The sequence below is a fragment of the Nyctereutes procyonoides genome, unplaced genomic scaffold (assembly GCF_905146905.1).
Source record: "Nyctereutes procyonoides isolate TBG_1078 unplaced genomic scaffold, NYPRO_anot_genome, whole genome shotgun sequence".
NCBI lineage: Eukaryota > Metazoa > Chordata > Mammalia > Carnivora > Canidae > Nyctereutes > Nyctereutes procyonoides.
In genome coordinates this window covers 28157105-28216328 of record NW_026575120.1, presented here as the reverse complement: position 1 = coordinate 28216328, position 59224 = coordinate 28157105, and the positions used below count along the sequence as shown (strand labels likewise).

Sequence of the window (59224 nt, the reverse complement as noted above, 5' to 3'; positions counted from 1 at the left end):
GATGAGGCTCCTAGTCATGGCCTGGTCTTTCTGGTGTCCATCCCCATCCTGGAGCCGTCCCAGAGCCCACAGGCCCTCCCTGGGAAAAAAACAAAACAAAAAACTCCTTTCATCCAAGACACTTCATGGGATTTAGGAGCTCTGGTCAGGAGGTGGACAGAAAGACCAAAATATGTTTTTTGTCTTGTGTTTTTAGAGAAAGCAAGTTAGGGGGCTCCACACCCAGCACAGAGCCTGAGGCGGGGCTCGATCGCGGGGCTCGATATCATGATCCTGAGATCACGATCCGAGTCGAAATCAAGAGTCAGATGTGCTTTTTTTGGTATATTTTTTATTGGAGTTCGATTTGCCAACACATAGTCTAACCCCCAGTGCTCATCCCGTCAGGTTAGTGCCCATCACCCAGTCACCCCAACACCCCCCCCTGCCCACCTCCCTTCAACTGCCCCTTGTTTGTGTCCCAGAGTTAGGGGTCGCTCATGTCCTGTCTCCCTCTGTGATTTTTACCACTCATTTTAAGAGATGCTTAACCGACTGAGCCATCTGGGTGCTCTACTGTATTTCTCACCACATCACAATATCACAGGCAAACACACTGAATTAAAGACAGGGTATAGTTTGGACGTGTTTTTTTTTGTTTTGTTTTGTTTTTGTTTGTTTGTTTTTAGTTTGGACTTTTAAAAATCACCAAATTCTATGCTGGCTTCGAGGCACTTGCTCTAAATATAATAACGCACGCTGGTTAAAGTGAGAGGTAAGCGCCCGTTCCATGCCATCATCACCCAGATCCCATCACCCCTCAGACATCGGAGATGCCACCTGCTGTGAATGCACAAACACAAAGCTTCAGCACAGAACCTAGCAACAAATAAAATGGACTATACACCACATAATTTACGGTGAGGGGTCTGCATCTGAAAGCCAATTAATATATCATATCATAGAATTTTTTTTGACAGAAACAACACATGATCACTTCAAAAGATGAAAAAAAAAAACATTTGACAAAATCCAATCCGCCTTCCTGATGCCTGGGTTCTGGGATCGAGTCCCGCATCGGGCTCCCTGCATGGAGCCTGCGTCTCCCTCTACCTATGTCTCTGCCTCTCTCTGTGTGTCTCTCATGAAAAATAAAATCTTTTTAAAAAAACATAAGTTGTACACTACACAAGAAAACAAAGAATACGTTTGTGACTTGAGGGTCAGAGACATAACCAAAAGCACGAGAAACGGCCCACTGATAACTGGTAAACCAGACCGGCTGCTCTGAGAAATCCCCAGTAAGAAAGGAAAGCACAAGCTGCACATGCAGGAACAGCCACACGTCGCAGCAGCAAGCGTCCTGTGTACAAAGACCACAAAGAGCCTTCAAATTCACAGTAAGAAAACAATTCAGTGTTTTTAAGAAATGGACAGGGGCAGCCCCAGTGGCACAGCGGTTTAGCGCCGCCTGCAGCCCAGGGCGTGATCCTGGAGACCCGGGATCAAGTCCCACGTCGGGCTCCCTGCATGGAGCCTGCTTCTCCCTCTGCCTGTGTCTCTGCCTCTCTCTCTCTCTCTCTGCCTCTATGAATAAATAAAATAAAATCTTAAAAAAAAAAAGAAATGGACAAAAAACTCGGACATGTCGCCAGAGTGGGGATGCCGATGGTACAGCAGTGAAACAGCCCAACGCTGCTGACACTGGGGACACGACAGGTGTGGACCAGCGTGAGCTGGCACACGGGGCTGGCGTGGCCGCTGAGGGCCACCTGGCCAGTCTTAGACCCTGGCACACGCACTAACCCCTGCGTCTCACCCTTTACCCTAGAGAAAGGAAAACCTACGTTCCCATGAAAACCTGTACATCCGAGTTCACAGCGGTTCCCTCCACGGTCTGGAGGGACAAGCCCACTGTTCTCAATAGGTGCTCCGTGTGGCGTGGAACACGGCGCGGGGCGGATGAGGCCTGGCAGCCCCCCGGGGGCCCACACAGGCCACTGCTCCTACACCACACCCTGGCGGCGAAATCACAGCGACCGCCGGCCCGCGAGCACGAGGCCACGATGGGACGGGTCGGCCCGGGCCAGCCTGACTGCGACCAGGCACACTGAAGGAAGGAGACTCCCCCTAGAAGAGTCTGGAAGGTGGGAGGGGGCTCGGGGAGGACCCTGCCCTGCTGCCCACAAGAGGCGTCCGTGTCCCCCCTCCCCACACCAGCCGACGCCCAACTTCCTCCATGGGACTTGTACTTGCACTTGCACACAGAGCAGTCCCTCCTGCGTTTCCACCTGGCCCTACCATTCCCAAAGAAACCCAGTCTGCTGGCATAATGACCGGCTGTTTTGCTCTCAAGGCTGGCCTGGTGGCACTCGATAGGTCGACACAAACTGCATGCCCCAGGGTCAACCTCGCTGTGTTACTTTAATATATTTAAATGCAGTGAGTGGCCAGGGAAGGCCTCAGCTGGAGACCTGGGATGTCCAGCTGCAAAGCCTGGGCATGCCTGGGGGGTGAGCAGCAGAGGGCCCTCCCTGGGAGGCATCAGCTTGCTCAGAGCACTGGGAGTGCAGAGGAGCCCCGGGGTCGCAGAGGGGGGCAGGCAGGAGTGTCAGGCCCCTGGGGGCCCCGGAGGCAGGTAGGGAACTGCTGGAGTGCTGGGAGCTGGGAGGGACGCCAGTGACCCGCCATTCCCAGAATGGGGACCTGCCTTCTGGGAAGGGGACCTTGGACGAGCCAACGCAGAGACAGGAGGCCAGGCTGGGAGGTGGGGGCAGTGGGGCAAGTCCTCTCCCCACCCCTAGCTCCCTACCTCTGTGCCCATCCATCTGCAGATGCCAGCAGTGGCCCCAAGGACTCCTGGTGGGAAAGAGCTCCAGGTCCCAGCCCCTTTCTCGGGTCCGGGAGGCCACCATACGCCACCTCTGGCCCTGCAGCCCGCCCACCGCACACGTGGTGCTGTTCCTGTCCCCATGGGCCCAGGGTCACACAGCCATGATCCCCCTCTGTGCCCAGTGATACCCTGCGGCTTATGGGGGCCTGGGGCCCTGGTAGGTGGCCTCTGGCAGAAGCAGGCAGCGCTCTCCCAGGCACCAGTGGCACATTCAGAACACAGCTTGGTTGCTTCCACGTGCTCATTTCATTTCATCGGACTGGAAGTGGGAGGGGGGGGTGGTGGGGGGAGGAGGGTGGGCAGGACCTGGGGCCCACGGGGCCTGGGTCAGGGAGCAGGACCCCACATAGCTGGGGCTCCCAGTCAGGGGCCAGAGGGCATGGGGATGCCCAGGTCTCTTCTCCCTGGAGCCCACAGGGCCTGGCTTGCTGGAGCTGAGCGGAGCAGAGCGGCCAGTGGGTAGGTTCAGGCATTTCTCTGCTCCGGGGGAAGGTACTCAAGGCCCAGGTGCCTGAATATGTCTTCCTCCGAAGCTGCATGGAAAAGCATCTTCTGCAACAGGAGTGGGGGTGTTAATGCCTGGGAGCCCCCCACCCCACTGTGCTGGCTTCCTTGAGAAGGGTGGGGAGGTGGGGTAGGGTAGGGGAGGGGGCGGAGGGGAGGGGGAGGGGAAGGGCAGTGGAACCCAGCAGGCTCCTCTCCCAGGCATCCCTCCCCAGGCATCTCCCCCCCAGCTGGCTCCTCCCCCAGCAGGCTCCTACTCCAGGGCATCCCTCCCCAGGCATCCCCCCAGCAGGCTCCTCCTCCCACATCCTCCCCCAGTAGGCTACCCCCCAGCAGGGTCCTCCCCCAGGCATCCTCCCACCCCCAACACACCTGCTCTGGATCAAAAAGCCCGCAGCTGTTCAGCCACAGCCCCCTCTCCTTCCGGCAGAAGCGGCGCAGCTCCCTCTGGAAGTGCTGTGGGGAGAGCAGGAGTGGCAGCGCTGCTCACGCCCCCAGGCCCGCCCCGCAGCACGCACCCTACCTTGGAGCCTGTCCAGCCCAGCAGGGCGAAGGGGAGCCTGCTGATGGGGACGGCCACCAGGTCCACCCGCACAGCCTTCCGGGTGGGGCAGGGCCCCTGGGTGCTCCCCACAGGCACCCCTGAGGGCTGAGGCAGGCCAAGAATGCAGAAAGTCCTCTCAAAGGCATCCATGGGGTGGCTCTGGCGGGGCGGGGGCTCGGCGTGTCCACAGCCGCCTGGGTGGTGCTGCTGGTACAGGACGAGGCCCTGCGGGGACAGCAGGCACGGCGGCCACCGTGGCATGGGGCTGGGGGCCAGGAGCCAGGGCCAGGCCGCACACTCGGGACAGGCCCCGGGAGCCCCTCACCTGCTTCTCCAGGCACTGCATCACTCTGGGCAGCAGCCCCGCCTCCCGGCCCTCCTGGGGGTGGCTGAGGAGCAAGTCCACGTCGTGGCCCTGCAACTTCCCCCTGAGGGGGTCCGGTCTGAGCTGCGGGCCCCCCCAGGGCTGTAGCTTCGGTGTCCTCCCGAGTCCTGCTGGTGGGGAAGGCCCTCCCTCCGTGGCTGGCCTCTGGTGCCTTTGTGGGGGAGGACCAGGGCCATGGCTGGGGACGCCAGATCCCTCACCTCCGGAAGCCGCCAGCCAGTGTCACAGTGGCCCCAGGCAGGACGGGCGCCACAGCTGCCTTCACCAGCTGCAGCAGCGCCTCGGCGTCGGGCCGCTTGACCGGGGTGCTCAGGTCCCGGTAGTGCTGGAGCCCTGAGGACAGCACAGCTCTCCTGACCTTCCAGGCCCCACCGGCTCCCGCTCTCCACCGCCCCTCCTCCCTTTTCCGGAGCAAACTCTCCCTTGGAGGGGCCTGTAGATTCACGTGCAGCAGCTGAAGGGAAAGCCAGAGGCCCCCTGTGCCCCTGTCCGGTTCTCCCACCAGCAGCACCCGGCCCGGCAGGATGCTGAGAGGGATGCAGCCACAATGCACCCTTTGAATGCCTCGGTTTCCCATTCCTAAAAGGGACCAGAAGATGATAAAGTCGTGGAGGTGGCGGGCGGCTGTGCACTCAGGGAGCCCCTCACTGGGCCCTGGGCCCTCTCGGCACCTGCATGAGGGTTCGTGAGGACGGCTGCTTCCGCACTTAGGAGAGGCCCGACAGGGGGAGCCACAGCCCTTGGCAGCCCTTGGCAGTGTGGGCTCTCAGTAAGTGCTGCTGGCGGTTCCCCCTTCACCACGGCAGGGGAGAGGCGACTGAGCGGCACCAGTGATGACATTGCCCGATGTTCCATGAGTCACAGGATTCCATGAGTCTCAACCCCCTCCAGCCTGAGGGAAGATGCTCGACGAAGTGGTGGGTGCAGGGCTGTGGGACACCCTGGGCAGGCCCCCAACCCCGGCCACATGGAGAGAAGAGAATGCGATAACACCTGCTACCTGCTGGCTCGCACGGAGAAACACAGACCCCGTGCTTCACAGCGAACTGAGCCTCAGAGAAGTCGACCTGCCTAGTAAGTGGCTGAGACAGGCCTCAACCCAGAGCTGACAAGCTCTCAGGTGCCACCTGCTATGAGCAGGCCCCGTCCTGAACCTCTCCTGTCACACAGGTCCCTGTGCCATCAGTAGGTGTGCCAGGACACCAGCCCCACAGAGCATGGGCCGATCGGACACAGCCTTCCCTTCCTGGAATCAGGAGTAAAAGGCCCAGGCCTGGCCCTGGTCCAAGTCCAACCAGGAGGTGAGAAGGTCTCAGCAGCCACGGTGCTGTCCCTGTCCACTACGAAAGGGCTGCAATGGATCTTGACCCCATTAGGTGGGAACCAGGAAGCCCAGCTGAGGGGCCTGCGTGCCACCAGGGCCCCGGGGCCCCATCCTTTCTGAGGCTCACCTGCTTTCTGCTGCTGGGTCAGCCTCTGGGGCTGCTCCTGGAGGCTGTCCAGGGTCCGCAGCCCTTCCCGGTACCACCGGTCAGCAGTCTTTACCCCAACGCCGAAGATCCCCGTGAAAAGCTGTTTGGGGGATAAGCACAGCATGGTCAGGAGGAAGCACAGGTTGGAGCTGGAGTCACTGCCTGGCCACAGGGAACCACACCGCGGGAGCTACCTCTCATCGGGGCGGCTGGCCCCACAGGGCTCTCCCACAAAGGGTGGGCCCACAGCTCAGTGCCAGCAAGTCACCTCTTTCATCGCCAGCCACGGCTTATTGGTCAGAGGTAGGCACCTGCCCCAGCCAATCCCCTCCCTGGAAATTTTTGGAAGCAAAACAGAAGGTCAGGTCTGTGCAGTGGTGGAGGCCGTAACCCAGGGAAGGGGAGCCTCCTACGGCCAGGTCTCTGTGGGTGGAGGCAGCCAGCGTGCTGGTAGGAGGAGGAACCTGGTGGCATTGGGGGCCGCGAGCCCTGCCCATCTTGGGCTATGCTGGCCATCGCCGCCTCCCTCCTCTAGACCAGGAGCTCGGGTCCCGACAGAAACCATGCTCAGAACAACCTAACCATGCTGCTGACGGCAATAAACTCCTAACTCTCAATCTCCTCTCTATGGGTCTGGGCACCCGCTAGGCACCTACCTGGGACCCTCCGTCCTTCATATGTGGCTCCCTCTCTGAAGCCCCTGTTGGCCCTGACGACATTCTGGGCCACCTCCCAGAGCCTGCTGACCCTCCCTGCCAGGGAAGCCCCACACCCCCAACGTGGGCTGACCGGACAGATGTCAGAGCAGCGTGACTGAGGTGGCCAGAAACTCTGGCTCACCAGGTCAGCAGCGGCCAGAACAGTGGAAGGTGTGCTGTGACACAGGCAGGGCGACAAGCAGGGTGTGAGATCACAGGGAGGCAGGGCAAGGATGAGCACCCCATAGACTCAAGTGTTTCCATGACCCTCCAGAAGGTTAAGTTCCGTCCGGTAGGCTGTGTTTAAGGTGCCGGAGCATACGATACACTGGAGCATATTCCACTGATGGTCCAATGAGAACAGATGGTGCTGAGCGATCGACAAAATTCCCTGTACTAAACCCCAGCTTCTCCTTGCCCATCCCGGCTTGGCTGCCTCGCGCATATCGGGTGTCAGCCTAGCTGCCACTCCTTGGCGAGACCTCCTCTGACCCCTGGGCGCCCCTGCTCACCTCCTGGATGGGGTTGGAACCATGCTGTCATCTGGGGGAGGCTAGTGGGCTCCAGGTCCCTGCTGGGCTCCCCACTGCACATACCTTCATGGTTTGGTACCGCTCCGAGAGCCGGACTCTCTCTACTTCCTCACACACTCCCTGTTCCAGCAGCTCCTAGGGACAAGGCACAGGTCTCAGCCTGACTTCAGACCAGAGCTGGGCCCCTGGGACCAGGCGGCTGCATCCCCGCAGGGTCCCGGGAGGCAGCAGTGCTCCTGGCCTCACAGCCCCGGGGTCCCGGGAACACAAATGACCAGGCCTGGGATGTGTAAACTGTGGCTTTTCAAGACATAGCTGGTGTATTCAATGGGACTTCATTCAAAAGCTTAGCTGACTTCAAGAGTCTGTTTGGGGCCGCACGTACTCCCCCAGTGGTGAGTGTGCCATCAGCTGGTCTGGCTTCACAGGACACATCAAGGAGGTCATATCTTGGATCCTTAAATACTTTCTATTTTAAAAAGAAATGCTCCAAGGCAGGGGTTCCCTCCACCATCGCAGATGGCGGGGCCGATGCCCACACTGCCAGCGACCAGTCCTGTCGGTCCCTCCCAGCCACCGGATGTGGGCTGCACTTACAGAGGAGGACTCGAGGGTGGCTGGCCCCAGCTGGAAGCCAGCCTCCATAGGGCACTCAGCCTCTGACCACCTGTGTCATGACCCCCGGGCCACCTCTGGCCTGCATTCCTGATCCACCCCTTAACTGTACTGAGCACCTACCTGGACGACCCTGCGGGAGTGTTCCCCAAAGTGTGGCAGCCCCTGCAGCTGGCTCAGGGCCGTGACCGGGCTTGGAAGGGCCTTGAGCACTGCGGCTGCCCTATGGAAGGAGAGGAAGCGGCCCTCGCTGCCCTCAAAGCCTGCGGCCTCCGCCAGCATCTCCAGGGCCTCCTGCAGGGAGAGGCTGTTAGTGAAGGGCAAGGGTGCCTCACTCCCCACCCTCTAGCTCTCAGCCACCTGTCCCCAGGCTGGCACGGGCCTGCTCCCACCCCAGGATGCTGGGAACCCAAGGCTCACAGAGAGGCTGCTGTTGTGGTGTGTGAGGGGTGTGGGCCGCTGGCAGGCATAGGGCAGCATCCTCGCTGGGCAGGGCAGCCCTTTCCTGGGCGCAGCCACCTGTGGACAGGCCATACAGAGGCCACTCGGAGGCTGCCCCCAGACCCTGGCCTCTGACAGGGACAGGAAGCACAGAGGCAGCCCTGCCCTGCCAAGCTGGCTGAGGAGGGGCTCTTCCCCCAGAGCAGTACAGATGCCACCTGTTGACTCTCACAGAGGACTGTCCCTGTCGCTGCGCACAATGCAAGCGCTCCACCTCCCGAACCCTGCCAATCATGCACCAGCAGCGCACGTCATCCCCACCTCACAGACAGATATATGGGCTGGGGGCCCACAGGTGGAGCCAGGGCGGCACCGCGGGCAGCCCGACTCTGAGCCCACCCCTGCATCCCCTGGCTCTGCATGCCCAGGAAGCGCTGACGGGGCGGGGGGGGGGGCAGAGTCCACAGACCCACAGCACCCCGAGGACAGCCTCCTGCTGGTCCTGGCGCTCTCTCACCTGGGGTTACTGTCTCACTACTTGAGCAAGAAAGGCCTGAAAATGCTAAAAACAAGTGGACCCCAGGAGCTTACACCAATGACAGGAGCAGAAACCAGGAGGGCCTGGCCTTCCAGGGCCCCTGTGGTCTGCACTACCCCTACCCCTCGCCTTACCTGAAGCCAACACGTCGCCCGTCCCACCGAGCTACAGCCTGCACCCAGCCACCCAGCTTACCTCCAGGCGGTGCCGGCACTCCACGGGTACCGGCTGCCCGGCTGCCATGCTTTCTGTGAACCAGCTTATGTCCAGCAGTGCTGGGCGGGAGCATCGCTGGGGAGAGGCTGCGGCCGCCCTGTGCTCCTGCCAGTGGCTGGCCTCCTCTGCTGAGGTCTGTTCCATCACCACGTGTGTCACCTCAGAGCTGGGCAGGGAGAGAAGTGAAGGCCAGAGGTCCCTGTCCACCCTGCTCCGTGCCACCAGGCCTTCACTTACTGTCCCCTCTGCCTGGCGGGCACCCCTTCTCGCAGATGGACACCCCTGCAATCCCAGCCCCCACAGGCTGAGGTTCTCTGCTCTAGCTGTGATCACAGGCCCAACCCACGCTTCTGCTAACTTGTTTTCCTCTCCCCTGGCCCCCGAGAAAGGAGTTCCTTAGGGGGCAGGACCAAGGGGCCTTCATCTGAGTGCTGGACCCAGACTGCTTGGGTTTGAACCCCAGCTCTGCCACATACATGCGGTGAGCCCTTGGGCGGGTCACTTCTCTGTGCTCTGATTTCCTCCCTTTTAAAGCAGATTAACAGCACCTCTACTGTGTAGCATGGTTACAATGATTAAACAAGCTAATAAACAAAAGGGCTTAGACAGCACGCAGCACACTAAACTTCTCGAAGCGGGTCTAACCATGGGGAATGGTTGAATGAATGAGTGAGTGAGTGAAAGAACGAATGAGCGGCAGGGTGAGCAGCTGGGGCACTGGCCCCTGGTTTGTTTGCTCTTTCACCTTCAAACCTAAGGGAACCCATTTCCTTAACCTCAGCAGTGTCCCTGTGGCTGATTTTTGCCGATCTTGGAGCCTCACTCCCATCACTGTCTCAGCCAGGAGGAGAGAGGGCAGTTTGGCTAACAGGGCAGCAAGATGGGTTCACCCAGGGCAGAAGGCCGTGAGCCAGGGGGCCCTCAGCCACCGCACACACCCGTCTCGGTCTTCAGGAAGCCTCTGGTAGGTTCTCTCCGTGTCCTACAGAGCACTCCTGGCCGAGGCGCTAGCACACTTTTATGGAAGAGGGTATTGAGAGAAAAGCCACAGAAGCATGAAGTGCCAAGGTTAACTTGGACTCCAAAGTCTCAGGTGCCCCTCTGCCCCGGGGGTCAGCTGCCAGGTGAGTCATTTTGGATTTCAATGGTCTGAGCTGAAAAGAAACACCACTTGTGAAAGTGGCTGGGAACTTGCAAAGTTCTGAGCAGGGCACTTTGTACTGAGGCCCTCAAACCCACAGCCGGGGTGTGGGGCCTGCCGGCGAGGCCACACCCACAGAGTCCCCCGTGAGCACCGCCCCCAGGTGCCCCCCCCCGCGGAAGACGCTCCAGGCAGGTGCCCGCCTCCCGCCCCGTTCCCCCGCCCCGGGGCCGCAAGGTTCTCCTCCAGCGCGCACCTGTAGGCATCCAGGACCCGGAAGCCCTTGGAGAGCGCCAGGCGCGTGAGGAAGGCCCGGCGGCTGCGGCCCATGTGTGGCTCGGCCAGGTAGATGGCGACGCCGGGGAAGCGCGCCTCGGAGGAGGCAGGGCCGCCGGGGGCCCCGACCTGCGCTCGCCGCCGCTTCGGGAGCATCCTGTCTCGGCCGCGGGCAGGCGCCGGAAAAGGCACGCGGAAATCGGGAGAAAGGCGGCGAAGGCCGCTGGAAGGGGAAGCGGCACCTGGGGGTCCCGGCGAGAGGCCTCCCCCAGGCAAATCAGGCCGCTCCGGGCCCGCAGGCGCTCCCCGGGATCCAGTCGGCGCGGCGCCCGGGCTCCATGCAAATAGCGCCGGAGGACACGCCTTATATGCAAATGACTCGTGGAGGGGCTGGGAAGTGCGCCGGCGCGGGGCGAACCGGGCGAACCGGGCGGGGCCGGGGTGGAGCCAGTTAGCGCCGGGGCGGGGCCGGGGCGGGATGGAGCCAGTGAGTGCGGGGGCGGAGTCAAGGCGGAGCCAGTGAGCGCGGGGGCGGGGTCAGTGAGCGCGGGGGCGGAGTCAAGGCGGAGTCAAGGCGGAGCCAGTGAGCGCGGGGGCGGGGTGGAGCCAGTGAGCGCGGGGGCGGAGTCAGTGAGCGCGGGGGCGGAGTCAAGGCGGAGTCAAGGCGGAGCCAGTGAGCGCGGGGGCGGGGGCGGGGGCGGCGTGGGTCCCCGCAGGGGTGCTGTGCAGTGAGGGGAAAGACATGGGGACCCGCGGGGCGGGGGCGGGTGGGAGCAGGAGGTTGGAACGGGCTGGGCTGGTCTTCCTGTGGGTGGTGTGGGTACCACTGGCTGGCCGTTTGGAAAAATAGAAGCTGGCTTCCTCTGTCAGTCCGCAAGAGCAGAATAAAATCCAGATGGATGAAACATCCACATCCAAGAGGAAGCAAACTCGTCCTGGAAAGTGGACGGATGTTTTATGGTCAGTCGCAGTAACCCTGGAGAAGTGGAAGAAGAGAATGGCAGACTTGACCGTATGCAAATTGAAAATGTGATAAAATTTAAAATTAAAAGGCAGGCAGGGGAGGAGGGGGGAGTGTGTGATATATTTTGAAATTGTCGAATTCCTGTCATTGTGAAACTGTCCACAGATGAATAAGAAAAAGACAATGAGGGCAGCCCGGGTGGCTCAGCGGTTTAGCTCCGCCTTCAGCCCAGGGCGTGATCCCGGAGTCCCGGGATCAAGTCCCACGTTGGGCTCCCTGCATGGAGCCTGCTTCTCCCTCTGCCTGTGTCTCTGCCTCTCTCTCTTTCTCTCTCTGTGACTATCATAAATAAATAAAAATTAAAATAAAATCAAATCAAATAAAAGCATTTCCTTCCCTCTGAATGTCCTCTGCCTCTGGCCAGGAGGTAGAGGCAACTTCTAATGACCCATCACATCCTAATGCTACAAATGCTGGGCAACTTGCAAAACTGAGGAACACAGGGCCTTCTACAGGCCCTGGGAGGCCTTGTGAGAGGAGGAGGACCCTCCATGCTGATTGAGTGGAGACCTAAGCCCTGTGAGCAAGGCTGCAGGACTGCGTGTGAGGTGCTATCTCTCCCTGGACCATTGGGTCACCACCGTCTGGCCCGCTGGGAAGTGGAAGCCTTAGCCCTCTCCTTCCACTAAAGCTGCCTGGGGGATTCCCAGACTCCTCAGTCCCCAGCCTCAGAGACTGTCCTCATGCTGAGACCACCTGTCAAAACGTCAGAGAGGCCCTTGCAGCCTCGCTGGGGGCTGCAGTCCCCCACTTGCTCTGGACTGTGGCTGTCTCACTCACTCTTGCCCGGATATATGAGTTTGCATTTTTCCAAGATCAATCCCATCTAGCCATTTCCTGTTTCCATTTCCAGCTCAGAGAGGTCCCTGGGGGTGATCTTTCCACCCACATGACCTTCACAAAACCTCCCCGTGGACCACCTTCTCAAAAACTCACTTTGGTGCTTTTTGCACCTGCCCCTGGCCTGTGGGGCTGGGGCCCTGCCCAGGCTCTGGGGCCCACCCCTCCTCTGGGTTCCTGGCTTTTGGAGCTGCTTGCCAGCAGCATTCCAGGAGCGCATGATCAGACTGCTGATGCTGCTGGCCGGGTGGCTCTGGCACTCGCCCTGGGCCTTCCTGAGCTTCCCTCTACACCATGGTGGCTGTGGGGTACCTGCTGTGTTAGCTCAGGTGGGTGTAACAAAATTCTACACCAGAAGCTTGAATGACAGACACTTCTCACAGTCTAGAGGCCGCAAGTCCAGCATCAAGTACAGGCAGGCCGACTTCATTCTGAGGCCTCCTGTCAGCACGCACGGCCTGTTCCTGAGCTGCAAGGAGACACAGCAAGAGAGAGATCTCCACCTCGCCATTCGCCGCTAATTCCATTCAATCAGGACCCTACACTTAGGACCGCATTTAACCTTATTGCTTCCTAAAAGCCCTATCTCTGAATATACTCACATTGGGGGTTAGGGCTGCAGCATGTGAATTTGAGGGGTGGAGGAGGAAGACACAATTCAGCCCACGGCACTTTGCGTTTTCACATCCCACGATAAACCAAGTGGCTTAAAACGAGAGAATTTTATTCTCTCCCAGCTCTGGAGGCCAGAGTTCCAAGATCAAAGTGTAAGCAGGGCCATGCTTCCTGTGGGGGCTCTAGGAGAGGACCCTTCCTGCCTCTTCTAGCTTCCAGTGGCTCCTGGGAGGGCTAGGCTGGTGACTGCCTCGCCCCATCCCACCGTTCCTCTATTCTTTTCTTTTTTAAGATTTTATTTAGTCATGAGAGACACAGAGAGAGAGGGAGACACAAGCAGAAGCAGAAGCAGGCTTCCTGCAGGGACCCCCATGCGGACTCCGGTGCGGCACTCGGTCCTGGAACTCCAGGCAGTAGCTCAACCGCTGAGCCACCCAGGTGGCCCCCTCCCTTCCTCTTTTCTGATGAAGGCCCCAGTCATTGAGGTTAAATAAAGCCTGCCCTTCCTAATTCAGGGTGACCTCATCTTGAAATTTCTTATCTTAATGACACCTGCAAAGACTTTTATTCCAAATAAGGTCCCATTCTGAGGTTCCAGGTGGACATGACTTGGGGGCACCACCGTTCGACCCACCACTCTGAGTCTACAGCTCTGACCTGGGCTCAGCTCTGGGCTCTGCTAATGGACTCTGTGGCCAACCTTCCCTGATCTGCAAAGATCTGTCAGAGCCACAGGATTTCATTTCTGATGGGAATAGATGTGCTAGTGCTAGGGGCTGTGGCTTACCAAGGGCCTGGAACATTGTATACCAAGAAGAGATGCTTTGCTTCTGAGAAACCATACTGCCTTTTTAGGGGGGGTGGTTGCTGACTGGATGGTGCCTTAGCCCATCTGGGCCGCTATACTAAATATGTAGCTGGTGGCTTATAAACAGTAGATGTTTACTTGTCAGGGTTCAAGAGTCTGGAACTGCAGATTCAGTGTTGGGGAAGGTTGCACCCTTCTCGCTGTGTCCCCACACGGTGGAAGGGGTGAAATAGGGCACCTCGTTCATGAGGGCCCTGATTCCATCCCGGAGGGCTCCACCCTCATGACCTCATTACATCTCAAGGCCCACTTTCTGAATCTAGCACCCTGGGTGTCAGGATTCCATCCCGTGAATCTGGGGGTGGGGGTCAGGGGGACACAAACAGAGTCTGTGTAAGAAGGAGGTAGGGGAGTGGGAGGCCTCAGGTCAGGATCTGGAGAGGCCAGAGGGTAGAGGACAGCCTCTGAACCCCTGGCCCTGCAACCACAGGAACTGGGCCTGAGGGTGATGGACTAGAGGCTCGTGGTTCAGTGCATTTCTCTGGGTTCATCTGGCCAACCAGCCCTGGCTCAGTGGGGCGCCACAGTGGGGACCTAAGGGGTTATGAGAAGAGGGACATTCACTGACCCAAATTCCATCACAAATGGACAAAATTGTCTACTCTTCCCACCACAGTTTATTTCATTTATGTAATGACAAGATAGAAGGTCACTCTTCTCTTGAAGGAGTGCGACAGCCATCAGTGAAGGGAGACCTCGCGGAGACGGAGCTGGACGCTCCAGCAGGGGACGCTCGCAGCCCTCCCAGCGAGGCCATCCGCGGACCCCACTGGAAGAGCCCAGCTTGGCCTCCCAGGCCGGACCTGGGAGGCGGGAGCCCTTCTGGACAGACGGACAGACAGACGCTTCCCTGCAGGCCCCCCGCACCCGCCCTGCCGCCTCAGGTTTTGCCAGCGTGTGGGTCTCAGATTGCAGTTCTTTTATTCCCGAATAAACCATCTGTTCCTGGTAAAACAACTGGCAGTTTTATTGTTAAGGTTAACAGAACCAATGCCCTTTATTTAGATATCGTCCCATTTACTACTGTTATCACTGAAATAAAACACAGAAAGCATGATTGGGTGTTCCAGTACTGGCTTCACGGAGAGCCCTGGGCTGGCAAGTTGAGCTGAATGGCCAAGGTTGCCTTGGAGAGCAGCCCGCAGGGTGCAGGGTCTTAAGAGGTCAGATAGGGAGGCAGCAGATGGCCCCATGTTGTGAGACAGGTCAAGGTCAGAATCTGCCCTCTGTCCTTCCCCAGAGGAAGACAGGTGGTGGGGCTGCAGCTCAGGGGGTGTCTAGGTCAGCGCCCTGTGCGGTTGGAAAGGGATGGGGTCTGGTGCCACAGTGGGGGGTCCTCACTGGTACACCGTGACATTCACGGTCAGTGTGGAAGAGGCCACATGCTGTGCCCCTTACTAGTTACGGTGTACACTGTTCTCTTCCCAGGCACAGAATCAGTCCTCCCGTCACGTTCCCACCTTACAGATGGAGAAACGGGTGTGGAGCTGAAGTGCTGTTTCCAAGGTCACAGAGACACAGCCATGACTGAGACAGTGGCTGCTTGACTGCTGAGGCATCCCCTCAGCAAATCATGCTGTGAGCACGCTCTGGCCTGAGTACCATGGGCACGGCATACTGGACACACAGCAGTCTCTGCCTTTGTTGCATTTTAGTGGAAGTAAGGTGGTATCAGTGCTGCTGTAAGCCACCCAGCTCTGGGGCCACTTGTTACGCAGCAACAGATAGCTGCTATGATGATGGGGAGCGCCGACAGGCAGAACCGGGCCACGGAGGCAGAGGGAGGCTGTGGCTGTGTGTGGCTGGGGTGGGAGCTGCACTGCGAGGCGAGGAGGCACCCTGTGGGGGGTCCGGGTGCCAGGAAGAGCAAGCACCTGTGTCACCCACACAGAGGATGCAGGGAGGGTCAGAAAGGGAGGCCCTTTGGCCACAGGAAGGTCTTTGACTTTTACCCAGAGGAGAGGCTTTGAGCAGGGGCAGGATGGGACCCCACTCAGGTTCCACAAGCCCGTGCTGCCATCCTGAGAGGATGGAAGAGAGCAGACCCCTCAGAGGCAGGCTGGAAGGCATGGGACCTGCGTGAGGTGTGTGAGTAGAGCGGACAGGACGATAGGCAGGTTGGATCTGGCTGTCAGAGAGGAAAAGGGCCACCTGCACTGGCTGCTGAAAGGCTGGCTTGCCCTGTCCAAAGCAGCTCAGGAGTGGGGCTTCAGACTGGCCCTTGGGATCCCACAGAATCCAAAGGAGGGGTGCAGGGTCCGGTGTGGAAGCCCAGTCCTCTGCAGGTGTGGTCTGCAGGTCAGGGAGCAGGAGGTCACCTGCAGTGGGGACAGATGCTGGCCGTGTGTGGACACTGAGCCAGGGGCCTCATCCACTGTGAAGAGCAAGACTGTTCCCAGGGCATCGGGAGAACTGGGCAAGCTGCTGTCCTAGAAACCAAGTGGACAGGCGTGAGTGGTTGTGTCAGGCTCCCAGTGGGTCACCTGAGGTGAGGATCGAGGGCGTGAGGGTGGGTGGGGGCCTGACCCCGTAGCCCCTCTGACAGGGAGTGTGGCTGGGCCTGGCCTGCCCTCCCCTCCCCCAATGCTCCGCATCCTCCGCCCTCTCCAGGTGTTGCTGGGCTTCATCACCAGTTACCTGGGCACCCTAATGGGCCTAGGTCCTCATTTAAAAAAAAAAAAAAGATTTTATTTACTCATGAGAGACACAGAGAGAGAGAGAGGCAGAGACCCAGGCAGAGGGAGAAACAGGCTCCATGCCTTGGAGCCCAAGGCCAGACTCAATCTCGGGTCTCCAGGGTCACACCTTGGGCTGAAGGTGGCGCTAAACCTCTGAGCCACCCGGACTGCTAGGGCGCCCTCCGGCATCAGGTGACATGTCATTGTCACAGAGGGATACAAGGGACTGGGCGATTGCTCTCTGCACAAGGGCCTTTTTTGGGTCCCGATTCAAACAAACAGGCTGGAGGAAGTAGAATGCGTGGAGCAACTGGGGAGGGCGCACAGGTTGTTAGTAGCTTTGAATGTGGGAGGAATTGTGGTCAAGAGTGATTGTAGGTTGTGTTAAGCAGAGGCAGAGGAGTCCTGTCTTTTAGAGGCGCGCACAGAATGTTTCCTGGTGAAGTCATAGGATGTCTGGGATTTGCTTCAAATGGTGCTGAGTAACGGGTGGACACAGGGGACGACACGGGCCAGGAGCTGATACCTTAGACGCTGGCGATGGGTGGAAATTCAGCGTGTGGTCTCTCCAGGGGCGGCATATGTCTGAGAGTTTAATGATGACATGTTTCCTATGCATGGGCACGCGCATGATGAGATTAGCACTCTCCTGAGCTCATCAATGCCTGGGACATTCCGACGTGGATGGACTCCGTGTTCCCGCGTTGCCGGGAGGAGATAGAGACGCACGGAGCCCTAGTAACGTGCCTGCTTTGCGCCACTGGTGAACCGCAGTGTCCGGGTGCTGTCCTGGAAGAGCACCTGGGCCTCCTTTCCTCTGCCACGACCTCTGCCACCCACCCTGAGCAATTCTCCAACGCCGGCTGGGTGCCCTGCAGTTCACCTCAGCCCCAACCCTACAGGCAGGCTGCAGCTGTTAGAGGAGACCCTACAGGTTCAGGGCTCAGCCTCGCCCTGAAGTCCAGGTACTTCTGTGCTTCTGACTGACTGGCTGTACATTGAGGTTCCCTGAACCCCTTCTTGATTTGACCATTTGTTAGCCTGACTCACAGGACTCAGGAAAAAGTTTCCCTGCGAGATTCCTTGACACAAAGGATAGTAAAGGATAGGGATGAAGGCCAGATGAAGGCCCAGGACAGTACTGCCAGCCGATTCTGGTGCCAAGGGGCTGGAGAGCACCACGGGAAGCTCCTCGAACCCTGAACCGTGGGGGTTTGATGGAGGCTTCCGCATGGAGGCAGGATCCTGAAACAAATCTGCACCTCGTCTCCCTTCCAGGGAAGAGGGGGTTGAGGCTGAGTACTCCAGGCTCCCAATCGTGCCTTGATCTTTCCGGCGATCCTGGTCCCTCCTGGGGCCATTCTGGAGCCCACCCAGAGTCACTCATTAGAACGGAAGACACACCCTTCACCCGGGAAATTCCAAGAGATTTAGGAACTCTGTGTCTGGGATGGGATCAAAGACTGGATGTTAGAACAAAACATGCTCCCAGGGCTCTTGTCGAGGGGGAAATTCCAAGGGTTCCAGGAGCTCCGTGTCGGGAATGAGGATGGAGGCTCATGTATGCACTTTCTGTTATTTCAGGGGTGGGACCCAGGGAGGCAGGCTCCAGCGCAGACCTCTCAGCTCTGGGCTTTCTAGAAGTGGGGAGGATTATGTAACCAACTGTTGGTTGTTCTCTCTGGGAGATTGGATATGTTCAATACAACTTAACCTCAATCGCTTTGTTATTTTGCCTCTTTTCTGATTTTTCGATGATGAGCACACACCACTGGCACAAGGAGTGGAGTGTTTAATAGGCCCACAGCCAGCAGCTCTGAGTCGTTCAGCAGGTGGGGTGCAGGGGTGGGGTGGCAGTGGGGCAGGCAGGGCACTGGCCACTCTGACTCCACAGTCCCCACCCCTGTTCCTGAGGACCCAGGCTGGCAGGACTGCACACCCAACAGCACAGGCCAGCCTGGCACAGGCAGTGGGCCACCCCCAGTCCCCCGAACACTCGTTTTGGGGAAGTGGCGTCTCAAGGAGGGGACGCAAAACATCTGAGCATTTCATCAAACCTGAGTGGGGTAGAGTCACTTTTCTGCATACTCTCCCTGGGTGCGTCTGACCTTCCCCTCACACATCAGTCACCCCCCAAATCCACACTGCCCGGTTCATGCCCCTGGGTTCAGAAACATATGACCAGCCGTCTGCAGGGCACGCCCTCACCCTGGCTTACCGGTGTACTCCCCTGTAGATACTCTTCTGCGGGCCCCTCTCAGGCCCCCTCCCACCTGTTACAGCCAGTGGCCTCACTGGCCCCTCCCTCCCCATCTGCGGAGCCCAGATTTTGCAGGCATCACCCTAGTATCATCCGCAGCCTGGGACCCCTGCACTGCACAGTCCATCTACTCCCCGTGACTCCACTCAGCTGCATGAAGCCCCTCTGCCCATGGGATGGGCCCTCAGGCCTCATGCTGCCCTTAAGCCCCGTCCACGCTGTACCCGTCCTCCTGGAATCCTCTGGGCTGCCTCTCACCAGCAGGGCCTTCTGGACCTTGGCAGGTGTGTGCCTCTGCCCGGACACCGTCCCTTTCCCGCAGTGACTTGTCTGGCGCGGCCCACTCGTTCCTTCCTCCGGAAGGCAACCAGGCTCTGGCTGCCCTCCCGCATGCCCTCGCTGTGCTGGGCTGGAGTGTCCCTCTCCTCTGCTGGGGAGCCTCCTCCTCCTGTGGGCTCGGGGTGCCAGTGCCCATCATGCAGCCTGTCTATGAGTGCTCTGGTGGCAAGAGCTGTGGAGCTGGAGTGCACGCCTGCTGGGCCCCACCCCCATTCTCCATTGGAGCTGATTGCTGGGTCTTGTCTCCACAGCCTGGGCCTCTGGCCCGGGTCTGCGATCAGACGTGTGGGGAGGTGAATACATTACCCCCGCACAGACTGTAACGTTGCTAATGCCACGGATGGTTTCTTGTTCTGACACTTTCCAAGGGTTTCAGCTTTGACACCCTCCTCCAACAGATGCTGCATCTCTTTTTTATACCTTCCTAAGACTTTATTTATTTATTTATTTTTAAGATTTTATTTATTTATTCATGAGAGACACACACAGAGAGAGAGAGAGAGAGAGAGAGAGAGAGAGAGGCAGAGACACAGGCAGAGGGAGAAGCAGGCTCCACGCAGAGAGCCCGACGTGGGACTCGATCCCGGGACTCCAGGATCACGCCCTGGGCCGAAGCCCTATACCTTCCTCAGAGTTTAGTAATCTCGCCAGACTCAGAAGAGAATATTGTCTGTCGCAGACTAATTATTCCTCAGCATCTATTATCTCCTCCTTGTTCAGTAACAGAACTCCTGAGATTTGGCTGGCACGAGGCCTTCAGAAAGAGGCTGCACTTCTCAGCTTCCCTTGTAGCTGTGGATGGCCCGGGACTGAGCTCTGGCCAAGGCCAATGGAATCAACTTGGAGCTTCGTGTGAGCTTCTAGAAAGTGTTCTTAAAGGAGGACATTATGCTCTGCTATTCCTTTCCTCTTTTCTGCTGGCTGGGATGATGGAATGATGGCTGGATCTTAAGCAGCTATTTCATACCAAGAGATGGAAGCTGAACGTTGAAAACAGGGGAGTAACAAGACGAAACGAGCCAGAATCTCTGGTGGTTGTGAGGCTGCTACACCAGCTGTGGACTGCCTGCTTCTGATTTTTGGTTACATGAGAGGAAAAATTTCTATCTTATGTTAACCGTTGTTACATTGGGTTTTTCCATCACTCACTGCTGACTCTATCTTAACTGAAAAGCCATTTCGGGTAAGAGGAAGTTGTAGGTCATGAGTCGTCGATTGTCAATCAACTGGGACACAGGACCCTTTGTGGTATCTGAAACTATTCAAACCTAAGTATTAGACTGAATTTTTTTTAATTTTTATTTATTTATGATAGTCACACAGAAAGAGAGAGAGAGAGGCAGAGACACAGGCAGAGGGAGAAGCAGGCTCCATGCACCGGGAGCCCGACGTGGGATTCGACCCCGGGTCTCTAGGATTGCGCCCTGGGCCAAAGGCAGGCGCCAAACCCCTCCGCCACGCAGGGATCCCTAGACTGAATTTTTAAAAAGGTTTTATTTATTTATTCATGAGACACACAGAGAAAGGCAGAGATACAGGCAGAGGGAGAAGCAGGTATCTTTTAGGTAGATTTTACATTTTGGACACTGTATCTTTTTCCAGAGATGATGTTGCTAAGTCTGGCAGGGACAGCGGTGCCAGACCCACTCAGAGGCCAAGCCTCTCAGTGACGTGGGTCTCAGTTGTCAGCACCTCCACGTGAGTGTTGCCCATCAGTGCTCTGTTATGCTTGGTTGGGGTTTGTCATAAGGCAAAGCTATTGCCTTCTGGGAGAGGAAGGGGCTCTTGCTAATCTTCTCACGGAGCCCACAGACGACCTAGGTCAGTTAGCTCGAGCCCAGCGCCAGCACCGACCACACTCCTGTCCTCACTCAGGCTCACAAGGCCCTAGGGAAGCTCAGACATTTAAGAGATGTTTCCTCGGGGCCCTCCACACAGGGAGAGTGCAGGAGTGAATGTGACCCAGTGGGAGGAACGTGACAGTCCTCGCTGAGTGACTGAGCACCTGGCTCAGCAGGTGGAAATGCTCACAGGCCGCCAGCTCTGTCCTCAGCCTGCCCCATGCTCTGTTCTCCAGCAAGCTGGCCCAGGTCTGCCATCAGGGTTCTGGAAGGTGGGGAGGGGGAGGGGCACTGCAAGCACTTCTTCAGGATGTCCTCGAACCAGATGTGTTTGAACCAGGTCTGTTCCTGTCCCACTGGCTGAGCAGCCAGGTGGCCAAGCCTGTGGTCAAAGGGGGAGGGCTCTATGATGACACAGCACGGAGCCACTCACTGGAGCCATCAACGGGGTCAGGGTAGCCCCGGGGGTCAAGGTGTCAGATGCAAAGCAGGGATGTGGGCAAGCTGAGTCCTATGCGGGGCAGTGGGGGAGCCTCAGAGGAAGGGCCATTGGGTAAAGGACCAAAAGTAGTGATGTCTAAAGAGGGAATGGCAAAGACGTTGCCAAGACAGGCCATGCCCACCATGCTGGTGGCAGTCTCTCCTGCTACAATTGGGAAGCTGTTGTATTTGCCTGGGTGGACCAGGGGAGGATTCCTCAGGGACTAATACCTTGCTCCCTGGGGATGGGCTGGGCAAGCCGGATTTGTCCCCCTCCCCAGGGCTACAGAGAGCCTCAGCGTGGCCACAGCCCACCACAGGGCGGGAATGTGCGCCGGGTGGGGGCGGGCACTGGGGCATGTGCTCTTTGTGCGGCTGGCCACCCATCACCGAGAAGACGATGCGGGGCCTGCTGCACCCTCGGGTCCTCTTGTGGTGCCTGGGGATGGGGCCCGGTGCAGCCCTGCGTGGTATGGCTGTGGCTGGCTGGAAGAAGGGGTAGGCCACAGTCCTGGGACCTGGTCCAAGCCTCCTCCGGGAAACAGGGTGAGCCAAAATTCCGGGCTGTGGGGCAGCCTGGGTGGACGGGGAAGGCTGGGCTGCACAGGGGAGCGGAGACCCTGTCCCACCAGGTGTCTGTGGGAGGGCCGGTCAAGACTGGCCGCTGCAGAGGGAGCACTGGGCAGGGTTCCCCAGAGGGTAGTGTATGTGTATAAATAGGTGTGTATAGAGAGAGTGTGCAGGAGGGAGACGGAGGTCGATGGATCGTGCAGGTTCAACTCATGCGGTTACGGAAGCCAAGGAGTCTCACCCTGTGTGCGCTCAGCTAGCTGAGGCCCAGGGCAGCAGGGACTGTGGTTCAGTCCAAGCCCAAAGGCCTGAGAACCTGGGCAGCTGACGTCAGGGGACAGAGGAACAGGGGACAACCATCTCAGTTCAGGCAGACTGGGGTCACCTGCATCGCAGGAACCGTCTGCTTTGCCCGTGCACTGATTTGGCTCAGGGGACGTCTGGTGGACACATGGCACAGACACACCCAGAAGCTTTACCAGCTCCGCTGGCATCCCCAGCCCAGTCGGGGACACGCAAGCTTAGCGAGCACAGCGGGCTTCTGTTCTTTGCAGCCAGATGGTTCCGAGTGACAGTGCTCAGTGGCTTCCCAGCACCGCCTGCAGCAGGAGGTGTCAAATCCTGGAGAATTTTATATAGGAAAAGTAGTACTTTGCATATTTCAATTTGCATTTTCCTGATTTTTAACGAGGTCAACGGTTTGTGTGTATTTACTGGCAACTTATGTTTCTACTTTTGTAAATTGCCGGTTATGTCTCATCACTCACGTTAAGAAATGGGAACAGGGCACCTGGGGGGCTCAGTGCAGGAAGCATCTGCTTAGGTTGTGATCCCCGGGGTCCTGGGATCGAGTTCCACATCAGGCTCCCCGCTCAGCGGGAAGGGAGCCTGCTTCTCCCTTTCCTTGTGCCCCTCCATCCTGCTCGTGTGCGTTCTCTCACTCAAATAAATAAATAAAACCTTTAAAAAAAATAATATAAATTGAAATTAAACATGGAAACAAAGTCAGATTGGTTTAAAAGTATCTTTTATCAGGGGATCCCTGGATGGTTGGCCCAGGGTGTGATCCCAGAGACCCCGGATTGAATCCCGCATCGGGCTTCCTGCGTAGAGCCTGCTTCTCCCTCTGCCTGTGTCTCTGCGGCTCCCTCTCTGTGTCTCTCGTGAATAAATAAATAAAATCTGCAAAAAAAAAAAAAAGCATCTTTTTTCAGACACTGTTTCTCAGGCACAGCTTTCTAGATCCATCTGAAGAAGTCCTTGTGCCCCTGTGACCCCATTGTTGGAGGGAGACACTGAGGCTCGGGGGGACAGTCCAGGGCCACTGTAGGTCTCCACATTGCTCCCTCTGTGTGGAGGGGTCTGGGTCCTTCCCCAGTGTTTCATTTGCCTTTTAATTTCACCTTCAGGGGCAGCCCTGGTGGCGCAGTGGTTTAGCGCCGCCTGCAGCCCAGGACGTGATCCTGGAGACCCGGAATCGAGTCCCATGTCAGGCGGGCTCCCTGCATGGAGCCTGCTTCTCCCTCTGCCTGTGTCTCTGCCTCTCTCTCTCTCTCTCTCTCTCTCTCTCTGCATTTCTATGAATAAATAAATAAAATCTTAAAAAAAAATTTCACCTTCAGGATGCTTGGAACAGAAAGCCAACTCTTTTACCCAGCCCAGGTTCTTGATGCTTCTGCAGCTTCTGCGGGGAGACTTCTCCTGGGGGACACGGGCTCAGGCTCCTGTTCTCCGGGAACACTGTGGTGGCTCCTCTTCCAGCATCCACTTCAATTCATGGGGAGTTAATGTGGGTGAAGACGAGCACCACCACCAACATTCTTTTCCCCCACCAGACACCATGTGGAAGCTTTCCCCTCGGACAGACGGATGTGACCCTGGCGGCTGTCACGCTGCGCTGCCACATGCGGCTGTCCCAGTCTGCGGGCCTGGTCCCCCCAGGGCTCTGGAAGCCTGCCTCCCCCCACCCCCGCCCGGCCAGCCAAAAGCACCCCCACAGCTGCGGTGACCCCCGCCTCCCCAGGGCCCAGGCCCTGCGGTGAGTGGAAGGAAGCTCAGTGAACTCTGCTCGCTCAGCAGTGTAGGCCTGGTGAGTTGGGCGGGGACCCGGGCTCTGGAAAATCACATGTGGTTTTCAAGTTGTCAGAAACCAAGGAAATTATTCCGCCAGTTGTGTGGACGACTAGACTCTGTCTGGGAGACCCCAGGTCCTGTGGTTCTGGGTAACCCCCTTCTTGTGGGCCCGAGCAGCTTGGCCCCCTGGGAAGGTCCAGCCTGCGGGCAAGGGGGCACATCTAGGGGCCTCTCCTGAGAGGGAGGTGCAGAGGATAGGATGGGTCCAGGGCTGGTGCCCTGCTGCCTGGACACAGGACCCAGAACTGCAGCAGAGAGGGGTGGGCACCTGACCCCAGGGCCTGCCGTCCATAGCCCGGACTCCCCGGGCTGTCCAGTGGGACTACCACACGCGTGCAGGCAGGCTGGGCAGTGGAGGAAGGGCCTCCAGAAGGCCCCGCTCGGCCATCGGCTTCCCCAGTGGCTCAGCTTTCGGACTGGAGCTGCTTCCTCTGGGCCTCCCAGCTTCTGCCACCCCCTCCTGCTCACCTGTGTCCTGTGGCTGCCTCAGCTAGACCTCGGGGACGCTGTGCTGGTGCCGGGTGAATGTCTCACCTGTGCCCAGGCTGAGGCCCCAGGGTGTCTCTTGGTGACACGTGGGCCCCAACAAGACAGGCGCCAGAGGCTGTCAGGCCCAGATGGAAAGAGCATTCAGCCTGGCCTGGACCGTCCCCATCAGTGACAGGCTGTGACCTGAACACATCACTTCTTCCGGAATGGCTGTTCTGTCACTTAGAAACGGGGAGAGATGGTGGGCCTGCTGGACCAGGACTCATCACTGCCCCACCTGCCCTCCACATGCCCGACCTGAGATGTGAGCACCGACAGGGCAGTCCCAGCCTGGAGGGCTTCAGTCTCCCGCATTGGGGCCCCCCTGCCTTTTCTCCCACGGGCGACTGCTCTACCTCCCAGCGATTCCTTGCCCTCTGTCCCCGGACCCTCCAGTCACTGACTTGTTGGTCCCTCCAGCCTGTCTTCAGAGGAAGGCCACCCCTGTGCCCGCTGGGTCTTTGGGCCACTCCCCCAGGAGCCAGTCCAGCACACACACTCCAGAAGCAGGCGCAGTTGTGTGGGGGCCCAAAGGTGAGGGGGCTGGCCCCAGGGGAGAGGACTGTGGGCTGCAGACCAGGAGGTGGAGTGCAATGGGACTGTGGGCTCCACAGCCACTGGGGCGAGGCAGTCTCCCGCTGGGCTGGCTGGCTGGCTGGCTGGCCTGGGGACATCTTTTGGCCCAGAGCTCAGCTATTCCCCAGAAGGACCAATGGGGGCCCCCTCTCTGCCCCCCAAACCTCCCAACCCCCACCTCAGGGCCCCACCAGCACTCTTGAGATGTGGGATCAATGCTTACGGGTGACCACATTTGGAAAGCAGGAACCCCGAGGTCTGGCAGATGAAGGAACAGGCCAAGGTCACCTGGGGTCCCCCAGAAGTGGGAGTGACCCTCACACTTCCCAAGGCCCCCGCCAGTGCTGCCTCCTAACTGTTTGAGCAGCAAAGACAGTTGTTGACCCTACTCCTCAGGCACACCCCAGCGGGAGCCCCTTCTCTCTCCTTCTCCATGGCCCTCAAACGTGTGCTCTGGCCTGCGAGCTACATAGGATGGGCTTCGTCCTGCCCGGGTGGGAGTGCTGACAGGCTCGCGTCCATGGGCTCCATTGGCCTAGCCCTCACGTGGCTGCTGGAGAGCTCCGGGGAGCCTCTTGGCCCATAGGGTCCTCCGAGAATGCTCCTCCCTCCCTCCAAAAGCAGCTAGAGTAGGCCTACCTGGCTGAGATGCCACTGTCCCTCCCTCCGGCAAGCCTTGTCCTGCTGCGGCCCCTTGAGCAGACCCTCCTTGGGAGTGAGGGGGAGGCCCAGGCTCCTCTCAGGAAGCTAGAGGTGGGAGTGCAGAGGCCAGAGTGTCCAGCAGACCCCCTCTGGCTCACAGGAGCCTGTGGACATGGGTACAGATGTCCCACCTGGTGCCAGGAGGCACTGAGCCTGGAAGGGTGAGCGGCAGCCACAGGAGGCCACGAGCCTGCCACTCCCCTGGACCTGCTCGCTGCTCTTGGGGACTTTGGATTAACGGTCATGCTCCTCAGCAGAAAGGGATGCCCTGACAGGCCCCGTAGCTGCCTCCGTGGGCCCAGCTCTAGGGACTTCCAGCATTTGAGTCTTAAAGTTAAGTGGAGTCCCAGCCCCACCCGGGCAGCGGGGGGGTACCGGCCCGCATGGATGGCAGTCACTCCTCCCCTGCACCTGCCCAGACCCTCGGGGGCAGAGGGCCCCCAACTCCCTGCCCCCATCCCCTGCCCAGCTCCCCACGAGGCTTTTGCTCATGTTCCTGGTGGTGACTCACTGTGGCTGAGGAAAAGCTTCTTTTTATTCCTTTCTAGTTTTTTTTTTTTATGGTTTCTATTTTCCCTGGCAGAGGATGGTGGGTGCAAATCTGATCCATGTGTGAGCCAGCTGAACTCAGGAGCGTTCCCAGGGAAGTGACGTTCCACAGCCGCCCCCGACCCTGGCCTTGAGAAGCCCTGCTTGACACACTCAACTGGGGGCAACAGAGCAAATTCCAAGACAAAGTTTCAAGCTTGATGACTCAGAGGCCTACAGAGGACATTTACGGGTAAGAGCTTGCTTCATCTCTGCTACCAGGACCAGCCTGGGGACACATGACATGGCAAGTGTACAGCTGGAGGCAGCCTGGCAGGGGGTAGGCAGGGGCCGCTGCTTGAGAGCTCAGGGGTGTGGCCTTGGTCTGGGGAGGAGGGTGGAGGTGACAGGAGCCTGGAGCATGTGCTGTCACATGTTCTGGCCTCCATCTTCACCCTGAGGCTGGGGAGCAGTGGGTCCCTTGCTCCCCTCAGGTGGCCAGCGGGGCAGAGCTGGGACTGCACCCCATGCACCCGCTCTTGACAGTCCCACGGCCATTTTAGGCACGAATAAGGCGAGCCAGTGAGAAGCGAAGGAAAAACCTTGCACAGAAGAGGTGCAGAGTCTCCTCAGGCTGGCTGTGGCTGCATGCAGGGGCCTAGGGGCTCCCTGACCTTTCCAAGGTCCAAACTCCGCCTGTCGATCATCCCAGGGGCTCCTGGGTTTTCCCAGCTACCTCCCAGGGTCAAACCCTCACGGCTGATCCTGGCTGGGGGCTGACCGTACGGGCTGGAGCCATGCGATCCACGTGCGCCTTTCCCTGCTTGCCTATTCCTTCTGCTCTGGGAGCTCTGGCCTCAGGTGTGAGACGCACTCGGGGCCAGCCAACATCTGTTGGCTCTTGTGGCAGATGACATCTGTGGACACACCAGGCTCTTGTGTCCCGAGGCAGACATCACCAATCTGGGGTTCTCTGATCCAGGCGGGCATCATACCATTTTACTGATTGATCCTGAGATCCTCCTACTACCTGATATATGTGCCCCCGGTCCACGCGGTGGCTGGAGCTACTGGAAACGGTCTCTCAAAATCTCTGGTAAGAGGAACGAGAGAAGTGGCAGTTTGTCCTTATTGGGATCTGAGCCGCTGGGGAAGCATTGTCTCCCGGGAGTGAGGCAATGTCCACAGCAGAAAACAGGAGAAGAAACTGTAGGGGAGGGACCTCGCCCCAGACACTAGTGCCTCTTGCCTCCGGTGGGCCACTGTTCCCCTGGCACATCCCCGCACACTGTGCTGCGGGGTGAAGGGACATGCCTCTCTCCCCAGGAGGCCAAGCATGTGCAGGGTGGGCAAGAACCCCAGAACTTGTATGGGAATCACTGTGTGAGTGCTGAGTCCCCCTCCTGTGAATCATACACACAATTAAATAAAATTCGAAAGGAATCTCATCCCTCCCTGCTCCCTCTCTGTGCCCTTCCAGACCTGCCCCTGTGTGTGGGGACCTGGGGGAGGGGGCCTTACAGGAGACTCCTGGCCCCTGCAGGGCAGCTGGCCTGCTGAGGAGTGGGGGACAGTTCTGCACCGGCCTGGCAGTGAAGAGAGCTCCCCAGGTGCTGTGCCTCCCCCCCCCCACACACACACACCGGAACCGGCACTGGGCCCATGGACCTGGGAAATTGGTTGGACGTCGGAAGGAAAGCTGGTGACAGTTGTCAGAGCAGGCCGGCCCAAGCCTCCAGAGTGAGCCCTCGCGGCGCCCCCGCCCCCCGCCAGCCAGACGGGGAGGGTCTCGAGGCTGGAGGCCACAGCTGGGCTCCCGTCCCTCCGACGGTCTCGCTCTCCTCCGTGGCATCTCCCCCAGGCGCCGCAGAACCGGCGGGGGCGGGGGGCGGCATGGAACCCCTGGGACCTGCCCCCGGGAGCCCCCAGCCCTTCCGACCCCCACCCCCACCCCCACCCCCAGGCCTGGGTCCTAGGCGCAGGCCTCAGGCGGGGGACACGGGCCCGTCGCCGCTGCGGAAAGTGCCAAGCGCGCGGCGCCCGGACCGCTCCCCCCGCCCCCGCAGCCCCTCGGTCCACGGCCCTGGCCCTCCTCAACCCCGCTCCTCCCCTCCTCCTCCTCCTCCCCCTTCCCTCGGGTGGGGGCAGCCCGCTCCGGAAGCCCCGGCGCCCCCGCCCCGGCCGCCACTGGAGCTTGGGGAGGCGGTCCGCGAGGGAGCGCGCCACGCGGGGCCGAGCGCCCGGCCGCCTGCAGCGCCTCGGAGGCCCCCGCGCCCCGCAGCCACTGCCCGGCCCGGATCGTCCCGCCGGCTTCACGCCGAGCCCTCCCGGACCCCGGACCCCGGACACCCCCCCCCCCCCCCCGCCCCGCCTCCCCGGGCCCCGGCCATGGCGGCGGCCCGCGGGGCGCCCCTGCTGGGCTGCCTCCTGGCGCTGCTGGCGCTGTGCCCCGGGGGGCGCCCGCAGACGGTGCTGACCGACGACGAGATCGAGGAGTTCCTCGAGGGCTTCCTGTCCGAGCTGGAGTCCGAGACCCGAGAGGACGACCTGGAGGCGCCGCCGCCACCCCCCGAGCCCACCCTGCGCGACCGCAAAGCCCAGACGGGGGGCAAGCCCGGGGCGCGCCCCGGGGGGGCCAGAGAGGGTAAGATCCCCAGGGGCGTGCCCGGGGGTGGCCCGCCACCCAGCGATGGGGGCCCTGGGGTGCTTCGCATCGCAGGTGACAGTGGCAGGCCCTGGCGGGGGCTTGGCTGCTGTCCAGTCTGCCCAGCGTGAGGAACGGCTCTGGAAGGCACCAGAGAGCCCCAATGTCTGGCGGGACCCTGTGCCAGCCCGAGGTCAGGTCTGGCTGGCCGCCCTCTGAGCACCGAGGCGCATCCAGCTGCCCAAGGCTTGGGTCCTCCAGGTCCCTCACCCCCAGCCCCCAGAACCACTAGCCCTGAGCCAAGCAGGGACTTGTTGCCCCCTCCCCAGGTCTGTACCGTGAACTGCCCTCACGTCCTCGGGGGTCTGTCTGTGGCACGCCCTGGCTGTGCCCGCGCCACCACCAGAGCCCCAGGCGCAGGCCTTCCTTGGGAGGGCTCCCCGGCACCCTCCTGCCTGGCCTCCAATTCCGAGAGTGTAGAGGCAGGTGAGGGGGCTGCGGGGCAGTGGGCAGACTGGTTCTGTGGCGATGTGGATCAAGTGTGGCCGTGCATCCCAGCGCCGCCCACCCAGGATCTCTTACATAATCAATAGTCAATAAATCTCAGTTGTTTATTGTGACTTTCTGGAGGGGCCAAGGGTACTGTTGGTCTCTCTCTCCTGAGACTCCAAAGCACCATCTATCATTCCTGAGGTCAGCAGCCCCTCCCCTGCATCCTCTTCTAGATCTTTCCTGGCTCCTTCTCCACCCCTTGGGGGGGCGGGTCCTAGGACCCAACATGGCCTCCCCCCCCCCCCCCGCCCCCACCTCTACTTCCTATTCCAGGGTTACGATCCTGGCCTCCTGGATGCTGCTGTGGCAGTCCTGTGTCTCCCAGCCAGGGCCAGCCAGCCACGCACATTCTGTAAATGTTTCTGTGCTCAGGCCTATGGCCACCACCACCCCCATCAGCTTCTCTGCGCACTTGCTCAGGGGCCTGGGGGCTCCCTGGCCTGCCCCATGCCCCAATCCTGCTTCCTCCCCCCAGACTCTGAGAGGTGAGCAGCTGCAGAGCCTGTCTTTTCCCCAGTCTTCCGTGTGCCCCCAGGACCCTGCATTCCTTATAGCTTCCAATCTACCCTGAGCCCTTTACTTTTTACTTCTCAAAACAGGCATGAGAGGCCTCAGACCCAGGCCCTTTACTTTGTGCTCTGGTTGGCAGGGAGGAGACCTCCTTCCCCTTTAGACTGCCCCCCCCCAGGCCTGGATGGCATCCTCGCCTCTGCCCCTTCTGAACTCAGTGCAGTGTCATGCTCCCTGATGAACTGAGCGGGCAGGTGGGGAAGAAGAGGGTGATGAGGGGCCTCTGTTGCATGTTGGCAAGTGGGAGGGTGAGGGCCTGCTCCCTGGGCCAAGATGGGTTGGCGGTAGAGACTTGCAGACAGAAAGCCTGGGTTCCAATCCCACTTGCCACGAGGGCAAGTGACTTAACCTTTCGGTTTCCCAATCCAAGACACACAGGACCACCAAGAGCCCCTGTGCCCACATCATGGATGCCTGGGGGCGGCTACGTGAGCCATAGCATGAGGACCTCGCTGGTTTGACCTAAATCTGCATTTTTGACAGCACCTCTGGAAAAGGTCAAAGACAAAGGGAAGAAAGGGAAGAAGGATAAAGCCCCCAAAGCGACCAAGAAGCCCCTGGAGGGGTCCCCCAAGCCACCCAAAAAGCCCAAGGAGAAGCCACCCAAGGCCACCAAAAAGCCCAAAGAGAAGCCACCCAAGGCCACCAAGAAGCCCAAAGAGAAGCCACCCAAGGCCACCAAGAAGCCCAAAGAGAAGCCACCCAAGGCCACCAAGAAGCCCAAGGAGAAGCCGCCCACGCTGACCCCCTCAGAAGCCCCGTGGTGGCCGCTGCCCCTGCCTCCCAGCCCTGGCCCCGAGGAGCTGCCCCAGGAGGGAGGTATGTGCAGGCTCTCCTGGGGTTATGGGCTCTGACCCACCAGGCTCCTAGGAGGGAGAGGAGGTCCCTGGGTCTCTGCTCCCTGCACAGATCTTGAAGGCCACTCAGACGGGGTGGGCTCTGGAGCCTCCTGGTTGCTGTCATGAATGTAGCAATCTGTTTGGAACTCCCTCAGCGCGGCCTGGGATGGGGGTGGGTGGGCCTGGCAGCCTTGTGGATGGGGTTTGTCCTCTTGTGTCTTGTGATCTGTCCCCTGGCCCCACCCAGAGCCATCCTCCTGTGTGTTGTTCGGCCCTGAGCCTTTAGGGTGCCCTCCTTCTGGGGCAGCTTGTTGCCCAGCCTCCCAAACAGCAGGGCCTGGGCTCCCCAGAATGCCCTCCGGCTCTCTGGCCCCAGGGGATGCCAATGGGGTGCTGAAGGCCAGAGGGGTCCAGGCCTCCTGGGAGTGAGCTCCGACTTCGGGAGCTGTCGGGAGGGCCTTGGTCTTGGTCTTGTGGGGGCTCCAGGTGCAACCAGTGGTCAGGGGGGTGGGGGGGGACGGGGGGCTTCCCATCCACCTGCTTGTGGGGTTTGCGTTGCAGGCAGGGCCCTCTCAAATCCTTGGCTGGGTCCAGGAGGAGAAACTGATGTGGAGCGCCAGGCTGGTGAGTGGGAGATCTCCCCTGGCTGTGGGGTACCAGCTGCCTGCGCGGGCTTGGCTTCCAGGGTGGGCCTGGGTAGGGCATCAGAGTCTTCAACAAGGCAGCCACGGCACTTCCCCCAGAGCCCGAGGAGGAGACCGAGCCCCCCACCCTGGACTACAATGACCAGATCGAGAGGGAGGACTACGAGGATTGTGAGTAGGCCCCCACTGGCCCGGCCCACCCGTGCACCTGGAGGCCCTGCCCACCTCCAGCCCCACCACCCTCTGGCGGGGGGCCTCAGACCGGCTTAGCGTTCCCCCTCCCCCTCAGTTGAGTACATCCGGCGCCAGAAGCAGCCCCGGCCGCCCCCCAGCAGGAGGAGGCCTGAGCGGCTCTGGCCAGAGCGCCCTGAGGAGAAGGCTGAGCTGCCTGGGCCTGGGCTGGAGGCCCCAGAAGAAAGGATTGGTAGGATGGGAACAGCAGGGGGGGGGGTGTGCCAGGCGCGGGGCTCTGCTCCACCCCTGCCTCTCCCCCCCCACAGAACCGCCTCTTAAGCCACTGCCGCCCCCCCCACCTCCTGACTACGGGGATGGCTACTTGATCCCCCACTACGATGACAGTGAGTGCCCAGGCCCCAGGCCACCCCCGCCATCCCCCGGGTCCGCAGGGCCCACAGCCCCGGTCTGCTTTCTGCCCTCAGCCGGTCCCTCCCAGCCCCCTCCCCAGCCCCGGTGCCGTGCTCCCCTTCTGCTGGGCCCTCAGCGCGCAGGACGCGGCTCCTCGGGCAGCCACCTCCCTCTTCCTCTGGGCCTTTCGGGCCCCCAGGTTCCAGTCAAGCCCTCCCACTGACCCTTGGGACCCGCCCAGCCCTCATTCCAGACCACCCCTCCTGGCCACAGGTGTCAGGTGTCACTCAAGATGTGTCCTCTGTGTGCCCCGCCTCCTGCCCACCTCAGCTTACCTTTCTCCAGGCCACGCCCTCCTGGGCCAGGCCGGTCATTTCCTGGGGTCCTGCTCATCCCATCTGCGCCTAGGTGGCCTCCCCTCCAGGAGACCCTTCCTCCTCATCCCTGCTTACCTGGATCCTTCACGGCCCACCCTGATGCCCTGAGCCCATCTTCTCATCTTGCTCTCCCTCCTGCCCAGTCTCTGGCTCACAGAGGGGGCCTGGAGGGCAGCATCTGGCCCACCTCAGCAGGGCTCTCCCCCCCCTACAGTGGACTATTATTTCGGGCCTCCCAGACCCAAGAAACCCCACACGGACCTGGAGACAGATGAAGAGAAGGAGGAGCTGAGTGAGTGGAATCCAAGCTATTCCCACCCCAGCCTGAGCCCCCTGGAAGCCCAACCCCAGACCTGCCGCCAACACCCTGCCCCCGCGGGCCCCTGTGCAGGCCTGACCCCGTCCCCTGCCCTCTGAGGCCTAGGACTAAGATGACAGGCCTCTGCTACCTTCCACTGTTCAGAGAAACCCAAAAAGGAGGGCCGCAAGGAGGAGGAGACAGATGACAAGTGGACGGTGGAGAAAGGCAAGGACCACAAAGGTGTGTTTTTTTTGGAGGGGGTGCTGGACCCACGCAGCCGGGGTTCCTGTGGGAGAGCAAGTGGATTTCTGAGGCTCCAGGACGCTCTGTGATACTTCCTTCCTTTGTCATCTCCAGGACCCCGGAAGGGTGAGGACCTGGAGGAGGAGTGGGCTCCCACTGAGAGAGTCAGTGAGTGAAGGGCTGGGGGGGCAGTGCTGGGGGCCTCGGGGGCTGGGGAGTGTGGGGGCCTGGGGTGTGGGGGTGGCTGAGGTCCATGCAGTGGCAGCAGGATAAGGGTGCTGGGCAAATGACCCAAAACTACATGTGGGTCCCAAACCCAGAATTCCTGAGGATTTTCCAGGCCTCCAGAACCCTTTTCTGCTCTTAAATTCTTGGGACCCAGAAGGGATGGTCCTGGGTCCTGGAGTCGCTCTGCCCTGGAGTTAACCCCTGGGCAGAAGTCACCGTACAAGGCAGGTGTGTAGAAGGCCCTGATGCGATGGTGCCTGCGAGCAGCATAGCTCTGGGGTGGCTGTGCCCTGTGGCTTCACGTGAGCCGTGTGGCCCTTTGAAGCTGGCCTTGTCCTCCCATTCTCCAGATGAGGGAGCGGATGCACCGGTTGGGGTGGAGCTGCCCTGACCGGCGCCCCCTGATGGAAGGGGAGTGGGCTATGGGTGCCTCATTCTGGCTTTCGTGGCGGGGAGGGACAGAGCCAGTGGGCCACCAGCCTTGGGTGCTGTGTCCCTAGAGTGTCCCCCCATCGGGATGGAGTCCCACCGTATCGAGGACAACCAGATCCGGGCCTCCTCCATGCTGCGCCACGGCCTGGGGGCACAGCGAGGCCGGCTCAACATGCAGGTGGGTGCTGGGACGGGCCCACCTTGCAGCCGGGCGGGGGTTCCTCCCCTGCTCATTTGCCCCGCTGCCCCCAACAGGCCGGCGCCACCGAGGACGACTATTATGATGGGGCGTGGTGTGCCGAGGATGACTCTCAGACCCAGTGGATCGAGGTCGACACCAGAAGGACCACCAAGTTCACAGGCGTCATCACCCAGGGCCGTGACTCCAGCATCCAGTACGTTAGCCGGGCACTTTGCAAGGGGTGGACGGCTCCAGGTGTAGCATTGCATCCCATTCAGGACACTCCACCCCCAGTCCTCGTGGATGAGCCAGTCACCCATCCGTGGCCCATAGTGGGTGTGGAGGCCCCTCCTGATGCCTGGGGCTAGCACCACACACCCCAGGCAGCTCTTGGGTGCTTGGGTGTGGGAGGGCCTGGGGTAGGGAGAGCAGCCTTGCCCTGACCACCATCTGCTCCCCAGCGACGACTTCGTGACCTCCTTCTTCGTGGGCTTCAGCAATGACAGCCAGACGTGGATGATGTACACCAACGGCTACGAGGAAATGGTGGGCCCCCGAGCGTTCAGCTCTGCCCCCAGCGTCTGGGCTGAGGGTGGGCTCCTGGCTGGGCCGGGGCACTGCTCTGAGGTGGGCCTCTCCCCAGACCTTCCATGGCAATGTGGACAAGGACACGCCCGTGCTGAGCGAGCTCCCAGAGCCGGTGGTGGCCCGCTTCATCCGTGTCTACCCACTCACCTGGAACGGCAGCCTATGCATGCGCCTGGAGGTGCTGGGGTGCCCCATGTCCCGTGAGTGCAGGGAGCTGGTGGGGGCTCAGAGGGATGGCTGGGGTGGCCTGGGGCGGCAGCAGGTGGCCAGCTCGGGACCCTGCCCACCCGCCTTCTGCAGCTGTCCACAGCTACTATGCACAGAATGAGGTGGTGACCACTGACAACCTAGACTTCCGGCACCACAGCTATAAGGACATGCGCCAGGTAGGGTGCTTGTCTCTGGGCTGTGGGGTGCCATCCAGCAGCGGGGCTCAGGGCTAACGGGGGAGCTCATGTTCAGCGCTCCTGAGCGCCATTGCCATTGCAGACATGGCTAGCGCTCACCTCTGGAAGGGGAAACCCTTAGGGCCTCTTCCTTGGTGGTAGGACCTGAGCGGGGCTGGGGTTGCCTGAAGGGGCCTCTCCTGCTGCTGAGGCCTCCCCCACAGAACAGACCAGGATGCTGGGACATGCCCGACTGCCTCTGTGGGCGACAGGCAGCAGGCTAACTCCGTGTCCTCTCCCGAGCCCAGCTGATGAAAGTGGTGAACGAGGAGTGCCCCACTATCACCCGTACGTACAGCTTAGGAAAGAGCTCGCGTGGACTCAAGATCTATGCCATGGAGATCTCGGACAACCCCGGGGATCATGAGCTGGGTGAGGGCCCCACAGCCCCCTGGAGGCCCTGGCACTGTGGTCTCTGGAGGTTCTCTGGTGGGGGGGCGGGGTTCCCAGTCTGCTTTATTGGGCCCAACAAGCCTCAGCTGCCCCCCATCCCCCTGGATGTGAGCCAGGACGGTCCTCCTGCAGATCCCCAGGGGATGCCTGGGGCTAGGTGGCTGCTGAGGCTCCTGCCCTTGCAGGGGAACCCGAATTCCGATACACTGCTGGGATCCACGGCAATGAGGTGCTGGGCAGAGAGCTGCTGCTGCTCCTCATGCAGTACCTGTGCCGCGAGTACCGGGATGGGAATCCCCGTGTGCGTAGCCTGGTGCAGGACACGCGCATCCACCTGGTGCCCTCACTGAACCCCGACGGCTACGAGGTGGCAGCACAGATGGTGGGTGGGGGAGTGGAGGGGTGGGAGGGTGGAAGCTGGGCTGGTGGGTAGGGGCGGCAGGGCAGGATGGGACAGGGGAGCGGGGCCGGACAGCCTGGGGTCAGGCTGACACCAACCCCACTGGTTCCTCCAGGGCTCCGAGTTTGGGAACTGGGCATTGGGGCTGTGGACCGAAGAGGGTTTTGACATCTATGAAGACTTCCCAGATCTCAACTCTGTGCTCTGGGGAGCAGAGGAGAGGAAATGGGTCCCCTACCGGGTCCCCAACAATAACCTGCCCATTCCTGAACGTTACCTCTCCCCAGACGCCACGGTGAGGCCTCAGCCCAGCTAGCAGGCCTGGGGGGCAGCCTGAGCTCTGGACCACCTGGGGTGGGCTGGAGGTTGACCGAGGCTAGGCGCTAAGCCTGCAGAGGCTTGGGGCATGAGTCGTGGGGTGGGGCTTCTGTAAGGGGGGTGATGGAGGCTGCAGCTCAGACCTCACCTAGTGGCCACCCCCAGGTATCCACGGAGGTCCGGGCCATCATTGCTTGGATGGAGAAGAACCCCTTCGTGCTGGGGGCAAACCTGAATGGTGGCGAACGGCTGGTGTCCTACCCCTACGACATGGCCCGAACGCCCACCCAGGAGCAGCTGCTGGCCGCGGCCATGGCAGCTGCCCGGGGAGAAGACGAGGACGAGGTGTCTGAGGCCCAGGAGACCCCAGACCACGCCATCTTCCGCTGGCTGGCCATCTCCTTCGCCTCTGCCCACCTAACCATGACAGAGCCCTACCGGGGAGGGTGCCAAGCGCAGGACTACACCAGTGGCATGGGGATTGTGAACGGGGCCAAGTGGAACCCCCGGTCTGGGAGTGAGTCTGCCGGGGAAGGGCGGTCAGGGCATGCAGTGGGCCTGCCGGCGGGGCACACAGTGACTGCAGTTCCCTGTCGCCTGTGCAGCCATCAATGACTTCAGTTACCTGCACACCAACTGCCTGGAGCTGTCCATCTACCTGGGCTGCGACAAGTTCCCTCACGAGAGCGAGCTGCCCCGCGAGTGGGAGAACAGCAAGGAGGCTCTGCTCACCTTCATGGAGCAGGTGGGGTGAGCAGGGTGTGCGGGGGGCCTGAGGGGGGGGCACGGGGCCCAGGCAGCCGAGGACGTGCTGCCTTGCCCTCCTGCAGGTTCACCGCGGCATCAAGGGGGTGGTGACAGACGAGCAGGGCATCCCCATCGCCAATGCCACCATCTCCGTGAGTGGCATTAACCACGGCGTGAAGACAGGTACCTGGGTGCCCGGCTTTCCGGGGGGAGGGGGGCCCTGATCTCGGCGCCCCGCCCTGCGCGAGGGGGGTAGCTCGGGCAGCAGACCCGGCCTCCCCCTGCAGCGAGCGGCGGGGACTACTGGCGCATCCTGAACCCGGGTGAGTACCGCGTGACGGCGCACGCAGAGGGCTACACCCCAAGCGCCAAGACGTGCAACGTGGACTACGACATCGGGGCCACGCAGTGCAACTTCATCCTGGCCCGCTCCAACTGGAAGCGCATCCGGGAGATCATGGCCATGAACGGGAACCGGCCCATCCCGCACATCGACCCATCGCGCCCCATGACCCCCCAGCAGCGGCGCATGCAGCGGCGCCGCCTACAGTACCGGCTGCGCATGCGCGAGCAGATGCGGCTCAGGCGCCTCAACGCCACCGCGACCCCCGCGCTCCCCACGGCGCCCCCCGGCCCCACTCTCCCCACGACCCCCTCCCCCGCCGCCACCCCCACCCCCAGCCTGGGGCCCTGGCACTTTGCGCCCGAGACCACAGAGGCCACCGAGGCCACCCCGGCGGGCTGGGAGGAGTCGGAGACGGAGACCTACACGGAGGTGGTGACGGAGTTTGGGACAGAAATGGGGCCGGAGGAGGAGGAAGAGGACGAGGAGGGAGTGGTCATGGGCCCGGATTTCCCTTTCACCACGGTCGAGACCTACACAGTGAACTTTGGGGACTTCTGAGCACACGCCCGCCCACCCCCGCGCCAGCTCAGTGCCCTCTGTGCGGCCGGGCCAGGAGGGGCGCCCGGGAGCCAGGGCGTGCAGGCGAGCTCCTGCGGGCCGCGCGGGCCTGAGCAGTGGACAGGACGGCGCTGCAGCGCAGACTCCTCAGCCGAGCCGCCAGATACACCAATAAAGCAAGCTCTTGGCAGATGTGTCGCTGAGCCCTTGGGGAAGGGCGGGGCGGGGCGGGGTGGAGTTGAACCACCTTCCCGCAAGTGCCTGGGCCCAGCAAGCCCAGTGGGACCAGCGTCAGGTCTGCCCAGGAGCTCAACGCCAGCACACCAGGCAGGGTTTCTTTCTTTTTTCTTTTTCTTTTTTTTTTTTTTAAGATTTTATTTTAGAGAGAGAGTGAGCAGGGGGAGAGGGAGAGAGAGAGAATCTCAAGCAGCCTCCCCACTGAGCTCGGAGCCTGTCCTTGGGCTGGATCCCACAACCCTGAGATCACAGCCTGAGCTGAAATCAAGAGTTGGATGCTCAATCCACTGAGCCACCCAGGGGCTCTGATCAGGCTTTTTTTTTTTTTTTTTTCAGGCTTTTGTTATAAAACAAATGCCCCCTCAGACCGTTGCACGGTCTCAGTGAGTCAGGGGCTCAGACCCAAGCCCCCTAGGTCCTCGTCCTCTGCCCCGAAGCCTGAGAAACTGATGGGCTGGCAGGCCAAGCTGCGCAGATTCACAAGGCAGGCAGTCTGTGTGGTGCTGAAGTCTGGGACAGCCACCAACAGCACCCTCTGGTCCTCTGGGCCTGCAAAAAAGCCACATAGGTCCCCCACCTCAGGTTCTGGGTGTGCCTCGTCTCAAGGGGAGTCACCAGAAGCAAACAGGAGTTCCCCATCAGCACCATGCGAGTGCTGGCCATACCAGCTCCTTTGGACCGGACACACCGGACGCAAGGGCCAAGAAAGCATAAAGGTTAAAGGCTAAAGTCCAGCTGACCAAGCAGGTGTGGACTGGTCAGCCCTTGCTCAGGCCACCAACCCCAGGGGGCCTGGGGACTCCAGTGAGGCCTTCTCTGTGAGCCCTATCCCCAGGAAAGAGTCCCTTGTGATAGTCCCCCTAGGCCTGGGGTCCCCAGAAGACTCACCTCGGAAAATTTTAGAGCCAAACTGGGGGGTGTTCCCACAAAAGTAGACGTGAGGGCAGTCCAGAAAGATGAACGGGTCGTTCTTATAGAAGGGGTAGCAACCTAGAGAAAACCCGCAGTGGCTGGTGCTTACCCTTCGCGGTGCAGGGTCAGGGTGCAGCTGTGCACGCAGGGTGTGGACCCACCCCTGCCTGTTCATACTCGCTCAGGCTACACTGTAGCAGCCCTGCCCTTCTGGACAACAAAAATGTCTCCAGACACTGCCCCAGGGCCCCGGAGTCAGGTTAGCATGTGCTGAGGATGCCCTGCTAGGCGGGTCTGTGGCACTGTGCTCCTAATGTGCTCCCCACAGCCTTCTGCCCTACACAGGGCCATGGCGATACACAGAGCTGATTCCAGAGAAGCTTCCAGATCTGGTATCAAGCTTTTGGACTATCCCTTAGGTCACGGCAGGACTGGTGAGTGCAATCCACGCTGCAAACCCTCTGGGTGTCATGGCCCCGGATCAGGACTCCCTTGGCCCTCTGGCCCCACCCCACGTGGCTGAGTCCCAGTACCTAGTGTGTCAGGGGCTGTAGGGCTGATGTGACGGATGCGCAGGGTCCACTCCAGGATCTCCAAGTGATCCTCCATGCTACTGTACCGGAAAATGTCACTCACGTTTTGTCCCGATGTCCCTAGGAATCTGCAAGGCAAGGCTCAGCTGGTCCCTACTCTGGGGGCTGCCACCTGTGCCCCCAGGAGCCAGCCCAGAGCTCACCCAGCACTCTCACGGCTGGTGTCCCAAGCTGACTTAGAGAAAGAATCCAGATCCACTGGGCCCTCTGCAGCCTGATTCGAAGCCTCCCTCCCAGTGCCACCGAGGCACAGTGCCAGGGGTCAGACTGGGGCGTGGCTGCAGGTGGCTACCTGACTCCATCGATGGTGGCTTGGTAGGGATTGGTGACCAGCTGGAGGGTGGAATAGGCAGTGGCCAGTGGGAACATGCAGGGGTGCAGGGGCTGCTGAGGGAGTGTGTAGTTGGTTGGGTCAAATTCGCCTGGCATCACGTCCACGGGTACCGACGCCTGGGGGCACAGGGGCAGGGGAGCTTGCAGGGCCCAGCGCCCTCCATACACAGCCCCTGGGGATCACCCCCTCCGCTCCCCCAACCCGCCTTCCAGTGCCCAACCACAGCCTCAGAGGCTCCAATCTCATCACTGGCCAGCCCTTGGCTCACTCACACTCAGTTGCAGGAGGATCTCATCCAGCATTTTGACCGCCTCCACGCTGGCTGCCTGGGTTTTCTTGGTTAAGTACTTGGCCTGGGGATAGAAGTCCATAGGCTGTCAGGCCCCAAGAGAGGTTCAGATCAAAGAGACACTCAGAGCACTGCCTGGGCAGCGGAGAGCAGAGCAAGACCACACAGCTAGGGGACGGAAAGAGTTCTGTGCCACGGGCCCCCCCGCCCTCAGAAAGCAGGGCCTGAATCATTGCAGGGCCCCTGCCAACAGACACGCGAGACCCCTGCACCCCAACTCTCCCTGGAGAAGCAGGGGCTTGAATGGGTGGGCCCCGTCTCAAGGCCCCCATGGGTGGGGACTGTACCTTGTTGATGGAATCTCTGCTCTGGGTATTGTGGCTCAGGAGGTTCCCGGCGAGGATGACCCGGGACACATGGGCGGCGCTACACTGCTCTCCCTCGTCCCCAAGCTGCCCTGTCACCACGTCCACCAGCAGCTGGGTGCCCAGCAGGCTCTCACCCCCGCCTCCGCCCAGGCCCAGGCCAGACACCAGCAGCACAAACCTGTGGGAGAAGTCAGGGTCCTCCTGGGTGCCGAGAGCAGGTGACCCCGCCGCCCGGCCCCTTGCAGGGCTCTGCCACGGTCACGGGTGAGCTGGGGACATGGAGCCCAGCACATGTGATTCCCCTGGACCACTGGCCAGGCCCCTGAGCGCCTGCTCGTCACCTGTCTGTGTCCAGGGTGGGTGCGGGCTTCTGAGGAGCAAGCTCTGCAAAGCAATGGTCCTCCACCAGGAACTTCCCGCTGTCTCTCACAGAGCCAAGCACAGCCAGCACTGTCCCTAGGGGGCAGCGGTGTCAGGCTCCAGGAGGGAAGCCCAAGAAGCTACCCCCTCCTTCAGGCACCCAGGGGCAAAGCCAGCCAGTTCCCTTCTGCCACGTGGGAAAACTCTCACTGAAGACTTGGGCCTGAGCACCTGCTTCCTGGGGTTACTGCCTCTGGGTGGAGGCTGGAACCACTGACCCCCTTCTGGAGCCTCACACACTGCCTGCCCCTACAGCCATCATTCTAGGGAGGCAGGAATGCAGTAGCACCACAGGCACAGCCCACTGCCCCACCTGTGACCAGCTTTGAGGCGTCAATGCTGCCTTCCAGCTTAATGCGCTGTAGTTCATCTTCCAAGACCAGCTGGTCGTCGGGATGGATATACTTGCTCCGAGGAGGCTGCGGCAGCAGGTTGTGCTGGAATTCAGAGATGGGGGTGGTGTTGGGGCCGGAGGCTTCCAAACCACATAGGTGAGATGTCACTGCATCCCACACCCCAGGGGGCAGAGGCCCAGCCCTGATCTCTGTGTCCACGGCAGGTGGCCCTCCTGGTGCCCCCTGCAGGAGCTGGCCAGCCTCACCTCTTCACTGATCTCCCGGAGGATGGATGGCTGAAGTGGCATGGCCTTGAAGAGGGTCCCCACCACACAGCATTTCTCCCCAGGCTGCAGCTCACATAGCTTCTTTATTTGGACTCCATCACCTGGGTGTGACAGACACACGCTCAGAGACCCGGCGGCCCTCCTAGCCCTCCTCGGGGCGCGGTAATGGCCTCACCCCACACTGCAGCCTGTGGCCCGGCCTCTGGAGATGCAAGGACGCCCCCAACACTAACAGACTCGACCCCAGGACAAAGGGACGTGCCTGGGCCCCCGTGTCCCATGTCCTCGTAAGAAAGGCAGACATGCAGGAAAGTGGGCGGCCACCAGAAACTAGAACAGAGGAAGAGGTCCCCTGGACAGCCTGTGGAGGGAGGGGCCCTGCCAGCACCTGGATTCAGAGCTCCGGTCTTCAGAACGAACGCAGAATAGATTTCTGTGGTTTAAGCTGCTGGGTTGTCTGTTACAGCAGAGACCAACTAGGGACTTGATACACAGTATTACGTCACTTATCCCTAAGTTATATCGTGGGTTCTTAGAAGCATGCCCAGTCTCAGTCCAGCCCTCCCCTAAAAGCTTTAGAGAGGCACGATGTGCAGGGCTCCCCCAGGCAGGCAAGAGGAAGGCTGGTGGGTTTGTCCATCAAGACGCTGGGCCTGGAGTAAAGTCTGCCTGAAGCAGAAGGGATAATGCAGCAGCAGGACTGGCCCCTTCCTAAGCCCAGCTGCCCTTAGCATGAGCCCCTTCTGCCCAGAATAACCAAGAACATTCCACAGATCTACACCCTGGGAAGTGGAGGCTAGTCATTCCAAACAAGATAAGGAGGCGCCAGCAGCAGAAAGATATGCCGATGCCACGGAAACAGACCCAAAGCCTGTCTGCTGAGCCCTCACTCAGCCCCTGGGGGCAGCACTGAGCCCTGTCCCTGGAACCTACCCACGCCTGCCAACACACCAGAGTAGGCCTTACTGCCCACCGTGTGCTTGAGGCAACAGAGGCACCGAGAGGCTAAGGGACGCACCCAAAGTTGCACAGCTGGGATGGAAGGTGCCCGTCCAAGCACCAGGGAGAACCACGCATCCCTGTGTAGAGGGCAGGACCTCTGTCTGGCTGGACAGCATGTGGGCACCGGGCCGGGCACCAGAATCAGAGTGGACAGCACAGCCTGTCCTCACCCTCACCAAGCTTACAACCCCAAGAGGGAGAGATGACAGCAGTCAGCGAGGGATCAGCCACTGTGACAGGTGTACAGACACAAAGGAGCCAAGGCGGAAGGTAATGAGAAAGCCCCGGTGGCTATTGTGGCCTCTTGAAACCCGTGACACTTGAGGTCATGAGGGAAGACAGGGGAAGAGCATGCCAGGGGAAGGGAGTATCAATAGGAAGAAAGAGCTTGGTGTGTTCAGGAAGAGAGAGAGAGAGAGAGAGAGAGAGAGAGAGAGAGAGAGAGAGAGAGAAACGAGTCCCAGACAGGCTGAAGTCCCTGGTCATGTGGGGAAGCCGGCACCCACACCAGGCTGGCAGGCCTACAGTTGGCTGCTGGCCATCATCCAGCCAAAGCTCCACTCATCACGGGCCACTGTGTGAGCTCCTGACTGTCTGTGAGGGCCAAAGGGGGCCGGGAGCCTGTCACTGGGCAGTTGTCAGCAGCGGTGGGGCTGGAAGAGAAACCTGCACCAGAACAGTGACATGGGCCTGGGGAAGGTCCCCAAGGGCTTCAAGAAAAGTGAGGAAGGCCATGGGGAGCCACGGGAAAGAGACCCTCATTATGTGGCAGAGAACACGTGAACAGCACTGTCCCTTCTGCAGAGATAAGAGAAAACGTCCCTAACATACCTGAGGTCTGGCTGTCCTCACGGCCTGTAATAAACCAGGGTCAAGTCTGTCGCTGGTTTGGGATGGGCCTGAGCACCACTGCTCCCCACAGTCGCGACCGGACCTGGAGCCGCGGAGGCCAAGGCTGGGGCCAACAGATGTGGAGGGGTAACACGGTCCTCCCCATAAACATTTCAGATGAACTGAACTTGGCACGGAGAGCTACTCAGATCCACAGTGAGACGGGGAACGCGGCCCCAGAAAGTTCCCCCGGGATAATCATGTGAGAGGAGAGGTGGAGGACGAAGGAGGTGGAGAAAGAAGACGCGCCCTGCCCAGGCCCCTGGGTTAGGAAAGACAGAGGAGCCCAAGGGAGGGGAGATTCATGCCCGACCAGGACGGAGGGCCCGGAGGGGCAGCAGAAGACATAGTGAGCACTCAGGGAGCCCTCCCGGGGGGACGCAAGTGTTTGTGGACCTTGGCCCCCAGGGCCCGGTTCCTGGCCTGCATGCTGACATACTGGCTGTCCACGTGTGCGCACACAAGCACATCACCAGCACACAGGACATCCCTACAGCAATGACACGATCACTGTTCCTGACAGAACTAAGCCTCAGCTCACCTAGCCTCCTTCGAAAACCACCAATTCCTTCATTTAATCCTCCTAACAAGGATTTGTTATGAACAAGAAGCGAAGGCTCGAAGAGGTTGACTCTCCCAAGGCTTCTAGGGAAAGCTCAGGGCCCTCTGGACAGCTGGGGAGGAAGCACTTCCCGGCACACGTCACTTACCCCAGTGCTGCTGGGCCCGGCTCACCAGGAAGGGCCTCATCTGGAGGAGACGGGTGGCATAAATGTGGGCGTACTGCCGGCTAAAGCTGCGTTCTCCCAGCCTGAAGGGCTGAGAGGAGTTGTTGTACGTGGATACAGGCACGCGGGCAAAGGTGGCATTGCTGGCTGATGGTGGGGACAGTAGTGTGTGGGCCCTCTGGGCAGCCTGCTCAGAAAACATGGCCGTGCTTGAGGTGTCCAGATCCCTGTGAAAAACAGACGGATCCCTGCAACCCTGCGCACCCCCTGGCATCCCCCCTGCATCCCACTGCAGCCCACACCACACGTGGCCCAGGACAGCACATTAACCGTGCTGGGCACCAGGGCTTCAGCTCGGACGCCTCATCCAAACAGGGAGACAAGGAAAGCCAGAAGATGCCTCTCTCCCGCCTGGAGCATCTGTTGCCTGCCTCACATCTCTGGCTCCTGCCCCCCCGCCCCCAGCCCCTGCCCCTCCGCCCCTGCCCCCTCGCACACACTCAGGACGGCCCTACTCTTCTTACTCTTACATAAGCTACCAGGAAATAATAAGCCTATTTTAAATAAAAATAAAACAGACACCCGTCTGTCCTCTGCTCCAAGGCTCCGCATCTCAGGGACTCGAACCCCAAGTCCCAGGAAGGGCTGAGAGCCTGCCCGCAGGGGCACCGTCGCTGGCTCCCACTCCCCTTCCACGGCCGTGGTGGCGCCCACGAACCACACAGCGTGCGTGCACCGTCTGCCTTCGCGCACGGGGACCCGGGCTCCGGGTGCAGGGCGCGCTCACCGGCCCTCCTCCGTGTACCTCGTCGGCACGGCCGCGCGGCTCTGGGCTGGTCCAGCCAAACCCCAACTAGGAGCCCCGCCGGCCCCGTCCGCCCAGCCCACCGCCGTCACCTCGCGGGCCCCGGGACTTGGGTCCTCAGACGCCCCGCCGCCCGCCGCCTCCCGCCTCCCGCCAATCCGCGCGCCCCGCCCATCGCCGCCTCCCGCCCTGCCCCGCCCATCGCCACCTCCTGCCAATCGCCGAGCTGTCCGCCCCGCCCACCCCCGCGCCCCGCCAATCCGTGCGCCCCGCCCATCGCCGCCTCCTGCCAATCGCCGAGCTGTCCGCCCCGCCCACCCCCGCGCCCCGCCAATCCGAGCGCCCCGCCCAGCCCATCGCCACCGCCTGCCAATCGCCGAGCTGTCCGCCCCGCCCACCCCGCCCATCGCCACCTCCCGCCAATCGCCGAGCTGCCCACCTCCGCGCCCCTCCTCCCGCCTCGCCTCCCGACCGCGCGCGCCCCGGGCTTTCCCGGCCTACGCGGGACTCGCGCGCCCGACCGTCGGAGACCTGTGCCTTCTGTCCGCCCGCGGAGGCCGGGCCGGGACTGCGATCCCGCGCGGCGGAGGAGCGCTTAGGGTTAGGGTTCGTGTTAGGGAAGCGGACGGGCTGCGCCTCGGCCCGCACCCGGGTCTCTGTCCCCGTCCGCACCGCGCTGCCCCCGCTCGCTCGCAGTCGCAGCCGCGTCATTGCCGGCGCGCCGCTTCCGGTGCCAGGCTTGGTCTCCACGACGACGGGGGTGGTGACGTGCGCAGCGCGCGGGAGGCCGGGCCCGGGCGGGGGTGGGGGGGACGGGGCGGGGCGGGGCGGGGCGTGCAGCGTCCCGCCGCGCGCTGTGTGCTGCGCGAAGGGCCCACCCGATTGGGCGTGTTCCGCGTGAAACCGAAACTGTTCTACAATGTGGATCGAGGGAAGGGCTCGCGGCGGCGCGTGTGCGGCGGGCTCGTCGCAGTGGGTGCGTGTGGGCGGACAGCCGGCGCCGGTGCGGGCGCGCTGCAGGGCAGGCCCTCCCGCGACCCGGGATGCTCGCCAAGGGGCTGCTCTTCGGGGGAAACCGATAGGGCATTAGACGCCCCACTTCAGCCACCGCCGACCCTGGGCCCCTTCCCTTCCTCTGTGCATGGGCCGCTCCGGGCGTCCACACAAGAGCAACCATGCACTATCTGTGTGCTTTGTTTTGTTTTATAAATTTTTTTAAAAGATTTTCTTTATTTATTCATGAGACACACAGAGAGAGGCAGAGACACAGGCAGAGGGAGAAGCAGGCTCCATGCAGGGAGCCCGACGTGGGACTCATCCCGGGACCCCGGGGTCACGCCCTGGGCCGAAGGCAGACGCTAAACCGCTGAGCCACCCGGGGATCCCCTGTGACCGTATTTTAATTGCCTTATGTGTGTGTGTGTGTGTGTGTGTGTGTGTTTTAATTTTAGGAGTGCTTTATATATCCCAGATATTAATCCCTTATCAGATATGTAATTTGCAGATATTTTCTGCCATCCCATAGGTTGCCTTTTGCTCACAGTTTTCATTTTGATGAAGTCCAGTCGTGCTCTGTTCTTTCTTTTGTCTGCTGTGCCTTCGATATCATATCCAAGAAGTCGCTGCCAAATCGATGTTGTGAAGTTTTCCCCCTATGGTTTCTTCTCAGAGTTTATAGGTCTTAGGTTTAGGTCTTTAATCCATGTTGGATTAATTTTTGTATATGGCTTTAGGTAAGGGTTCCACTCTGGCTTTTTGCATGTAGAAATCCAGTTTTCCCAACATCGTATGTTGGAGAGGCTGTCCTTTTTTCATTGACTAGTCTTGGCATCCTTATCAAAAACTGTTTGACCACACATGCAAAGGTTTATTTCTGGGCTCATTGTTTCACTGGCCTGTATGTCTGCCTTTATGCCATTTCATACTGTTTTGATTGTTGCAACTTTGCTGTAGATTTTGAAACCCAGAAAGCATGAATCCTCCCGCTTTGTTCTTTTTTTAAGATTGCTTTGGCTATTTGGGGTCCCTTGAGATTCCACGTGAATCCTAGGAAGGATTTTCCCATTCCTGCAAAATGAAAACAGAATTAGTCCTGAAAGTCACAGGCCCAGGGCAAAGGACCAAAAGGGACTGTTTTGGTATGACCAAGGTGGGTCTCTCAAAAGTGGTCATTCCAATCAGTTGGTGATGGATGTTCTAGATTCATTGAAGCAAGCTCTAGAAAGTAGGCATGCAGCCCAGTGATTGGTACCAGCATCCCTGGCCTTGGCTTTCCTTGTTTCTGCTCTTGTGGCTTCCATGGGTGCACAAGCTACGGTTTCCTTGGACCTCAGCCACCTCTTTCTTCTCAGACTGAGCGTTTGCTGCTTCTTCCACTTGGCTCTTATGGCGTGGAGGTTTTCAAGAAGCTGGCACTGAGGCTGAGAGAGCCTCTCTTTAGTTGTTTTCAGCAATATATTTTAGTTTTCAGTGTACAAGTGTTTCACATTCTCGGTTATGCTAATTCCTGGGTATTTTATTCTTTTTGATGCTATGTAAATAGATTTTTTTAAAAAAAATTATTTATTTATTCATGAGAGACACAGAGAGAGGCAGAGACACAGCCAGAGGGAGAAGCCGATTCTATGCAGGGAGCCCAATGTGGGACTCGATCCCGGGTCTCCAGGATCACACCCTGAGCCAAAGGCAGACACTCAACTGCTGAGCCACCCAGGTGTCCTGGATTTTTAAAGTTTCATTTTCAGATTGTTTATAGAAATGCACCTGGAGTTTTTTAGATTTTTTTTAATATATGACTTATACTCTATTGACAATTTACTAATTTTTTAAAAAATATTTTATTTACTTATTCATGATAGACAGAGAGAGGCAGAGACAGGAGAAATAGGCTCCATGCAGGGAGCCTGATTTGGGACTTGATCATGGGGCTCCGGGATCACACCCTGAGCCAAAGGCAGATTCTCAACCACTGAGCCGCCCAGGTGACCCGAGGAGGTTTTTTAGTGGTTGCTCTAGGGTTTACTTATCCATCTTAACTGGCAGAGTCACATTCAGATTTATACTAGTTTAATTCTAATAATCTTTAGGAACATTACTCATATAGTTCTATTCCCTTTTGGCTTATTGTTTTTATATTATATTATATTATATTATATTATATTATATTATATTATATTATATTATATTACAAATCCAATGACACATCATTATATTACTACACTACCACGCATCCCTTTACATCTCTGATTCCACCCACCCCACATCCTTTGTATTCTTGTTGGCAAATATATTGCACATATATTCCTCTATGTTATAGGCCTAATAATACATTATATATGTCTTATTTTACAAAGGTTATCTTAAAATTAGTTTTTTTAAAATTTATTTTTTAATTTAGAGATAGCACGAGTGGGGGGAAGGGCAAAGGGAGAGGGAGAAGCTCAAGCTGATTCCATGCTGAGTACAGAGTTTGACACAGGGTTCGATCTCATGACCCTGAGGTCATGATGTGAGCTGAAATCAAAAGTTGGATGCTTCCATTCCTTTTTTTTTTTTTTTTTAGATAGATGCTTCCTTTCCTGATCAAAACTCTTCAGAGTGTAGGGATAGAGGGAACATTCCTCGACATCTTAAAAGCCAACTACGAAAAGCCCACAGCAAATAGCATTCTCAATGGGGAAGCACTGGGAGCCTTTCCCCTAAGATCAGGAACAAGACAGGGATGTCCACTCTCACCACTGCTATTCAACATAGTACTGGAAGTCCTAGCCTCAGCAATCAGACAACAAAAAGACATTAAAGGCATTCAAATTGTCAAATAAGAGGTCAAACTCTCCGTCTTCGCCGATGACATGATACTCTACATAGAAAACCAAAAGCCTCCAACCCAAGATTGCTAGAACTCATACAGCAATTTGGTAACATGGCAGGATACAAAATCAATGCCCAGAAATCAGTGGCATTTCTATACACTAACAATGAGACTGAAGAAAGAGAAATTAAGGAGTCAATCCCATTTACAATTGCACCCAAAAGCGTAAGATACCTAGGAATAAACCTAACCAAAGAGGTAAAGGATCTATACCCTAAAAACTATAGAACACTTCTGAAAGAAATTGAGGAAGACACAAAGAGATGGAAAAATATTCCATGCTCATGGATTGGAAGAATTAATATTGTGAAAATGTCAGTGTTACCCAGGGCAATTTACACGTTTAATGCAATCCCTATCAAAATGCCATGGACTTTCTTCAGAGAGTTAGAACAAATTATTTTAAGATTTGTGTGGAATCAGAAAAGACCCCGAATATCCAGGGGAATTTTAAAAAAGAAAACCATATCTGGGGACATCACAATGCCAGATTTCAGGTTGTACTACAAAGCTGTGGTCATCAAGACAGTGTGGTCCTGGCACAAAAACAGACACATAGATCAATGGAACAGAATAGAGAACCCAGAAGTGGAGCCACAACTTTATGGTCAACTAATATTCGATAAAGGAGGAAAGACTATCCACTGGAAGAAAGACAGTCTCTTCAATAAATGGTGCTGGGAAAATTGGACATCCACATGCAGAAGAATGAAACTAGACCACTCTCTTGCACCATACACAAAGATAAACTCAAAATGGATGAAAGATCTAAATGTGAGACAAGATTCCATCAAAATCCTAGAGGAGAACACAGGCAACACCCTTTTTGAACTCGGCCACAGTAACTTCTTGCAAGATACATCCACGAAAGCAAAAGAAACAAAGCAAAAATGAACTATTGGGACTTCATCAAGATAAGAAGCTTTTGCACAGCAAAGGATACAGTCAACAAAACTCAAAGACAACCTACAGAATGGGAGAAGATATTTGCAAATGACGTATCAGATAAAGGGCTAGTTTCCAAAATCTATAAAGAACTTATTAAACTCACCACCAAAGAAACAAACAATCCAATCATGAAATGGGCAAAAGACACGAAGAGAAATCTCACAGAGGAAGACATAGACATGGCCAACATGCACATGAGAAAATGCTCTGCATCACTTGCCATCAGGGAAATACAAATCAAAACCACAATGAGATACCACCTCACACCCGTGAGAATGGGGAAAATTAACAAGGCAGGAAATCACAAATGTTGGAGAGGATGCGGAGAAAAGGGAACCCTCCTGCACTGTTGGTGGGAATGTGAACTGGTGCAGCCACTCTGGAAAACTGTGTGGAGGTTCCTCAAAGAGTTAAAAATAGACCTGCCCTGCGACCCAGCAATTGCACTGTTGGGGATTTACCCCAAAGATTCAGATGCAATGAAACGCCGGGACACCTGTACCCCGATGTTTATAGCAGCAATGTCCACAATAGCCAAACTGTGGAAGGAGCCTTGGTGTCCATCGAAAGATGAATGGATAAAGAAGATGTGGTTTATGTATACAATGGAATATTCCTCAGCCATTAGAAACGACAAATACCCACCATTTGCTTCAACGTGGATGGAACTGGAGGGTATGATGCTGAGTGAAGTAAGTCAATCGGAGAAGGACAAACAGTGTATGTTTTTCATTTGGGGAATATAAATAATAGTGAAAGGGAATATAAGGGAAGGGAGAAGAAATGTGTGGGAAATATCAGAAAGGGAGACAGAACATAAAGACTCCTAACTCTGGGAAACCAACTAGGGGTGGTGGAAGGAGAGGAGGGCGGGGGGTGGGGGTGAATGGGTGACGGGCACTGAGGGAGGCACTTGACGGGATGAGCACTGGGTGTTATTCTGTATGTTGGCAAACTGAACACCAATAAAAAATAAATTTATTATTAAAAAAAATAAATAAATGGAAAAAGAAGTTGGATGCTTGATCAACTGAGCCCAAAAATTTCTCTTAAAATCAGTTAATAGAAGAAAGAGAAAATCCTATATTTGTAGTATCTTTTATATATAGTTATCATGACCATTGTTCTTTGTTCTTTTTTTTAAGATTTTATTTATTTATTCATGAGAGACACACAGAGGGAGGCAGAGACACAGGCAGAGAGAGAAGCAAGCAAGCTCCATGCGGGGAACCCAATGCAGGACTCGATCCCAGGACCCTGGGATCACAACCCAAGCCAAAGGCAGACACTCAACCACTGAACCACCCAGGTGCCCCTGTTCTTTGTTTATATGGGTTCAATTTACTGTCTGGGTCGTTTGCTTTTAGCCTAAATAACTCCCTTTAATATTTCTTTTAAAATAGGTCTGTTTTCAACAAATTCTTTTGCTGGGCATAGGATTCTTGGTTGGTGGTTTTCTTTGTGTACTAGAATGTCAGCTGATAACATTACTGGGTTTCCCTTGTAAGTAATCAGTCATTTTTCTCCTGTTGCTTTTAACTTTAGAAATAAAACTCCGTTATTTTACCAGCAAACATGAGTTTATTTGGGAATAACAGAGAAAAGCAATTCAGGACAGGCGAGCTACAGCAAAACCATGTGTGAGTCCAGAGAACAAAGCAGTTCTTCCATAGAGGAAAAGGAATTGGGGAGGGGCCTTGTAAACCAAAAGTTCACTGGAGTAAACTGGGAGCTTAAGGTCCTAAGTGTGGAGATCATCCTGAAGCATAGAGCCAACATCACCTTACCCGGTAGATCTTTTTTTTTTTTTTTTAAAGTATGCTCGACACCCAGTGTGGAGTCCAATGTAGGACCTGAACTTACAACCCTGAGATCAAGACCTGAGCTAAGATTAAGAGTTGACCACTTAACCGACTGAGCCACCCAGGTTCCCAGGTACATCATTTTTTAAAAGTTTGACAGGCAGGGATCCCTGGGTGGCGCAGCGGTTTGGCGCCTGCCTTTGGCCCAGGGCGCGATCCTGGAGACCCAGGATCGAATCCCACATCGGGCTCCCGGTGCATGGAGCCTGCTTCTCCCTCTGCCTATGTCTCTGCGTCTCTCTCTCTCTCTCTCTCTGTGACTATCATAAGTAAATAAAAAAGTTTAAAAAAAAAAAAGTTTGACAGGCAACAAAATACAAAACTTAATTATACAAAGCAGGAGAAGTAACACTATCATTCCAAATTGTATGATGGTTGTAAACGGGAACTCCAGGTCTGAAAGTAACCCACCGAAATATTTACTGGCATTTACGCTGACTCAGACTCCTTCTCCCTGCGAGGTTGGGGTTGACTCCACTGGGTTGACCACGGCAGCAGGACAGTGGGTATTGCAAGAGCACAACAGGAGTACTAAGCAGGCGCCCTTGGGAACATATGGTGCGGGTATAAACATGAAGCAGCGGCTGATAAGCTTTTTGTAAAACAGCTGAAGACTTCAAAGTTGCTTTAAAACAGTATCACTATCTCAAAAGAACTCTTTGGAACCGTATACGTAAATTTACGATCTCTGAATTTACAACTTTACAGACTACTATTGAAAACATGTATGAGTCCATTAATAATAGTTCAGATGAAAGAAACTCTTGTGAATCCTGAGCCTTCTAACTTTTCAGAAAAGGCAAGAGAAAAAATAATTGTTTCAGGATGATGATAAGCCTGTTTCCAAGCGGCCATAATCATAGAAGAGGTTTCCTCCTTTCCACGAAAGAGAGAGAAGACATGACAGTGAGTAAAGGTACACAGGCCTGTCCAACATCTTGGGCAAGTGTCTCGTCAGATCTCATCCACGTCAATTCCAGGAATTCTGTGCTCTCAGGTCACCAGACGGTGCACAGTGCCAGTCGGGGTTTGCTGCTTTCAGATGCATCATGTGAGTCCAAGAGTCTACGCTCTGGAGTGTGTCCGCACAAGGTTGGTGAGCAGATCCTGATAAGGGGTCTTTCCAGGGAGGTTGAAGAGTCTTTCTGGAGATGTCTCTTCCAACAAACAAAATCTCCAGATTGCAAGGTGTGTGATGCTTCAGGTCACTCTCCCTTGGGAACACTGGGGAGAGGGATCTCCCTTTTTATCAGCCGGTGGTCAGAGGAGCCAGGGATCAAGGGTACTGGACGTCCTGGGACTGCCTCAAAGTGTGAGAATCTGTGTGCTCCCAAGGGGGTGGAGCCAAGGTATTTGGAATTCTCTATGAATTTTGCCAGTTGAGTCCAAACAGTGCTGTTACTGCATTTTATTAACCCCGAGGATTGAGCATGGTACACGATGGAGGTATTAGAAAGCCAGTCAGACTGTGCAGACGTCTTGAAGCACCTGACTGGTAAAGTGGTCTCCCTGATACCCAGAAAGTGTGAGAGGGTTCCCTAGGCAGGGGATAATTTTTTCTAACAGAATTTTAACCACAGAAGAGGAGTTGGCCTGTCTACCAGAGCAACTTTGGTCCAGTGAGAGAGCAAAGGGAATATGACTAAACCATGTTTAAATCCATGAGATGGGAAAGCTGTGTGAAGTCCATTTGTATGAACCAGCCCCCCTGCATTTATACTTTGGAAGGTGTGACGAACGAGGGGGGCAGTCGTGGGCTTTACTCTGTTTTCCCATCAATGTTGGTTCATGAATGCTTCCACTTTGTCAGGAGGCCAGTGGTTTAATGCATGTACAGTGGTAAGTAATGGGAATTTGAGAGTTTCTAGTTGGGTTAGTTTGTTATTTGGTCTAAACTCTGGATCCCAAAATTATTAGATTTCCAATTTGTTTTTCCTTTTCTGGGACCAGTTGTAAGGCATCGCTTGTCAGTTTTTCCAAATTATCATTTGGGAGAATGTCTATTTGGACCACGACAGAGGTTCGGCTTGAGAGCCATGTTTTTGGCAGAAGTGCCAATGGGGTTGTTTGCTTCAGCCTCTGGGGAGTCGAGTCTGGAATGCCGGGAACCTTCGTGGCAGCCAGAGAAGCCGGTGGAAGTGTGGTGTCTGATAAGCTTTGGACACAGAAGCCCTTCTGTTAAGCCTTTTTGTTTTTAAACCCCCCATTGCAGGGCTTGAGCTCACGACCCTGAGATCAAAACCTGAGGTGAGGTCAGTAGTCAGAGGCCTAATTGGCTAGGCCACCAGGCGCCCCCATCAGAGCCCATTTTTAATTTTATCCCATTGCAGGTGTTTTCCAAAATGTTTGCAGTCCTGAGCCGCTCAGAGGCATACCAGCCACCAGACCTTTCTCCTAAGCTAAGGCACAAGCCCAGGTAACAACAGCAGGCTGAAGTAGCCAATGGTGCTGCCTCCGTGACTTCGGGATGGAGTCGGGATGGAGTCGGGATGGAGTCGTAGGGGCAGACTCAGCACCACATTTGCCATTTTCATCCTCTACGTAAGAGCCATCTGCAGATCCTTCCTGCGTGGTTAGAGGCGCTTTCTGGCCGTTGTCCCAGGGATTCAAAAGGTGATCCATCAGCATCAAGCAGCTGTGCAGTCCTGGTTTTGAGGTCAGATGCTCTAGGCTTCAAAACAATGTGAGCAAACTATACTTTTTCTTTGGAGGCTTTATGTCCCTTTAAGGCCAAAAGTTTTGGTGGAGGGGTGGGGGAGGAGGTGTGAGAAGGGAGCAGAAGAGCAGATCCTCTCCACATTCTGGAAGAGTTGAACCTGCAGAGAACAGTGTGCCATCCTCATCAGCTTTTGAGGTTTGTGACAAGTGAGAAAGACCCCGTGTGTCACCCTGGGTGTGACTGCCTGGTGTGCTGCTGTTGTTCCAGGTGAAGGTGGAAAGATTCCGGCTGCCCTTAAGGACCGGAACACTAGGAAGGCAGCCACAGGTCAATTACCGGGAACTATTTGCAGTCAGTGGGAACAGGTGTCAGCAGCATGCGGGGATTAGGAACAACAGGGTCCTGAGGGGTGATGGTGTTACTACTGCTGCTCGGAGATCCCCAGCCTGCAGCTTCCTCACAGGTGAGGTCGGGGTGCTACAGGCACGAGTGCAGGGGGGGCGGGGGGAGGGGGGGGGGGGCGGTGAATTCCGAGGCCCTGAGGCTTCTCTATCATGCGCTTGACGCCCTCAGGGCTTCTTTATTTATAGGCTGTTGAGTAATTCTAGGGAGGGGTTGTGAAGGATCTATTGGAATCTTGTTGGGAGGTGTGCTGTGGGTTTTACCAATATCCGTTGGGGATTTTGCCCCAGAAAGAGGGTGGTCGCTGATCCGATAGGAATCGGTGTCCCCAGGCTCAGCTAGGGTCCCGTTGGAGACCGCAAATAAAAGATGTCATGACCCTGGTTGGGTACGTTGATCGATGCTGTCAACGTCTATAAATATTTTCCCCTTTGGAAAGAAAGAAATTATGGCCCGATAACTTTTTTAAGAAGTCCCAGCCCAGTGAGTAGGGCAGAGGGAGGAAGGAGTGGGCATCTCTCAAAGGGAACCTGCTTGAGCTGTAGCTGCTCTGAGGGGCCGCTTACAGCAGGGGGCAGGCAGCAGGTGGCAGCTCTGGTGGCAGCAAGGGCAGGTTCCCTCCTGGCCTGGACATGATTTCCCTGAGCCCGTCGAGACAGAGGATTGGGAGGAGGTCATGTCCCTCTGGGGGCAATGGCCTCCCAGTCCAGTCACCGTGGCCTGAGGCACGGGGGGCCGTGGGTGAAGGCAGGCAGGAACTCAGAGTGATCCAGACGGGCCAGCCCGGGAGGGGGCAGCGGGGCAGGGTGCCTTGGGGGGTCCGGCAGTTCTGGGGAGTGGGATGGTGCCGGTGTTGCTGACGCAGAGCAGGGCAGCCGGGGCGACAGAGTTCCATTTCGGTGGCTCTACACATCGTCCCCGCGGGGATGGTCCACAGATGGCGGGGATAGCAGGCGGGAGGTCACCAGCTGGCCCTGAAGGGTGGAGAGGAGCAGATGTGGGTGTCTCCTCCTCCTCCTCCTCCTCCTTGGCGCTGCCACCCGGGGGCAGGGCCCAGGGCGACAGCAGGACAGAAGCCACCTGGCGCAGCTGGTCTGTGGACCTGCGGGCCTCCGCTTCCAGAAGTCCGGAGGCTCGTGACATCAGCACCTTCGTGCCCCAGACATCCCCGCCCCTGCTGCGTGCCAGCCATGTGCTGGAGGTGCGCACGTCGGAAGCCGGGCCGCCTGGGCAGGAACCCGCCGGAGGTGGCACCTATGTTGGGGCCGGAAGCCAGGGAGGCCAGAGCCATGACCCCGCAGGCTTCGGGGCTGCTCTGGCACCTTCGGGCTCAGCCGCCTCTGGCCTGTGCCCTTCATCAGGGACGCTGGCCACTTACTGTCTGTAACCAGCAACCACGCGGGTCTGGGTGTCCGCGAGTGGTGGGCCGCTTGGAGCTGGCCTCGGTTCTTGTAGCCCAAGGTCTAAATGGATGGAAGCACCCGGACTCTTGGTTGATACCTCGTGGCGTTCAGTCTTGCTAGTCCGTCTGCAGCAGGACCAGGCACAAGCTGACGCACCACCCGTTTTCTGCCCCGTGTCTTCCTGACTTAAAGCAACAACAGTCTCTCGTTTCTCACGGTGGCCGGCAGCTGGCCGTCTCCTGCCCAGGCTGCGGGCCCAGCAGGCCCTGTCCCAAGCGGCCAGCCCCAGGGGGGAGGTTAAGGGCTGTGCGTCTGTCACACGAGCTTGGGCCTCGTCTCAGTGTTGTGACCTCTGGCTTCCCAGAAGCAAGGGCAGCGCCACCAGGCTGCTAGAGCCCAACAGGTGCTCAGCCAGCCCGGGTTCCCTGGCAGGGAAACAGGCACCTCTGACAGCAGCAGCTCTGCAGACACTTGACGTGCTGACACCTTCCCTCACGTGGCTTCCAGGGGACCTGCCACCTCGAGGCCCTCAACACTGGCTCCTTTTCTCTGCCCTTGGCCCTCCTCCCTTTATGCCAGGAAATTGTCGGGGCATCTCAGCAGACGGCACCCCGAGACTGTCTGGGGCACTAGCCCATCCCCCAGTCCATCCACACGTCCCTCCATCTGCACATCTGGGCAAAAGGGTGAATCAAGTGTTGGAGTGGCACCTGTCCTGGGGAAACGCCTGTGGTCTGAACAGAGCTAGTGTCCTGGGGACTCACTCCAGCTGACCTCAGATGACAGCACTGCCAGCATGTGGCGGGTGTCATTCAGATTCTTCATTCTCAGCCCCTAGGTACGTGGGGACCTCCTGACTTGAGGACCCAGACTGACAGCCTTACACGTGATCCGCTCTGGGCTCTGTCTGCACAGAGCAGGTTCAGACGCGGCTTGGCTGCCTCCTGGCTCTGCAGCTTCTGATAAGCAGTGCCTCAGTTTATCCGTGAGGTGGGGATGATGGTCAGACCCTACCGGTTAGAGGTGGGCTCTGCTGTAAGCACAAGAGACTCCAAATAACAGGGCCTTAGTCACACACAAGCCAATTTCTGCTCGTGTTGCCTTTGAACAGTCACACAGCCAGCCGTGTCCCAGGGAGGCCGGTGGAAGAAGGCACATATCTTTGTCTTTTTTTTTTTTTTTTTTAAGATTTATCTATTTATTCATGAGAGAGAGAGAGAAAGAGGCAGAGACACAGGCAGAGGGAGAAGCAGGCTCCATGCAGGGAGCCGGATGCGGGACTCGATCCTGGGTCTCCAGGATCATGCCCTGGGCCTAAGGCAGATGCTCAACCGCTGAGCCACCGGGTGTCCCCACGTCTTTGTCTTGAAGACAAAAGTGCCACGTGTTGCAGGTCCTGACCAGGTCACACCCAGCAGCAGGTGAGCCTGAGAAGAGTAGACTTTCCTCTGGGGCCTAAGACTCACAAAGCTTGTGCCTGGGGTGTGCTCGGTGCCAATCCAGCCTCCTGCACAGAGGAGGAAACCGAGTCCCAGAGCAGGGTTTCTTCAGGACCAGTCATGTGCACAGGGACAGAGGCGGGGGCCAGGCCTGTGCACGTCCACACCCCCACCTGTGGGCCAGGAGAGTCTAGAAGGCTCGGTGCAATGAAGATGCCCACGTTTTTAGACCCGTTTTTTTTTTTTTAATATTTTATTTATTTATTTATGAGACACACACATAGAGAGGCAGAGACCCAGGCAGAGGGAGAAGCATGCAGGGAGCCCGACGTGGGACTCGATCCCGGGACCCAGCTGCAGGCTGGGTGACGGGGCTGAAGGGACGGCGCTAGCTCAGACACCTTGGACTAGTTCGGGCCCCCGAAGCTGCCGGGGACCGCACATCCCTCATGCACCACCCTTAACTTAATCAGCGGTGTTCACGTTCAAGAAAGCACGTATGCACCAGGGCCACCGAGCCAGCTCGGGTGGCAGGGGAGTGGGGGTGGGGTGGGCTCCGGGTTGGGGGGCTGATGGGATCTCAGGATAACATCGGAAACCGCCCACCCACCACCCACGAGGCTTCTGTAGCTTTCGAAAAGATGGACACACAAAGAGGTAGGGAAAGAACTGCCAGGTTTTCTAAAGAGAATGCTCTAAGCAAAGGGTTGGGGGGCCACCTGGGGTGGCTCAGCGGTTGAGCGTCTGCCTTTGGCTCAGGTGTGACCCTGGGTCCCGGGATCGAGTCCTGCGTCCTTCCTCTGCCTGTGTCTCTGCCTTTCTCTCTGTGTCTCGTGAATAGATAAAATCTTAAAAAAAAAGAAAAGTAAAAAAGAGGCAATGTAGCACAGTCCTGTATTTGGGAAAATCGTGCATTAAGTGGCCCTCTAGTCCCACCCTGTGTGTTGGGGGCGAGGGGCCGGCCAGGAAGGATTCCAGCAGGTGCGCAGCTGGCTTCCTCTGGAGAGAAGGGGTTGGTTGTGCTCCCAGGTGTAAGGACGGCACCCTGGCACCTCTCCCCAGCGCTGACAGCCCCCAGCCCCAGCCCCAGAGGCTCTGCACCTTTTTGATGACACCTGTCATCTCTGATCTGCATTTTTCACAACTTTTCTCTGCAGACTGCTTCAATTATGAAATTACCCCTTAGTTTTTGAAATCAGTCTGTGGAACCAGCAGAACTCCTGTGTGAGACTGAGAATCCCACGGCCTGCTGGCGGGGTCCTCCCCCCACCCTACAGGTTCCTCGCTCAGCAGGGTCACGTGAAGGCTCAGGCTGTTCCCCAGCTCTCGTGATCACGTGTAAATAAGAGAAAGTGCCGTAACTTTACATCTCAAGTCTCAACATCGTAATTAAAATTGCCAAGTCCCAAATAAGAATAAAACCTGAACACCTCTCCAGGCGAAAATGCCTTTCCTCTGGCTTTGCCTTCAGGGATGTATTTAGCTCCCATGCCTTGCCGCCTCCCAGCTGGGGGGGCTGCAGCCAGGCTCCTGGGGCGGGGAGGGGGAGGGGAGAGGGACAAGCCTCTCCCTCCTCCCCTGCTGCCCTCCAGCTCCCAAGATGAAGGGATGTCCCCCCTCCAGCTTCTGGTTTCTGCAGGGGGGGATGGGACACCACAACCGGTTCCAGAGAACCCCACCCCCACCCCAGCCATTTACCCCTCCGGAAACCTGAGGCCAGTTCCTTTCTCTGGAGTCTGTGCTCCGGTCCCCCCCAAGGTGGGTCTTGGCACCTTGCTTGCATTTCCAAAGTGAAGTAAGTTTGTGTTTTTAAATGGGTTCCTCAGTGTC

At 58.1% G+C, this 59224-nt stretch overlaps 3 protein-coding genes and 1 long non-coding RNA gene across 10 annotated transcripts; 1 reads left to right on the top strand and 3 right to left on the bottom strand.

The window, feature by feature from the left end:
* Positions 1 to 2384: 2384 nt before the first annotated feature.
* On the bottom strand, positions 2385 to 10634 carry POLM (DNA polymerase mu). 3 transcript variants are annotated; one of them, XM_055334700.1, is made up of 11 exons: positions 10216 to 10634; positions 8798 to 8984; positions 8044 to 8142; positions 7747 to 7917; positions 7072 to 7143; positions 5757 to 5877; positions 4506 to 4638; positions 4246 to 4348; positions 3900 to 4145; positions 3749 to 3832; positions 2385 to 3424 (listed from the first exon to the last, which is right to left on the bottom strand). In XM_055334700.1, the coding sequence occupies exons 1-11, from the start codon at positions 10389 to 10391 to the stop codon at positions 3338 to 3340; spliced, it is 1479 nt and encodes a 492-aa protein (XP_055190675.1). In that variant the 5' UTR covers positions 10392 to 10634; the 3' UTR covers positions 2385 to 3337. The 3 variants fall into 3 exon arrangements, with proteins under 3 accessions (XP_055190675.1, XP_055190676.1, XP_055190677.1); XM_055334701.1 differs by having other exon boundaries at positions 2385 to 3421; XM_055334702.1 differs by lacking the exon at positions 4246 to 4348 and having other exon boundaries at positions 4506 to 4630.
* A 12166-nt stretch (positions 10635 to 22800) lies between these two features.
* On the bottom strand, positions 22801 to 25142 carry LOC129515688 (uncharacterized). Its single transcript, XR_008665623.1, has 3 exons — positions 24352 to 25142; positions 23367 to 23517; positions 22801 to 22932 (listed from the first exon to the last, which is right to left on the bottom strand). It is a non-coding gene; the product is annotated as an uncharacterized LOC129515688 (long non-coding RNA).
* Positions 25143 to 28397: 3255 nt separating this feature from the next.
* Positions 28398 to 37799, top strand: AEBP1 (AE binding protein 1). Its single transcript, XM_055334693.1, has 21 exons — positions 28398 to 28861; positions 30467 to 30802; positions 31384 to 31446; positions 31566 to 31637; positions 31756 to 31890; positions 31967 to 32044; positions 32643 to 32720; positions 32892 to 32969; positions 33087 to 33140; positions 33701 to 33810; positions 33888 to 34027; positions 34275 to 34359; positions 34457 to 34601; positions 34702 to 34787; positions 35096 to 35219; positions 35426 to 35622; positions 35756 to 35935; positions 36124 to 36475; positions 36564 to 36703; positions 36789 to 36888; positions 36993 to 37799. Exons 1-21 carry the CDS (start codon positions 28606 to 28608, stop codon positions 37607 to 37609), a joined length of 3426 nt encoding a protein of 1141 aa, XP_055190668.1. The 5' UTR covers positions 28398 to 28605; the 3' UTR covers positions 37610 to 37799.
* A 157-nt stretch (positions 37800 to 37956) lies between these two features.
* Positions 37957 to 45544, bottom strand: POLD2 (DNA polymerase delta 2, accessory subunit). 5 transcript variants are annotated; one of them, XM_055334694.1, is made up of 11 exons: positions 45250 to 45544; positions 43988 to 44232; positions 41364 to 41485; positions 41076 to 41199; positions 40684 to 40798; positions 40322 to 40520; positions 39958 to 40038; positions 39644 to 39801; positions 39292 to 39419; positions 38735 to 38836; positions 37957 to 38395 (listed from the first exon to the last, which is right to left on the bottom strand). In XM_055334694.1, exons 1-11 carry the CDS (start codon positions 45519 to 45521, stop codon positions 38235 to 38237), a joined length of 1707 nt encoding a protein of 568 aa, XP_055190669.1. In that variant the 5' UTR covers positions 45522 to 45544; the 3' UTR covers positions 37957 to 38234. The 5 variants fall into 5 exon arrangements, with proteins under 5 accessions (XP_055190669.1, XP_055190670.1, XP_055190671.1 ...); XM_055334695.1 differs by having other exon boundaries at positions 45342 to 45474; XM_055334696.1 differs by having other exon boundaries at positions 45312 to 45417.
* Positions 45545 to 59224: the final 13680 nt, after the last annotated feature.

Coding starts and splice junctions, on each gene's coding strand:
- POLD2 (XM_055334694.1), bottom strand. CDS start 45,521: ATGACGCGGCTGCGACTGCGAGCGAGCGGGGGCAGCGCGGTGCGGACG. Junction 41,200..41,363: donor TCCGGGAGATCAGTGAAGAG/GTGAGGCTGGCC, acceptor TCTGAATTCCAG/CACAACCTGCTGCCGCAGCC. Junction 38,396..38,734: donor TGGCTCTAAAATTTTCCGAG/GTGAGTCTTCTG, acceptor GCTTTTTTGCAG/GCCCAGAGGACCAGAGGGTG.
- POLM (XM_055334700.1), bottom strand. CDS start 10,391: ATGCTCCCGAAGCGGCGGCGAGCGCAGGTCGGGGCCCCCGGCGGCCCT. Junction 8,143..8,797: donor AGTGCCGGCACCGCCTGGAG/GTAAGCTGGGTG, acceptor GCCTGTCCACAG/GTGGCTGCGCCCAGGAAAGG. Junction 7,144..7,746: donor ACTCCCGCAGGGTCGTCCAG/GTAGGTGCTCAG, acceptor CCTTGTCCCTAG/GAGCTGCTGGAACAGGGAGT.
- AEBP1 (XM_055334693.1), top strand. CDS start 28,606: ATGGCGGCGGCCCGCGGGGCGCCCCTGCTGGGCTGCCTCCTGGCGCTG. Junction 35,220..35,425: donor CCCCGGGGATCATGAGCTGG/GTGAGGGCCCCA, acceptor CTGCCCTTGCAG/GGGAACCCGAATTCCGATAC. Junction 36,889..36,992: donor TAACCACGGCGTGAAGACAG/GTACCTGGGTGC, acceptor CTCCCCCTGCAG/CGAGCGGCGGGGACTACTGG.